Source organism: Vigna umbellata, chromosome 4 (assembly GCF_029865625.1).
Source record: "Vigna umbellata cultivar VRB3 chromosome 4, Vumbellata_1.0, whole genome shotgun sequence".
Taxonomy (NCBI): Eukaryota; Viridiplantae; Streptophyta; class Magnoliopsida; order Fabales; family Fabaceae; genus Vigna; species Vigna umbellata.
In genome coordinates, this window is record NC_142168.1 from 34,155,826 (window position 1) to 34,227,914 (window position 72,089).

The 72,089-nt window shown below is 35.2% G+C and overlaps 5 protein-coding genes and 4 pseudogenes across 11 annotated transcripts; 1 reads left to right on the forward strand and 8 right to left on the reverse strand.

Annotated features, from left to right (window-relative positions):
• Positions 1 to 5,528: 5,528 nt before the first annotated feature.
• LOC124842599 (alkane hydroxylase MAH1 pseudogene) lies at positions 5,529 to 7,540 on the reverse strand (annotated as a pseudogene).
• Positions 7,541 to 12,280: 4,740 nt separating this feature from the next.
• Positions 12,281 to 14,166, reverse strand: LOC124842601 (alkane hydroxylase MAH1 pseudogene; annotated as a pseudogene).
• Positions 14,167 to 17,715: 3,549 nt separating this feature from the next.
• LOC124842600 (alkane hydroxylase MAH1-like) lies at positions 17,716 to 24,277 on the reverse strand. 3 transcript variants are annotated; one of them, XM_088111660.1, is made up of 4 exons: positions 23,421 to 24,277; positions 21,576 to 21,582; positions 18,385 to 18,558; positions 17,716 to 18,306 (listed from the first exon to the last, which is right to left on the reverse strand). In XM_088111660.1, the coding sequence occupies exons 1-4, from the start codon at positions 24,246 to 24,248 to the stop codon at positions 17,810 to 17,812; spliced, it is 1,506 nt and encodes a 501-aa protein (XP_087967786.1). In that variant the 5' UTR covers positions 24,249 to 24,277; the 3' UTR covers positions 17,716 to 17,809. The 3 variants fall into 3 exon arrangements, with proteins under 3 accessions (XP_087967786.1, XP_087967785.1, XP_047175071.2); XM_088111659.1 differs by lacking the exon at positions 21,576 to 21,582 and adding an exon at positions 21,163 to 21,174 and having other exon boundaries at positions 17,716 to 18,614; positions 23,467 to 24,277; XM_047319115.2 differs by lacking the exon at positions 21,576 to 21,582 and having other exon boundaries at positions 17,716 to 18,581; positions 23,428 to 24,277.
• Positions 24,278 to 26,662: 2,385 nt separating this feature from the next.
• On the reverse strand, positions 26,663 to 28,585 carry LOC124828865 (alkane hydroxylase MAH1 pseudogene; annotated as a pseudogene).
• Positions 28,586 to 29,273: 688 nt separating this feature from the next.
• On the reverse strand, positions 29,274 to 31,200 carry LOC124828888 (alkane hydroxylase MAH1 pseudogene; annotated as a pseudogene).
• Positions 31,201 to 44,259: 13,059 nt separating this feature from the next.
• LOC124828918 (ARM repeat superfamily protein) lies at positions 44,260 to 46,253 on the forward strand. The gene is made up of 2 exons (XM_047302315.2): positions 44,260 to 44,865; positions 45,319 to 46,253. Exons 1-2 carry the CDS (start codon positions 44,651 to 44,653, stop codon positions 46,091 to 46,093), a joined length of 990 nt encoding a protein of 329 aa, XP_047158271.2. The 5' UTR covers positions 44,260 to 44,650; the 3' UTR covers positions 46,094 to 46,253.
• A 702-nt stretch (positions 46,254 to 46,955) lies between these two features.
• Positions 46,956 to 50,806, reverse strand: LOC124828936 (altered inheritance of mitochondria protein 32-like). Its single transcript, XM_047302338.2, has 5 exons — positions 50,442 to 50,806; positions 50,232 to 50,317; positions 49,185 to 49,493; positions 48,455 to 48,538; positions 46,956 to 47,393 (listed from the first exon to the last, which is right to left on the reverse strand). Exons 1-5 carry the CDS (start codon positions 50,748 to 50,750, stop codon positions 47,060 to 47,062), a joined length of 1,122 nt encoding a protein of 373 aa, XP_047158294.1. The 5' UTR covers positions 50,751 to 50,806; the 3' UTR covers positions 46,956 to 47,059.
• Positions 50,807 to 51,421: 615 nt separating this feature from the next.
• On the reverse strand, positions 51,422 to 55,493 carry LOC124828927 (protein kinase PVPK-1). Of its 2 annotated transcripts, none has more exons than XM_088114483.1 (3): positions 55,231 to 55,493; positions 53,526 to 54,535; positions 51,422 to 52,459 (listed from the first exon to the last, which is right to left on the reverse strand). In XM_088114483.1, the coding sequence occupies exons 2-3, from the start codon at positions 54,524 to 54,526 to the stop codon at positions 51,625 to 51,627; spliced, it is 1,836 nt and encodes a 611-aa protein (XP_087970609.1). In that variant the 5' UTR covers positions 54,527 to 54,535; positions 55,231 to 55,493; the 3' UTR covers positions 51,422 to 51,624. The 2 variants fall into 2 exon arrangements, with proteins under 2 accessions (XP_087970609.1, XP_047158283.1); XM_047302327.2 differs by having other exon boundaries at positions 53,526 to 54,628; positions 55,231 to 55,492.
• A 6,136-nt stretch (positions 55,494 to 61,629) lies between these two features.
• LOC148199987 (histidine biosynthesis bifunctional protein hisIE, chloroplastic-like) lies at positions 61,630 to 65,920 on the reverse strand. 4 transcript variants are annotated; one of them, XM_088114274.1, is made up of 7 exons: positions 65,747 to 65,919; positions 65,578 to 65,659; positions 64,049 to 64,207; positions 62,779 to 63,024; positions 62,580 to 62,675; positions 62,336 to 62,484; positions 61,630 to 62,063 (listed from the first exon to the last, which is right to left on the reverse strand). In XM_088114274.1, exons 3-7 carry the CDS (start codon positions 64,184 to 64,186, stop codon positions 61,847 to 61,849), a joined length of 846 nt encoding a protein of 281 aa, XP_087970400.1. In that variant the 5' UTR covers positions 64,187 to 64,207; positions 65,578 to 65,659; positions 65,747 to 65,919; the 3' UTR covers positions 61,630 to 61,846. The 4 variants fall into 4 exon arrangements, with proteins under 4 accessions (XP_087970400.1, XP_087970402.1, XP_087970403.1 ...); XM_088114276.1 differs by lacking the exon at positions 65,747 to 65,919 and adding an exon at positions 64,430 to 65,498 and having other exon boundaries at positions 65,578 to 65,727; XM_088114277.1 differs by lacking the exon at positions 65,578 to 65,659 and having other exon boundaries at positions 65,747 to 65,920.
• Positions 65,921 to 72,089: the final 6,169 nt, after the last annotated feature.

Sequence of the window (72,089 nt, forward strand, 5' to 3'; positions counted from 1 at the left end):
GCCTTAACTTCAACGTTCACCAAATTCTCCTCTTCGAACACGTCTTCCAACAATGCTTCACCTTCTGCTCACATCCACACGGATGATCATTGCAAAGACAAGACGGACGTACAATGACAAGACAACACAAGGAAAACGAAAGGGTAAGCTTATATAATTTAAATTATACATCAACACATACAATAAACATATCATTCCACACAAGCACATAGTTTTAACATATAACAATCATGTAACATTATATGAATATATATATATTTATGACGACCGTCCGGACTGTATGATCTGTGTAGCTACAGGCGTCCTCGCACCCGAGTGGTGTAGTAGCCGGGATATACCTAATCAGCTGCCACTCGAGGTTAGTCCGTTCTTACGTCGCCCATGTTAACTTATGGACTAAGGACCTCCTGCCATTCCCACACATGAACTACTCCTCTCTACTTGAGAACGAGCACTCACGGAATATCAGGATGGACCAAGCCAGCATTAGCAATAGCCACAGTCATACTTTACCAATCAAATTATTCCACATATATGAGACGTTCCTCCCTGGAACGCTCGTTCAAATTCCATAATCGTATAACCATTTAATATAGTGTTCAAACATCTTAACCTTTCATATTTATAACATTTTCATTCTATGTTCCACTCTCTTAAAAAAACGAACGTTTAACTTTCTGAAGGAATAGGACGAACGTTAAAACCAGATTTAGCAGAACCCCTTAACAATCAGAAAGACTCCAAAATAATAAAACAATTTCAGAATATTTTAAGTATCAAGAGGTAAGATTGACTCAACTTGGACGAAGATACATCAAGAGGAATACTTAATTACATTGGGAACTTTTTGTTTAAAATGGGACGTCTGTCAGTCAATGACCGAACGCGCCAATATACAATTACTAGCCATTTAGGACGAACGCTATTTACGTTCGTTAAGAAATCAATTATAAGGACGAGCGTTCAATCTAAGACCGAACGCTTCATTAATGCGAACGCTAGGTAGATGACCGAGCCCCAATCATGACGAACGCTTGGTATAAGACCGAGCGCTATTTAGGACGAACGCTTCGGTATAAGACCGAGCGATATTTAGGACGAACGTTCAGTATAAGACCGAACGATATTTAGGACGAACGTTCAGTATAAGACCGAACGATATTTAGGACGAACGTTCAGTATAAGACCGAACGTTATTTAGGACGAACGTTCAGTATAAGACCGAACGCTACTTAATGCAATATTATTAAATTTAAGGCGTACGACAACTCTATGTGGAGCCGAACGCTCAAACATAGTAATTCAAATAAAGACGCTCGTTCTCAAACCGAACCCTTCCCAAATGAAAGAATTCAACTCTAAGTCTTTTTCAGGGAAACCGAACGGTGTAAGACCATTCGATGACGATCGTAATTTATCATAGGGAATTTATCAGATCCAGATTTTCAACTAAGTTAACTCACTATTTCTCATGTGATTCTTACTTCGTAATTTTCATATCCAGGATTAATTCTCATACTATACAGATTTCATCAAATTAATAAATTCAACCATACTATAGTCATACATCTTTCATACGAATCCGATTCAACATGCATTTCAACCAACAAAAAATATATTCATACAGCACAACAGGGTTCGTTCATGCAGATCCAGAACAGCACATATACATATATTTCATACAAACAACCCATATCATGCCTTCATGCAATCATACAAGTATAAATTAAATATATAAGCTTCCCTTACCTCTAGTGTGAACGTACGTCCTTCAGGATAATTCTCACTTCACGGTACTAAGATCTCTTTTACTCTCAATGCCCACTCACTCTTCCAAACTAAACCAAACAATAAGAAACCAAGATAACTTAGACTACACCCTCGAATGAAACCAAAACGTGGCTTGCATGCAACAAAGAACTAACGACTAAGGGGAGAAGACTTACCAGCTCAAACTGGAAACCAAATCGGTTCAAGATGGAGCTTGAGACTCCGGGAATGCTTCCACGGTGTCTGAACGGTGAGTAGAGTAGATGAAACGGGTGTTTTCTTAGAGGGAAGGTTAAGAAAATGCAGAGAGAAGGAGGAGAGAAAGGTTCTCTTCAGAAATCGAAAAAAGGGGTTGCGTGCAGAGAGTGGAACATTTTTCTGAGAAATTTCAGTTTTGCTTCCAGCGCCGAACGAACGCCTTCTCTTCGGCGGACACGTGCTTTCCACTACTGATTCCTGACTCCCATCGGTCATGACACCTGGCGTTCAATAATGAAATGTCACGTTCTCCGAGTGACACGCAAACTGCACTGCACTCTCCACTCCAGACTCCATGCAGCGCGACACCTGGAGTCCGCTGTTGAAATGCTTCTTCCTGCGACTGCCACGTACGTTGTTGAGGTGTCTCGTTCTCCAGCTACCACGTGTACTCCAGCGTACGTTATTTTCCAGGGTCTCACATAAAAGTGTCCGTCTTCAATGTTTTTCATCTTGGTACAAATAGTTGATGAGTTTCTGTACGAATATAACAGGTTGTTTTCTAGATTTTGCGTTATGCAAATAAAAATAGTGATAGGATTAATAATGTTTCACGTAATATTTTGAGACACATAATTTTTTATATTTATTTAATATTATTTTTAATTTTTTAAAAAAAAAGCATAAAATTTTATTTTTTATATTTATTTTATTTTTATATAATATGTGAAATAAATGCAAAATATGTGACGGAAGTATTATTATTTTTTAGAAAATATGGAAAACAAAAAGTGCCATATATTCCTATTATTCCAAGTTAAAAATGAGATACGTCAGTTTGAAAAGATAAAGAAGAAAATAGTACATGAACTTCAATAAAAGATAACACTGTCGCCATGCGGGATTTATGAAAGTGGTCCTCAAGCATTATGAGCCATAAAAACTCCCGTACATTTACACCTTCTAATCATTAATTTTAACCTAAAACCATCATAATTTTAAGACCTAAATATTATAATAATTTTACATTGTCCCATAAACCAGAAAAAGAAGTTACAAGTTAAGTTAAAGCCTGGTTTTGGAGTTTGAAATTCAAACTGTATAGTTGCTGCTAGGAAGCAGATAAAAAAGTTATATATATATATTCTTTTGCAGTTAAATATGCTTTTTAATTCCTATGACGTAAAATTATAATTTATTTTTGTCCTAAAAATTAATATATTTTAGTTTTCAAATTTTAAAAATGAATTATATAATTTTTTAGTTTAAAAATATTGTTTTTTTATTTGTTAAATGATATTTTATATTAATATTTGAGCCGTTCAAATATTATCTTGAATTACTTTCACATCTTAAAAAAACAATCCAGTTAAATCAAAAGAATTATATCTATTTAATTTTAAAATTTTAAAATTTTAAAACTAAAATATATTAAAATTTAAGACAAAAATAAATTATAATTTCATATCCAAATTTAAAAAATAATATCATGTATTTGAGTGTTTTTACGCAATTACAGAATTAAGTTGTAAATAATTAACTACACAAGTTAACAAATAGTTTTGAAACAACTATACTATTTTTTTTAGAGTACTAAACTGAGTTTTATGCATCTTTTTAAATTAAACTTGGCTTGATAAATCCAAGTTTTGCGATAACTTTAAGTTTCCTTTCAAAAAAGTTGTGTTCAATTAAATCAATAATTTGAAGATTACATTCATTTTCATTACACGCTTGAAAAAGAAAAAAATTACGTTTGATAGAATTTTATTTGATTCAATTAATATCAGGGGTTAGATATGTTTTTGGTCCTCAAATTATTAAGCAATTTTAATTTTCGTTTCTTTTTGAAACTTTGATTCATTTTTATCCATTCCCTTTTAAAAAGTTAATTTTAATTCAAAAATAAAATTAAACATGTGAGAGTGAGTGTTATTATATGTTGTAGGTTATGTCACATACAGTTAGTCACGTTAGAAAAATATTAACGTCGTTGGACAAAAAATAAAATCGCATCATAGTTTAGGGATCAAAAACATATTTAACCCTTAATATTATTGTTCGAACTTTTACATCGACTAAAAATAAGACTAATTTAGAATATATAAATATATACAAATTTTATTTTACAAGCGGATTAAAATCTATTCTAATGAAATTTATTGTTTGTTGTGTATATTATTTTAAGACTTAAAGTCTATTTCTTAAAAATTATTACTTTGGGCTTTCTACCAAAAGCATAATAATCAAATATGCAAACTCATAAATTTTTTTCATCATAATTATCTTTCAAAATTTAGTGTGATTTATTTGTTTGAAAGGAAGAATTCAATACACTTTTTCTTTTTTCATAAGCCAAGAAAAAAATTGGTTATCCTTCTCACGTTGAGTTAGTCTGTAGTATGTGTTCCAAGCAAGTTGAAGAACATTTATCAAAGCCATGAATTCAACTTTTATAACGTCCCCACTTCCTCAAAAGAGAGAACAGCAGAAATTCATCTCTTGTAAGAATGTCCCTCAAATCAATACAAGAGCTCATTGGGGGAAGTATCTACCATATATGTTCAATTTCAAAATCCTGGGACTAGAAATTTTAGTCTTATCACAAGACATTTGGGATTGTTGTTGCTCTAAATCATCATCCACCACTGCAAGGATTAAATGATGAAGAAATTTAAAGCAGGTAAAGTATCCAAATTTTGAAATTAAATTTGTAATCATTTTAATTTATATTGTTTTAAGTCAGTCTAAATAGATTTATCTAAATCTAAATCTATAATTTTAGATTTTAAATTCAATTCACTTATTTTTTAAACAAATGAAAATGGCAAAACAGACAACACATGTGCTGTACAACAGAAAACTGTACAACAGAAAAATGTACAACAGAAAACTGTACTGAGCCGTATATAGGAAAAATTTATAATGTTTTGTCTCTGTCTTTATCCTATCAGCTCATCTTTTGTACGCATGAAAAATGATATTTTAACAATTTTTTGACAAGTGTTATTATTTTATTAGTTCGCATATTTAATATGCATATAGGTTGTTCTTAAAAAAATTGTTAAAAATACATTTTTCTGTATGCATATATCCTATCTTTTGACGGAGAAAATCTGAGTGTGTGAGAATACACAAGATTTCTGACTTAATCTTCTTTTAAGTATCCACCTTTGTTCCTTTCAAAAGGAAAAATGGTTTTTAACCATTTTTTTTACAATTTTTGATACTGAATGATATATAATCTATTATTAAAAAGTTTTTAAAAGAAGTTGTTAAAACATCATGATGCTTTAAAGAAGTTAACTTTTAGTCCTAAAGCTAGTTCAAAACAACTTAAAATATAATTTATTGTCACTGTAATCTCACATATGAATACTTGTCTTGCTAGCCCCGCCAACGCTTCTACCACTTTGAAAAATAAGAAAGGTGCAGGTAAATAAGTTTAATTATTTAATTTTACATTATAGAATATGTCTCATAAGCTCGTTAATTGAACCCAACCTTGTATATCTAAGTTCCAAGAATGTTTGTTTCAGTTTTATTAAAAGTATACAACATTTCATAAGAAAAAATCTTAATAATTCTTCTCCCTTTGCATAAAAAGGACTTAAATACAACTTCAAACTTTGACATACAGATCAATGTGCTGACAATTTTGTTTTAACTAAACTTTTCTCACCTTGAACTAAGGACATTAATATATATATAAGGTCAAACTTTAGAACAAGATCAATAAAAAGGAGCTTAAACAGTTACATAAAAAATAGACTTAAATAGAATTACGTAACTCAAGAGATTCAACCATCAAATTCAGATTTTGCTGCATCAAACTTCTCTTTTCATAATCCTAGCCTTCAAACCGTTCTTCATTAGAAGAACAATGGAATGTGTTGGAGTTGCAACATGACCTTCCACCACTTTGAAACAGTACTTCCTCAAAATAGCAGCAGCCACCATCTTCATTTGAACAAAGGCCAAGTCTTTTCCCAAACAGATTCTTGGTCCTGCATTAAAAGCTATAAATTTGTAAGCTGGAGCATAAACAATTTCTCCTCTATCAGATATCCATCTCTCTGGCTTGAACTCCAAACAATCTTTTCCCCATATCTCTTCACACCTTCCCATTGCATACAGAGAAAACATTATCATTGTGTTGCCATTTACTCTATGCCCACTTGGAAGAGTGTCGGCTTTAACTGCTTGCTTCCGTTCAATGGGTACTGGAGGGAAAAGTCTCAGAGCTTCACACAAAGCACCATGCAGATAAACCAGCTTTTTCACCTCTTGCATGCCCAAAACTTTCCCAGATAGAGATTTCTCCAGATACTGTTCTTGATCAAGATTATGATCATGATGATCCTCATGAAAACCTTGGTCACGACAGTCATCGTTTTTCTTTTCATCTGTCTTAAAATGATCTCTGATCTCTTCAAGAATCTTGGCTTCCACTAAAGGGTGTTTAGCAATAAGCCAAAAGAACCACGTAAGAGCTGAAGTCATGGTTTCTCTCCCTGCAACAAAGAAGTTAAACGCACCATCTCTTAGAAACTTGTCATCATGCAAACGTCCTCTCTCTTCTGTGATCAAAGCAGTAAGCAAGTCAAAAGGAGCTTCCTCCGTTTCTTCTCTGCTGCACTTGCTTAACTCTTCTCGCTTGGACGCTATGCATGAATATATGAAATCGTCAAACGTTCTGCACGCCTCTGTCATCTTCTTCTCTTGACCAATTTGGAGCCATTTTTGGAGCTTCCAAACACTTCCCGGCACTACGTGTCTGTAGAATATCGACTCTTCACACTCATTAAAAGCCTTTTCGATCGCAACTTCGGGAAAGTCAATGGAAAGACACTTAGGATCGTGCCCTACGATTGTGGAGCATATGTTATCGAATGTGAATCGGTTGAAGATATCCTGAAGATCCACCACTCTTCCTTGTTGTTGTGCATGATCCAATATCGGAAGCAGGCTTGTGTACACTTTCTTCTGAACGGTTTGATCAACAAACATATCGAACCTTCTTTGTTTGATCAAAGAATGGAGAACGGTTCTGAAGTACTTCCATGTCTCTGAATCGGCAGTGACAACCCCATCTCCGAAGGGTTCGAAAATCTCACGAAACTCGGATCCTTTGATGTAGTTGTCGAAGCGCTTGCACAGCATGTGTTGCACGTTGAGGGAGTCACAAGTGACCAAATAGTTCATTTTGGTGAACCATGGCCCTTTGAACTCCCCGGTGCCACCATGTTTTGTTAGCACCTCCGTGAGAAAATCATGAACTCGCCACAAGTTGAAGATCACGGTGGGTAACATGCCAAGGATGGGGTAATCAACCAAGAGGGAGTGTTTGGAAAATCTTCTACAATGGAAGAAATATACAAAGGAAAAAACTGATGCTATTATGAATACGTAGAGAAGCATGGCCATATCAAAACTTAGCTGTGCTTGTGTATGCATGAACTTAGAGTTTTTAAAATGCAGATTGCTTGACATCTGTGTGTGATTTGTGACTATGTATAAAGAACATATATATTTGTTTTCATGAATTAATAGATCAAATTTTCTTAAAATTCTTGATTTCAATAGCTATATTTAAAGTTTGTGTACATGCTTTTATAACTTTTTGTATTGTGTTATGTTTTTCTGTCTCGTATAAAATGAAAACCAAAAAGATATTTTGACATATATATATTTTTTATAACATTTTAAATAACACGTATCGTTTTCTTTGTGTTAATGTACTGAAAATGACACGTTCGTTGTATTCAAATGTGGTAGGAAAATCTATGTTCGTTTATCATTGTCCAAATAAAAAATAGTGATTGGAAAAAGGAGAAAATAGCTGTCACATTTAAGAATACTTCCGTCTCTGAAGTATGCAGCACGTATAGAAATTCAATGGCGTCATGTGCAATTAATGTGTTATAAATATCCACAGGCTCATCAAACTGATCTCTGTAATGGAGGTTTTCACACAAATTATAGAAATAATTTGAAAAAATAGATATAGAATTTTATTGTGAGGATTCAAACATGATAGGAAAAGTAAAGAGTGAGGGTTCCGAAATAACCCAGAAAGAGTTCATGAGAAATGGTAGTGCCTTAGTTTTATTCTGATATCATGAATCACCATTGAGGTGGCACTGCCTTACATTTCCCAGTTTTTGTTCTTATTTATGTGGCAGTGAATGAGTAAAATCAAAGCCTTGCACGTAGCTCAACGAAAAAAATATTATATCATAACATGAATAATTCCCACACAATGTTACTTGTCTTTGCGGAAAAATAAATTGTTACTTGAAATTAATAAGGGATAATACATATACTACTAGATTTTTTTTAATATATTAAATAAATTTTAAAATAAAAGAACTTTATATTATTTTTATAAAAAGTTTAAAAATTAATGATTGTCGGCTTAGTTGACATTAATTAGAGTCAGTCTTGATACTAACAAATTATCATTCATGATGTATGATGTAGACTCATATGTAGTTCCAACGCCAAGATTATTCATTGTTATCATCAACATCGATCGGTACATACGGTCGCAATAATGTGACCGACTGTTCGAAGCATGAAAAAAATTGATTGATTACAGTTCAAATTAGTTAAACATTAATGAATATAAATAAATTAGTAATTAGATTTAAAGAGAAGTGGATCATAAGTAAGCCGACCTTAATTGAAAGTTAATAGAGAAAACTATAAGGGTACGTTAAAGTATGATTGTTGACACATTTATTATGTTTTTATTACAACATTAGCTGTTTTAATTGATTGAATTTGAAATAACTTTAGTATTTGAGTACCAATTGGTCAATAAATTACCTTACAAGAAGACAACATTGAAGTGTGAAAATAAAAAAATTGTTTTAAATGAATGTTGGACTCCAAACCTAAAACATTTGAGTGCCTATTGTACACTTGAGTAAGATTCCTTAAGCCTATATGGTAACCACTAGAAACATAGCGAGTAACATTGTGCTAAAGGAATCTTTGATGATCAGATGAATCTGAAGGAGATGATGCAGAGGATGCAAAGACAAATGGATGATAAGTAAAAGAAGTATAAGGTGTTGCGAGCTGAGAATGCGATCATTAGACTAGAGAAAGATGGTAAAGATCTCGTGCAATCCACCCCAACCCTTTCAAGACCGACAAAGAAGCCTCAGGATGAACCATACTAAATGATTCAAAAAAAGTAGCTTCAAGACAAGCAAAGACCATGACCCGTCCGTAGTGATTGTTGATACAAGTAGTCTACTCTCGTCCACGATGGGATCATGGAGACTCCTTTGTTCGACAATTGGAGGATGCATGTATTTGACTTGTATGATGGGTTTGTTGACTTAGACGAGAACATTAGGATATTCATGAACCAAATGTCCTTGTAAATGAAGAATGACATCATATGGTGAAAAGTTTTCCCTACCTCTTTAAAGGGAGAAGCCTTGGCTTGGTATTCCTTTTTATCGACCAATTTTGTGGACTGCTTCGCAACCATGCAATCGAGATTCGAGCTTAGTTTGCCGCCAACCGACCCGATAATCTAAAATTAATTGCCTTAGTCAATGTTAGACAGGAGAAAAATGAATCCCTACAGGACTTCATGGAATGATTTTGGAAAGTATCATTCCAAATTAGGAACCTTAGTCTTGACGTGGCTATGCACCATATGATCACGGTACTACGATTAGGACAGTTTGCCAATAGCTTATGTATAAAGCCTGTCGAGAATCTGGATGAGCTTAGGCAATGAGAGGCCTAGTTCATGCAGGTAGAGGAGATAAAGGATTTTTGCATGAATATGTGTGTAAAGTAATCAAAAAGAGATAAGAAAGGAGCGATTAATAAGTTGTTTAGGAAACCCCACGAATCTTGGAGTAAAGAACGACCCAAGGGACCTTTATTCAGTAATTACACTCTACTTAGTGTGTCGTGAGCCAAAATCTTGGAAGAGGCACTCAGTGCCAACATGTTGTCCTCGCCAAGGAAGAAGTCGACCCCGCCCAACACTAATGGTATGTTCCAAAGCAATCAATTTTTTCAACAAGTATACTTGATAATTTGTAGTAATTAAGTGTTGTTTCAACAAAGATTTGGCAGAACACACAAGATTTTAAATTGGTTTGACTTGAATGAAATAGTGGAAAAGGTGAACAAGAAATGTGAAAACAGATTTGATGCAAGGAAATAAAGTTGATTTAAAGGAGTAAAACTACTAAAACAATTTTGATTATAAAGGTTGACTTCAAGATAATAAAATTGTATTGAAACTAGATTTCTTCACTTTGTACCTCTCTTGTAGTGATTTAGTCATTATTTATAAAGATACAATTATTCATGATTTGAGAGTTCTCTTTCAATGTAAGTCCAAGTCTATTTTTGACACCTAGAGCCTAAAATCACCAAATTTCAATATGATTCCTCAATGATTGCTTGAATGGATCACTTACATTAAGATTAAGACTCTATAACTAGCTAGAACTTAGATTTATTCCTAGCATCTAAAGGCAGAAAACGAATTAGTTAGACCACAACTTAGAACTAGATCCCACTTAATCCCAAGCTACTGAAATAAGATAAGTGATCATATAATCCAACAATAGAAATAAACTAATTCACAAACATGTAATAAAAACATACTTGGAAAAATAAAATAGGACCAGTACAAGAGAGTTATAAAGGGTTACATCTTGGTGTTGTAGCCCTTGAGATAACTGAGAATGAGTCTTTATGGCTTAGTCTCAGGATCAATGCTTGAGGTTTCCCTTTGCAGTAAGTTTGCTTGTGTGGCACAAGCCTCAATTTTATTGCTCACCAGTGTTAGTTTTGTTCAGAATTACTTGAATTTTATTTATTTTCTTTATTTTTCCACTTTGACTCTCTATTGATATCAAGAACTGTAAAATAAGCTAAACTAAGGTGATTTATACAGAATTTTAACAAAATCAAATATAGTATCAAATTAATCTCAAAATTAACTCGTATTGGATATTTATCAACGCACTCAACTTTAGACATTGTTTGCCTTGAAACAAGGAAAAATGTAAAAAATTCAAAACATATTTGCATTCAAAGTTAGCCAAAGGACTAAATCCAATTGTTTTCTTTCAATTTAGGCATTGAAAACTAGGTCAAACATGAATCCTTTCAACTCTTTTTCAGAGAACAAGTTTTCACAATTTAAGATTATGTAAATTCACTCGTGTTTTCAATATGTCTATTTATATTTTAGCCTCTCCATTATTTAGTGTTTTTCCTCGTTCACAACACTTGCAAGTTCTTTCCAAAATTTGTACCTTGTCTTCAATTATTACCTACACACAATTGGTATGAATTACTAAGGTTTTTGTTGGCTTGTAACGTGGCTTGACTATAAAGGAAAATCTATTTTTATCAAAGTGCCGGTGAGAATAGGCATTGACATAGAACTCTCGAACAATAATTTCATTGTAGTAATAAGTAGGCTTTACAAGTTTCTCCATGTGCCTCCAAGGCTCATTGGAATTTATCATATTCACTAAGCAGCACCTCAATTCCTTTCAGTCATGATGAACCTCTCCAAGTCCGAAAACCTCCGGTGTTTTGACCTTGTTTGGAACATGATTCTATCCCACTGGTTCATTGGAAATGGACCCCTTCCATGAGTTATTGCTGCAGGTTCTCTTGGGGTTTGAGTGGAGGTTGGTGACACAGACGTGTTAGCAGTGGCTGAAGTGGGAGTTGCAGCGTTGGCTGTTCTACCAATTGAAAGCAGCAACATGGCTTGGACGTGCTCCCCTACCTTTGTGAGCAGGAGTTGTATGCTTGATTCTAGTTCTCAGCATTGTTATTGGTGGTAAGGGCATTAGAGTGGAAGAATCCTCAAAAGTTTCAACCACAGGACTTGGTGCCCTTAGATAGAGTAGTGGTGGTTTTTCCTTTATTGCAGGAAGGAATGTCATCGACTGCTTTTCTTTTAGGTGCCATCTGCAAAATAATTACCACCATCAGTCTCCACCTCTCATACTAATTGTTCAAACAGTTTTCAACCACTACTGTTACATGCAACCATGAATTCACTATTTTTCTCAAAAATTTCACAAAACGAGATTTCCCTCTTTTTTTGTTTTCGATTTTGTCAGCAACATTTCTCTTGCTAATAACCTACCACTTTGAAAAATAAGAAAGGTACATTTTAAGAACTTTATTTAATTGTAAATGATAGAATATGTCTCATAAGCTCCCTAATTGAAACCACCCTTTTAGATCAAAGTTTAAAACAATGTTTGTTTGAGTTTTATTAAAAGTATACAACTTTTCCCCATAAGAAAAACTCATAATAATTATTCTCCCTTTGCATAAAAAGGACTTAATAATACAACTTAAAACTTTGACATACAGATTCATGTGCTGAGAATTTTATTTTAACTAAACTTTTCTCACCTTTCACTGAAGACATTAAAATATATAAGGTGAAACTTTAGAACAAGATGAATAAAAAAGAACTTAAACACTTGCATAAAAAATAGACTTAAACAGAATTACGTAACACAAGGACTTCAACAATCAAATTTAGATTTTGTTGCATCAAACTTCTCTTTTCATTATCCTACCCTTCAAACCGTTCTCCATGAGAACAACAATTGAATGTGTTGGAGTTGCAACATGACCTTCCTCCACTTTGAAACAGTACTTCCTTAAAATAGCAGCAGCCACCATCTTCATTTGAACAAAGGCCAAGTCTTTTCCCACACAGATTCTTGGTCCTGCATTAAAAGCTATGAATTTGTAAGCTGCTGCATAAACTATTTCTCCTCTATCAGATATCCATCTTTCAGGCTTGAACTCCAAACAATCTTTTCCCCATATCTCTTCATTCCTTCCCATTGCATACGGAGAAAAGATTATCATTGTATTGCCATTTACTCTATGCCCACTTGGAAGAGTGTCGGCTTTAACTGCTTGCTTCCGTTCAATAGGAACTGGAGGAAAAAGTCTCATAACTTCACACAAAGCACCATGCAGATAAACCAGCTTTTTCACCTCTTCCATGCCTAAAACTACCCCAGATACAGATTTCTTCAGATCCTGTTCTTGATCAAGATTATGATTACGATGGTCCTCAAGAAAACCATGATCATTTTTCTTTTCATCTGTCTTCAAATTATCTCTGATCTCTTCAATAATCTTGGCTTCCACTATAGGGTGCTTAGCAATAAGCCAAAAGAACCATGTAAGAACTGAAGTAATGGTTTCTCTCCCTGCTGCAAACAAGTTAAACGCAGCATCTCTTAGAAACTTGTCATCATGCACACGTCCTCTCTCTTCTGTGATCAAAGCTGTAAGCAAGTCAAATGGAGCTTCTTCCATTCCTTCTCTGCTGCACTTGCTTAACTCTTCTCGCTTGGACGCTATGCATGAATATATGAAATCGTCAAACGATTTGCATGCCTCCGTCATCTTCTTCTCTTGACCAATTTGGAGCCACTTTTGGAGCTTCCAAACACTTCCCGGCACTGCGTGTCTGTAGAATATCCACTCTTTAGACTCATTAAAAGCCTTTTCGATTGCAACATCGGGAAAGTCAATGGAAAGACACTTAGGATCGTGTCCTACGATTGTGGAGCATATGTTATCGAATGTGAATCGATTCAAGATATCTTGAAGATCCACCACTCTTCCTTGTTGTTGTGCATGGTCCAATATCGAAAGCAAGCTTGTGTACACCTTCTTCTGAACGGTTTGATGAACAAACACTTCGAACCTTCTTTGTTTGATCAAAGAATGGAGAAGGTTTCGGATGTACTTCCATGTCTCTGAATCGGCAGTGACAAACCCATCTCCGAATTGTTCGAAAATGTCACGAAAGTCATGTCCCTTGACATAGTTGTCGAAGTTCTTGCACAACATGTGTTGCACTTTGAGGGAGTCACAAGTGACCAAATAGTTCATATCGGTGAACCATGGTCCTTTGAACTCCCCAGTGCCACCATGTTTTGTTAGCACCTCCGTGAAAAAATCATGAACACGCCACAAGTTGAAGAGCAGTGGTGGCAACATTCCGAGGATGGGGTAATCTCTCAAGAGGGGGTGTGTGCATGATCTTCTGCGATGGAACAAGTATAGGGAGCACAAGAATGATGATATTATGGCTGCATATAGAAGCATGGCTTCCTTGAATTGGCAAGAGTGTTTGATGTTAATTCGAATTGGTTTTGCCCTAAGTCTGATTGTTATCACTTTTTATAATGTGCATGACCTACATTTTTGTTTGTTATACTGTCACTGTACTGAAAATGACAGAGAAACATAGTTGTTTTGTTTTCTCTTCTATGTGTGTTTTCTTAAGGAAAAAAACAGCTCTTAAAATACTAGAAATGGGATTTTCAGAAACATAAACCAATCCTTTTTAAATGCTTTCTTTTTAAGGAAGCAAGAAAAATTGTAGGACGACATATCATTACTTTTTGTTTTATTATACAAATGGAAACATAAACAAATCCTTTTTAAATGCTCTCTTTATAAGGAAGCAAGAAAAATTGTAGGAGGACGTAGCATTACTCTTTGTTTTATTATACAAAAGGACAAATTGTGTGTAGAAGAAATACATAATGTATGTAGGTTTAAAGGTCAGGCATTTAATTGTCGTTCTTATGGAAAATGGTTTAAAGGTTTTCATAATTGACATAAAAAACAAAAATTGTTTATATGTAGAATATGTTCATAATGTCTAGAACCTTGTTGCGTGCACGTAAAACGGTTTGTTAGAGAATTTAAGATAAAAAATTACTGAGGTGGGGACTGAAGTAATATCTTTTTACGTGGATTGAATAATGGTTTGCAAATTTATGTTGTTGTTTTGGAAAAAGACTTTTCTAAACAAAGGAATTTAGTAATTATCTATGTTTCTAGCTGTTTGAATAGGAATAATTGGAATGTTTAACACACTTTTAATTGATTATTATATAAAAAAAAATTACTTACTGTTAATATCTGTAAGAAACTAGAAAAAATGTATAAGCATTTATTTTCTTTATGATGACTTGAGTACAAGATTTTATATACGGTTTTATCCGTTTATAAATTTTGTCAATAAATGCAGTGATAATTTCGAAACTAATGGATTGTATTTTCTTTGTGTGTTAAACAAAAGGCAATGCAAAGGTAATAATGTCAACTAAATAATAAAGTCCAAACTAACATAAATATAATCTCGGACAAACATCACAAATTATTTATACTCAATTCAAACAAACATAAAATTTATAGAAGTTTGTCTATAAGTAACAAAGTCATAATAATGTACATATTTATCTATAAGTAACTGTTGAAGACAACTTTGTGTTTATGAGACAAGAATCTCATGATGAAATTTTGCTAAGTATCAAACATTCGACTCAAATCATTATAGGAATCATCATGTGCTTCTACTTGTTGCATGCATAACGACCTCCTCAACACTGTTGGAAGAAAATAGTTGGTGTTTGAGGATACCTCTTCCAGCAGTGTAAGCTGCATTATGTTGTCTTGTACCATATAATTGTCTTTTATTTTTAAGACCTAAACATATTCCTTATCGTTATAACTGTACATTGATATATGTTATTTATTGATGTAGAAACAATGATCTATTGTTATCCTATAAATCGGAAAAAGAAGTTGTAAGTTGAGTAGTGCTTGAGTTAAAACATGTATGGTTTTATAGTTTGAAATTCAAACTATATATATACTTGCTGCTAGGATGTAGAAAAAAAATAGTTATATATGTCTTTAACTTTAATGATGTGAAATTGTAATTTATTTCTATTCTAAAGTTTGATATATACTTTTAGATTTCAAACTTTACAAATAAATTAATATAATTTTCTTAATTAAGGATTCTAAATTTTTAAATTTATCAAACAATATTTCATACTGACAATTGACCTGCAATGTGTCAAATGATATAAATAACCTAAATATCATTCTGAAATATATTTGACACTTGATAAAAATTAACTCAGTTAAATTAGAAGAATTATATCTATTTAACCTTAATTTTTGAACATTAAAACGTATCAAAATTTGAAGTAAAGACGAATTACAAGATCGAATCCAAATTTACAAAATAATATAATCTATTTGAGTTTTCTACCGAATTACATTAAGTTAACAAATAATTAACAACACAAGTTAAAAAATAATTTTGAAACAATCCTAACTATACTCTTTGTTTTTAAGGATGTTTCTCCCTGTACCTCTTTATTTTCTTCTTACACCTCCAAAACTTTTGTTCTACCCTAACAACTAATGGATTTCGAAAGTTGATTAAGAGTTTTACAGATTTCGAAAACATTTAAAACTTTAATCGACTTTCTAAAGTCCGTGAAGTTTTAATTAGTTTTGAAAAGTCGATTAAAGTTCTTTATTATTTTTTAATTTTATTTATTTATTTTAGTTTACTTTTTTTGTTTTTTATTTAACAATAATAATAATATTTTTTTTAATTTTGTTTTTAATTTTTTTAATATGTTTTTTATTATTATAAAAAACAAAAGAAAAAACTAAACTAAAATAAAAAAAATTAAAAAAATAAGAAACCTTGACCAGCTTTCAAAAGCTAATTAAAATCAAAATCGAATTAGCACCTCACTAACTTTCGAAAGCCAATTAAGATTTCAATTATTTTTTAAATCCTTTTAACATACTTTATCTTTTAATATTATTTTTATAAACTTAGCTTTCAAATTTTCAACTCTCATAAATTTGTTGGTTCTTAATGGAAATAACATATGACAGAGTTGAAATTTTGGAGGTGCAAATAGAGAAGTGGAGGGAGACTCACCTGTTTTTAGTTGTACACTATTGAATATGTCACGTATATGCTTATTAATTTAACTCACCCTTCTAGATAGAGCTATTAAAACTGGTAATCCAGCTCAACTTAGTCTGACTTACTAGTTGGTCACTTAGTGAGTCAACTTAACCCGATTCACTTATTAGCGAGCTAAAAAAATTTGAACCTGGCCCACCCACCATGGGTTGGTGAGTTAAACAGATTGGTTCACTGTCTCATTTAATTATAAGTTTTTTTAAAATAAAAAATTATAATTTTTTTAATCCAAATCTAAATAAACGTCACGCTAAATATATGTTAAACTCCAAAGACAATTCAAAATAAATAAATAAAAGTACTATATTATCAAAGCGTAACCAAAAACATGTACAAAAGGCGAACAAATAAGTTTTTAATATTGATACTTTTTGTATCACTTGTCCATTTATAATATTAGAGTCTTGAATAGAATATATTTATAATATTTTTCTCTCTTGAAACATCTTCTTCTTTATCATCTACAATATAATAAAAAAATGTTAACTAATAATATTGGAACAAAAAATAATAAATAATTAAATTAAATTAGATGGGATGGCTCGCGGGTTACAATCTATTTTGACAGCACACCTTCTAGATATAAGTTCAAATAATGTTTGTTAGAGTAATATTAAAAAGTACCATCATATGTTAATAACTTTTTGACAATAGATTATATGTCATTATTTTATTGGTACATATATTTAAAACGGATCAATCAAGAGTTAGGCGGTATTAGAAAAGTTTTCAAAGAAAAATGTTAAAAAAACATTTTCCTATAGAAAATATACAACTTTTCTCGATAAGAAAAACATTAAATAATTATTCTCCCTTTGCATAAAAAGTGCTTAAATAAAACTTAAAACTCTAATACGGATTAATGTGCTGAGAAATTTAGAACTATATCAATAAAAAGGAACTTAACACTTCATAAAACATAGACTTAAACAGAATTACGTAACAGAAGCAATTCAACCATCAAATTTAGATTTTATTGCATCAAACTTCTCTTTTCATTATCCTACCCTTCAAACCGTTCTTCATTAGAAGAAAAATTGAATGTGTTGGAGTTGCAATATGACCTTCCTCCACTATGAAACAGTACTTCCTCAAAATAGCAGCAGCCACCATCTTCATTTGGAGAAACGCCAAGTCTTTTCCCAAACAGATTCTTGGTCCTGCATTAAAAGCAATGAATTTATAAGCTGGTGCATAAACAATTTCTCCTCTCTCAGATATCCATCTTTCTGGCTTGAACTCCAAACAATCTTTTCCCCATATCTCTTCACACCTTCCCATTGCATACAGAGAAAACAGTAGCATTGTATTGCCATTTACTCTGTGCCCACTTGGAAGAGTGTCAGCTTTAACTGCTTGCTTCCGTTCAATAGGAACTGGAGGAAAAAGTCTCAGAGCTTCACACAGAGCACCATGCAGATAAACCAGTTTTTTCACCTCTTTCATGCCTAAAATTTCCCCAGATACAGATTTCTTCAGATCCTGTTCTTGATCAAGATTATGATCACGATGGTCCTCATGAAAACCTTGGTCACGACAGTCATCGTTTTTCTTTTCATCTGTCTTAAAATGATCTCTGATCTCTTCAAGAATCTTGGCTTCTACTAAAGGGTGTTTAGCAATAAGCCAAAAGAACCACGTAAGAGCTGAAGTCATGGTTTCTCTCCCTGCAACAAAGAAGTTAAACGCACCATCTCTTAGAAACTTGTCATCATGCAAACGTCCTCTCTCTTCTGTGATCAAAGCAGTAAGTGTTGGAATAAAACAAATATTGGGACCCATTCCACTATGAAAGTAGAATTACAGTGTTTTCTCTCACTCTCTGAGGATCTCTCAATAAATCTCACCCTCTCGGATGGTATACAAAACTCTCAGTTTTACACACTTACAAAACAGACTCTCTCTGTTTTTCACTCACACTACCGTGGCTTCACTTCTTTCTCTCACGGTGGTTTTCTCCTTCTCTCACTGCCAGATTTCTTCACTCTGAATTGAGTGGCTTTGCTTCTCTGTATATCTTGCTTCACTGCTTTGCTTCTCAATTTATGAAGTGAGAAAGCCAAAACAAACAAAATGGTTGTTGAGGTGGTGAGCTGAATTTACGGAAAAGCAAGCAAAAGTGGAAGACATTTTGGTGCATTATTTTGCTGATGGGGAACAATGGCTCCTGCATTTCATAGTGGAATGGGTCCCAATATTTGTTTTATTCCAACAAAACTCCCCCATAAAACAAATAAATGGGTCTTCCGTCCTTCATCCCATCTTTGCATCTTGTCTTAGTTGGAAGGTACCATGACACCAGCACCTTGACAACAATCTTCAACCTTCTTGGTTGGTATTGACTTAGTCATCATGTCAGACCAATTCAAGTCTGTATGGATTTTCTCTATCTTCAATTTCTTCTCATCCAACGCTTCTCGTATCCAGTGATACCGCACGTCAATATGCTTCGAACGTGAATGGAACATGGGGTTCTTGGTTAGATGGATGGTACTTTGATTATCACAGTTCACCACATAATCATCTTGATTATGTCCTAATTCACTTAGGAAATTCTTCATCCATAGCATCTCTTTAGAGGCTTCAGTCACCGCTACATACTCTGCTTCAGCAGTAGACAATGTCACACATTTTTGTAGCTTTGACTGCCAAGAAACAGCTCCCCCTGCAAAAGTAATCAGATAACCTGATGTTGACTTCCTTGAATCGACATCTCCAGCCATGTCTGAGTCTGAATATCCGATTAGCTTTAGATCTCCATTGCCAAAACACAAGCTTCTTTTGGCAGATCCTCTTAGATACCTCAGTATCCACTTAACAGCTTCCCAATGCTCCTTTCCTGGATTTGACAGGAATCTGCTCACAACTCCTACAGCATAGCCAATATCTGGCCTTGTACAAACCATTGCATACATAAGGCTACCCACGGCAGAAGAGTAGGGTACCTTGCTCATTTCTTCTTTTTCTTCTTCATTCTTTGGACATTGCGACTTGCTGAGTTTGAAATGTCCAGCGATTGGAACACGAGCAGATTTGGCATTGTGCATGTTGAACCTTTTGAGAATCTTCTCAATATAATCTTCTTGAGATACCCATAGCATTCTTCTAGAACGATCTCTGGAGATTTTCATTCCAAGTATCTTCTTTACTGCACCCAGGTCTTTCATGGCAAAAGACTTGCTTAATGCCTTCTTGAGAGCAGCTATTTTAATTTTGTCCTTCCCTACAATCAACATATCATCAACATACAAGAGAAGTATGATGGACTCACCATTTTCATAATGCTTCACAAACACGCAATGATCTGCGGAGGTCTTCTTGAAATTATGTTGGATCATGAAGGAATCGAATTTCTTGTACCATTGTCTTGGAGCTTGCTTCAGACCATAGAGGCTTTTCTTCAGACGACACACCAAGTGTTCTTTGCCCGGTTCTTCAAAACCCTCTGGTTGCTTCATGTAAATTTCTTCTTCTAGGTCTCCATGTAAGAATGCTGTCTTGACGTCCAGTTGTTCAATCTCCAAGTCTAGTGTTGCTGCCAGACCGAAAATTGCTCTAATGGATGTCATCTTCACCACTGGTGAAAATATTTCGTCGAAGTCTATTCCTTTCTTCTGGTTGCACCCCTTCACGACAATTCGTGCTTTGTACCTTGGGCTTGGGTTGTTCTCTTCATTCTTGAGCTTGAACACCCATTTGTTCTGCAAAGTTCTCCTTTCTTTTGGTAATTCTACCAAATCATAAGTCTGATTTTCCTTTAAGGATTGCATCTCTTCTTCCATGGCTTGCAACCATTTGTCTTTGTCTTTCATCTCCATTGCTTCTACAAAGCTTTGAGGTTCGCCTTCATCAGTAAAATTAACATATTCATCTGAAAAATACCTTCTTGACGGTTGCTTCTGTCTTGTTGATCGTCTCAATTGGGGTTCTTGCGGATCATCCTCAATTGGTTGATCTTCCGTCAGATTAGGTTGATCTGTTTCTTCAGCCATTTCATCAAGTTGTAACTCTGGTTCGGCTTGATGAGTCTCTCCCCCTAAGTTGTTCATCACAATAGGGCTTTGATCACTTATCAGCTTAAATGTTGGTTTCTCCACTTTCTTGATGTCTAGGATTGTCTGATCTTCAAAGAACACCACATCTCTGCTTCGAACAATCTTTCTGTTTGCAGGATCCCATAATCTGAAACCAAATTCATCTCTCGGAGAACCAAGGTATATGCACTCTTTCGCCTTAGCATCGAGCTTTGCTCTTTCATCTTTCGGAATGTGAACAGATGCCTTACATCCGAAGACTTTCAAGTTGCGATATGAGGCCTTTTTACCGGACCATACTTCTTCTGGTATCTTACCGTTTAATGGTCTTGATGGTGATAAGTTGATCAAATCAGCTGCTGTCACCACTGCCTCCCCCCAGAATGACTTGGGAAGTTTTGCGTGAGACAACATGCTCCTGACCTTCTCGGCAATCGTTCTGTTGAACCTTTCAGCTACACCATTCATCTGAGGTGTCTTGGGAGGTACTTTCTCATGTCTGATCCCATGAGTCTTGCAATAGTACTCGAACGGACCTCTATACTCTCCACCATTATCACTTCTCAGACATTTCAACTTTCTACCAGTTTCACGTTCAACTGAGGCGTGAAACTCCTTGAAGATTCGTAGAACTTCATCTTTTCTCTTCAATGGATAGACCCACAATTTTCTAGAGTGGTCATCAATGAAGGTAACAAAATATTGAGCACCACCAAGGGACTTTTCAGATGTTGAACAAACATCTGAGTGTACAAGATCCAAAATATGCTCTTTTCTTCTTCCACTTTCAGATCTACGGAAGGACACTCTACGTTGCTTACCTGCTAGGCAGTCTTCACATAATTCAAGTGGTTGTCCTTTGATACTCTGGAGATGATCTTTCGCAAGGATCTCTAATCCTTTCTCGCTCATGTGGCCCAGTCTTTTGTGCCACAACTCCTTACTTTCTTCTTGAGCAACATTTGTCTCTCCTTTGCATATCTTTCCTTGCATGACATACAAAGAGCCTTCCTTTTTGCCACGAGCAACAATCATGCTTCCTCGGCTAAGTTTCCATTTTCCATCTCCAAACTGGTTGTTCATTTCAGCATCATCTAGCTTACCGACTGAGATAAGGTTTAGACGCATCTCTGGTACATGTCTTACCTCCTTCAGCACAAGTTTGTTTCCATTTTCTGTCGTCAAAGTCACTTCTCCTATGCCCACAATTTTGCTTGTGACATGATTTCCCATCTTCACTGTTCCAAAGTCTCCTTTTTGATAGGATGAGAAGAATCCCTCATGAGGAGTAACATGGAAAGATGCTCCGGTATCTACTATCCAAGTGCAATCATCAAAAGCAATATTTAGATAGTTTACCTCAGTGATAAGGAACACATTCTCATCATTTGATACCACCGCTGTTGTGGTCTTTTCCTCCAACTTCTTTTTGGGATCTACCATATCAGGGTGTACAGTTCCATTCTTCTGATCTCTCTTCAGGAATCTACATTCTTGCTTCTTGTGACCATCTTTTCCACAATAAAAGCATGTCAGACCTTTGGAACGAGACTTGAATCTTCCTCGTGACTTTTCACGTTTTCCTTTGCTTCTGTTTTCACTCCTTCCTCTATTCTCAACAACATTGGCTTCTGAGTGACTACTCGATCCCCTTTCTTTCCTTCTGGATTCTTCATTTAGTAAACTGTCTGTGATGTTATCCAGACTGAGCTTTCCATCTGGTGCTGAGTTACTAAGAGTGACCACCAACGTGTCCCAACTCTCCGGTAGAGAACTAAGGAGTAGAAGAGCTTGTAACTCGTCATCAATCTTCATATCAGCTTTCATTAACTGGTTTACAATACCTTTGAAGGTATTGAGATGCTCGATCATATTCTGGTCGTCAGAATACTCCAACTTTACGAGTCGTCTGACTAGGTGAGCTTTGTTCCTGGGAGTCTTCTTTTGAATCATTGATTCAAGCTTTGTCCATAACTCATACGCATTGGTATAAGTCGATACATGCTCAAAGAGACTTCTGTCGATGTATTTCCGAATCATAGCCACCGCTTTACGATTCAGAATCTCCCAGTCTTTTTCGGTCTTCCCTTCCGGAATTTCCAGATTTGTGATCGGCTCATACAAATCCTTGCAGTATAGATGATCTTCCATCATCGGCTTCCAGTAGGAATAATTATCCGCAGTTAGCTTGAACATGTCTCCTTCCATCTTGAGTTTCACAGGATTTCTGACTTTTTCGAACCGGTAGCTCTGATACCACTGTTGGGAAACAGCGGTATTTGTTCCCTCCTCCGTGAACCCCAAAATGGGCACTGTGCGGAAGCGTAAAAATAAAAGCGTAAGAAAAGAGAAAATTAACACTGGAAATTTTAACGTGGAAAATCCTCTCGGAAAAAACCACGGGACCTAGTCCAGAAAATTATCTCCACTATGAAAGTAGGATTACAGTGTTTTCTCTCACTCTCTGAGGATCTCTCAATAAATCTCACCCTCTCGGATGGTATACAAAACTCTCAGTTTTACACATTTACAAAACAGAAATACCGTTGTTTCCCAACAGTAAGCAAGTCAAAAGGAGCTTCCTCCGTTTCTTCTCTGCTGCACTTGCTTAACTCTTCTCGCTTGGACGCTATGCATGAATATATGAAATCGTCAAACGTTCTGCACGCCTCTGTCATCTTCTTCTCTTGACCAATTTTGAGCCATTTTTGGAGCTTCCAAACACTTCCCGGCACTACGTGTCTGTAGAATATCGACTCTTCACACTCATTAAAAGCCTTTTCGATCGCAACTTCGGGAAAGTCAATGGAAAGACACTTAGGATCGTGCCCTACGATTGTGGAGCATATATTATCGAATGTTAATCGGTTGAAGATATCTTGAAGATCCACCACTCTTCCTTGTTGTTGTGCATGATCCAATATCGGAAGCAGGCTTGTGTACACTTTCTTCTGAACTGTTTGATCAACAAACACTTCGAACCTTCTTTGTTTGATCAAAGAATGGAGAAGGGTTCTGAAGTACTTCCATGTCTCTGAATCGGCTGTGACAAACCCATCTCCGAATGGTTCGAAAATGTCACGAAAGTCATGTCCCTTGACATAGTTGTCGAAGTTCTTGCACAACATGTGTTTCACGTTGAGGTAGTCACAAGTGACCAAATAGTTCATATCGGTGAACCATGGTCCTTTGAACTCCCCAGTGTCACCATGTTTTGTTAGCACCTCCTTGAAAAAATCATGAACACGCCACAAGTTGGAGAGCATTGGTGGCAACATTCCAAGGATGGGGTAATCTCTCAAGAGGGGGTGTTTGCAAGATCTTCTGCGATGGAACAAGTATAGGGAGCACAAGAATGATGCTATTATGGCTGCGTATAGAAGCATGGCTTCCTTGGATTGGCAAGAGTGTTTGATGTTAATTCGAATTTGTTTTCCCTAAGTCTGATGGTATTCACTTTTTATAATGTGCATGACCTACATTTTTGTTTGTTGTACTGTCACTGTACTGGAAATGACAGAGAAATTGTTGTTTTGTTTTTTTGTTTTTTTAAGGAAAAAAAACTCTTAAAATACTAGAAATGTGATTTTGAGAAACATGAACAAATCCTTTTTAAATGCTCTCTGTATAAGGAAGGAAGAAAAATTGTAGGAGGACATATCATTACTCTTTGTTTTATTATACAAAAGGAAAAATTGTCTGTAGAAGAAATTCATAATGTATGTAGGTTTAAAGATCAGGCATTTAATTGTCCTTCTTATGGAAAATGGTTTAAAGTTTTCATAGTTAACAATAAAACAGAAATTGTTTATATGTAGAATAAGTTCATAATGTCTAGAAGCTTTTTGCGTGCACGTAAAACGGTTTGTTAGAAAATTTAAGATAAAAAGTTACTGAGTTGGGGATTGAAGTAATATCCTTTTACGTGGAATTTAATAATGGTATATTTCAAATTCTGGTGTTGTTTAGGAAAAAAAAATTTCTAAAGGGAGGAATTGATTAATCATCTATGCTTCTAAGTGTTTGAATAGGAATAATAGTAATGTTTAACAAACTTGAAGTTTATTAATGAACTTATGTAAAGGAAAAAGACGTAAATAAAAATATTAACTCAGTTAAATTAGAAAAATTATATATATTTAACCTTAATTTTTGAACATTAAAACGTATCAAAATTTGAAGTAAAGACGACTTACAAGTTCACATCCAAATTTAAAAAATAATATAATCTATTTAAGTTTTCTATGGAATTACATAATTGAGTTAACAAATAATTAACGACACAAGTTAAAAAATAATTTTGAAACAATCCTAACTATACTATTTGTTTTTAAAGATGTTTCTCCCTGTACCTCTCTATTTTCTTCTTGTACCTCCAAAATTTTTGTTCTATCCTAAAAATTAATAGATTTCGAAAGTCGATTAAGAGTTTTATAGATTTCGAAAACATTTAAAACTTTAATCGATTTTCGTAAGTTGGTGAGGTTTTAATCAGTTTTGGAAAGTCGATTAAATTTTTTTATTGTTTTTTAATTTTATTTATTTATTTTAGTTTACTTTTTTGTTTTTTATTTAACAATAATAATAATATTTTTTTTAATTTTGTTTTTAATTTTTTTAATATGTTTTTTATTGTTATAAAAAAAAGAAAAAACTAAACTAAAATAGAAAAGATTAAAAAAATAAGAAACTTGACCAGCTTTCAAAAGCTAATTAAAATCAAAATCGAATTAACACCTCACTAACTTTCGAAAGCCAATGAAAACTCTCATAAATTTGTTGGTTCTTAATGGAAATAACATATGACAGAGTTGAAATTTTGGAAGTGCAAGAAGAAAACAGAAAAGTGGAGGGAGACTCACCTATTTTTAGTTGTACACTATTGAATATGTTTCATATATGCTTATTAATTGAACCCACCCTTCTACATACAGCTATTAAAGTTGGTAATTCAACTCAATCCTTTTTGACTTACCAGGTTGGTTTTAGTGAGTCAACTCAACCCGGCTCGCTTATTAGCGAATTAAAAAAATTTGAACGTGTCCCGACCCATCACAGGTTGGTAGGTTAAACGGGTTGACTTACTGTCTCATTTAATTATAAGTTTTTTTAAATAAAAAAATTATAATTTTTTTTAATTCAAATCTAAATAAACGTCACACTAAAATATGTTAAACTCCAAAGAAAATTCAAAATAAATAAATAAAAGTACCATGTTATCAAAGCGTAATCCAAAAACATGTACAAAAGGCGAACAAATAAGTTTTTAATATTATCACTTGTCCATTTATAATATTAGAGTCTTGAATAGAATATATTTATAGTATTTTTCTCTCTTCTAAACATCTTCTTCTTTATCATCATCTACAATATAATAAAAAAATGCTAACTAATAATATTAAAACAAAAAATAATAAATAATTAAATTAAATTAGATGGATTGGTGAGTCAATCCGGCTCAAATCCGTGGTGAGCCGGGTTGGTTCGCGGATTACAATCCATTTTGAGAGCACTCCTTCTAGATATAAGTTCCAACAATGTTTGTTAGAGTAATATTAAAAAGTACTATCATATGTTAATAACTTTTTGACAATAAATTATGTGTCATTATTTGATTGGTCCATATATTTAAAACGGATCACATAAGCTGTCCTAGAAAATTTTTCAAAGAAACATGTTAAAAAAACATTTTCCTATAAAAAATATACAACTTTTCTCGACAAGAAAAACATTAAATAATTCTTCTCCCTTTGCATAAAAAGTGCTTGAATAGAACTTAAAACTCTAATACGGATTAATGTGCTGAGAAATTTAGAACTAGATCAATAGAAAGGAACTTAACACTTCATAAAACATAGACTTAAACAGAATTACGTAACACAAGGAATTCAACCATCAAATTTAGATTTTATTGCATCAAACTTCTCTTTTCATTATGCTAGCCTTCAAACCGTTCTTCATGAGAAGAACAATGGAATGTGTTGGAGTTGCAACATGATCTTCCACCACTTTGAAACAGTACTTCCTCAAAATAGCAGCAGCCACCATCTTCATTTGGAGAAACGCCAAATCTTTACCTAAACAGATTCTTGGTCCTGCATTAAAAGCAATGAATTTGTAAGCTGGTGCATAAACTATTTCTCCTCTCTCAGATATCCATCTTTCTGGCTTGAACTCCAAACAATCTTTTCCCCATATCTCTTCACACCTTCCCATCGCATACAGAGAAAACATTATCATTGAATTGCCATTTACTCTATGCCCACTTGGAAGAGTGTCGGCTTTTACTGCTTGCTTCCGTTCAATGGGTACTGGAGGGAAAAGTCTCAGAGCTTCACACAAAGCACCACGCAGATAAACCAGCTTTTTCACCTCTTTCATGCCCAAAACTTTCCCAGATAGAGATTTCTCCAGATACTGTTCTTGATCAAGATTATGATCATGATGGTCCTCATGAAAACCATGATCACCACAGTCAACAGTTTTCTTTTCATCTGTCTTAAAATGATCTCTGATCTCTTCAAGAATCTTGGCTTCCACTAAAGGGTGTTTAGCAATAAGCCAAAAGAACCACGTAAGAGCTGAAGTCATGGTTTCTCTCCCTGCAACAAAGAAGTTAAACGCACCATCTCTTAGAAACTTGTCATCATGCAGACGTCCTCTGTCTTCTGTGATCAAAGCAGTAAGCAAGTCAAAAGGAGCTTCCTCCGTTTCTTCTCTGCTGCACTTGCTTAACTCTTCTCGCTTGGACGCTATGCACGAATATATGAAATCGTCAAACGTTCTGCACGCCTCTGTCATCTTCTTCTCTTGACCAATTTGGAGCCATTTTTGGAGCTTCCAAACACTTCCCGGCACTACGTGTCTGTAGAATATCGACTCTTCACACTCATTAAAAGCCTTTTCGATCGCAACTTCGGGAAAGTCAATGGAAAGACACTTAGGATCGTGTCCTACGATTGTGGAGCATATGTTATCGAATGTGAATCGGTTGAAGATATCCTGAAGATCCACCACTCTTCCTTGTTGTTGTGCATAATCCAATATCGGAAGCAGGCTTGTGTACACTTTCTTCTGAACTGTTTGATCAACAAACACTTCGAACCTTCTTTGTTTGATCAAAGAATGGAGAACGGTTCTGAAGTACTTCCATGTCTCTGAATCGGCAGTGACAACCCCATCTCCGAAGGGTTCGAAAATCTCACGAAACTCGGATCCTTTGATGTAGTTGTCGAAGCGCTTGCACAGCATGTGTTGCACGTTGAGGGAGTCACAAGTGACCAAATAGTTCATTTTGGTGAACCATGGCCCTTTGAACTCCCCGGTGCCACCATGTTTTGTTAGCACCTCCGTGAGAAAATCATGAACTCGCCACAAGTTGAAGATCACGGTGGGTAACATGCCAAGGATGGGGTAATCAATCAAGAGGGGGTGTTTGGAAAATCTTCTACAATGGAAGAAATATACAAAGGAAAAAACTGATGCTATTATGAATACGTAGAGAAGCATGGCCATATCAAAACTTAGCTGTGCTTGTGTATGCATGAACTTAGAGTTTTTAAAATGCAGATTGCTTGACATCTGTGTGTGATTTGTGACTATGTACTGCGATGGAAGAAGTATAGGGAGCACAAGAATGATGCTATTATGGCTGCGTATAGAAGCATGGCTTCCTTGGATTGGCAAGAGTGTTTGATGTTAATTCGAATTTGTTTGCCCTAAGTCTGACGGTATTCACTTTTTATAATGTGCATGACCTACATTTTTGTTAGTTGTACTGTCACTGTACTGGAAATGACAGAGAAATTGTTGTTTTGTTTTTTTGTTTTCTTAAGGAAAAAAAAAAGCTCTTAAAATACTAGAAATGTGATTTTGAGAAACATGAACAAATCCTTTTTAAGTGCTCTCTGTATAAGGAAGGAAGAAAAATTGTAGGAGGACATATCATTACTCTTTGTTTTATTATACAAAAGGAAAAATTGTCTGTAGAAGAAATTCATAATGTATGTAGGTTTAAAGATCAGGCATTTAATTGTCCTTCTTATGGAAAATGGTTTAAAGTTTTCATAGTTAACAAAAAAAACCGAAATTGTTTATATGTAGAATAAGTTCATAATGTCTAGAAGCTTTTTGCGTGCACGTAAAACGGTTTGTTAGAAAATTTAAGATAAAAAATTACTGAGTTGGGGATTTAAGTAATATCCTTTTACGTGGAATTTAATACTGGTATATTTCAAATTCTGGTGTTGTTTAGGAAAAAAAAAACTTCTAAAGGGAGGAATTGATTAATCATCTATGCTTCTAAGTGTTTGAATAGGAATAATAGTAATGTTTAACAAACTGAAGTTTATTAAAGAACTTATGTAAAGGAAAAAGACGTAAATAAAAATATTAATAGAAATATTGCCTTTTATAAATTGTTTTGGAACATAAATGTACCCTCTAATGTTTCTCTTCTGCCTCTTCTTGCCTGGAGGATGATAATTACCGGACTGCAAATACAAGATAACTTGATAATGTGAAACAATGTCTCTATTACCTGAGGAGGAGAATGATCAAGAATAGAGAGTCAGCTGCCAGATCTAGAGCCAGATCACAGGTGCATGTCTCATCTCAGGTTGATTTGTTATAATTTTGACAATGAATTAATGGCCGAAAGAAATATGATGGAAAAGTAGGTTATGTTATTGTAGTAACCTGAAATTGTCTTACTGCATAATGTCTGAAACTACCACCATCAAAATGAAACTCTTGCATTAAAGTTCTCTTTTCATTATCCTAACCTTCAACCCGTTCTTCATGGAAAGGCCAAATGTAAGGTTTGGACTGACAACATGACCTTCCACCACTTGAAAACGATATTTCCACAACATAGCAGCTGCCACCATCTTCATTTGAAGCAAGGCCAAGTCCTTTCCCAAGCAACTTCTTGGTCCTGCATTAAAAGCAATGAATTTGTATGATGCTACATTCACAATCTCTCCTCTCTCAGTTATCCATCTCTCCGGCTTGAACTCCAAACAATCTTTTCCCCATATCTCTTCAGACCTTCCCATTGCATAAAAAGAAAGCATTATCATTGTATTGGCATTTACTCTATGCCCACTTGGAAGAGTGTCAGCTTTAACTGCTTGCTTCCGTTCAATAGGTATGAGAGGAAAAAGTCTCAGAGCTTTTCACAAAGCACCATGCAGATAAACCAGCTGTTTCTCCTCCTCCATGCCTAAAACTTCCCCAGATATAGATTGCTTCAGATCCTGTTCCTGATCAACATCATGATTTTCCTCACCAAAACCAACCACAGTGACTACCGCCCTTGTAATAATTTTTGTTCTCATTTCTCTTAAAATTATCCTTGATCTCTTCAAGAATCTTGGCTTCCACTAAAGGGTGTTTCGAAACAAGCCAAAGGAACCAGGTAAGAGCCGAAGCCATGCCTCCCCTCCCTGCTACAACAAAGTTCAATACAGAATCCCTTACGAACTTATCATCATGATCACGTCCTCCATCTTCTGTCATCCAAACAGTTAGCAAGTTAAATGGAGCTTCATTCATTTCTTCTTTTGTGCACTTACATAACTCTTCTCGCTTGGACGCTATCAATGCATATATGAACTCATCCAACGTTCTACATGCTTCTGTCATCTTCTTCTCTTGACCAATTTGGAGCCACTTTTGGAGTTTCCATATAGTTTTTGGCACCGTATGTCTATAGAATATCGACTTTTCAGTCTCTCTAAAAGCCATCTCAATTGCAACTTCGGGGAAGTCGATAGAAAGACTCTTAGGATCGTGTCCTACAGTTGTCAAGCCTATGTTATCAGAGGTGAATCGCATGAGAACGTCTTGAAGATCCACAACCCTCCCTTGTTGTTGTGCATGATCCAATATTGGAAGCAGGCTTGTAAGGATCTTCTTCTGAACGATTTGATCGACAAATGTTTTGAGTCTTGGTTGTTTCATCTGAGAACGGAGAAGGTTTCAGCAGCGACAAACCCATCACCGGATGGTTCGAAGATGTCACGAAAATCATGTCCCTTGACATAGTTGTCGAAGCGCTTGCACAACATGTGTTGCACGTTGAGAGAGTCACAAGTGACCAAATAGTTCATTTTGGTGAACCATGGCCCTTTGAAGTCTCCAGTGCCACCATGTTTTGTTAGTATCTCAGTGATTAAATCATGAAGGCACCACAAGTTGAAGAGCACGGTCGGTAACATGCCAAGGATGGGGTAATCAACCAAGATGGAAGAAGTATAGGGAGCACAAGAATGATGCTATTATGGTTGCATATAGAAGCATGGTGTTTGTGTTAATTTGAATTGGGTTTGCCCCAAGTGAGATGGTTGTCACTTTTTATAACGTGCATGACCTATATTTTTTGTTTGAGATTATGATATATTAACAACTTCTTTTAATAATTTTTTTTTATTGATTTGCATATTTGAAATGGATCATTCACGAATTATCATAAATTGTTTTATTATAAAAAAGTTGTAAAAAAAATTGTTAAAAATATTTTATTTTTATTTGTTTGTTATACTGTCTCGCTGTACAGAAAATGACTGAGAAACATTTTTTGTGTTTGTATGTTTTCTCAAGGAAATAAAAAATGGCTCTTAAAAAATACTAGAAATGGAATTTTCAGAAACATAAACAAATCCTTTAAATTCTCTCTTTAAGGAAGCAAGAAAAATTATAGGAGTTCATAGCATTACTCAATGTTTTATCATAAAAAAGGAAAAATTGTGTATACAAGAAATACATAAAGTGTTGGTGTGATTGAATTGTCCTTCTTATGACAAATGGTTTAAAGGTTTGCATAATTAACAAAACAAGAAATTGTTTATATATTGAATAATTTCATATTTCATATTTTTAGATGTCTTTGGTTGCACGTAAAAATGTTTATTAAAGAATAAAAAATCCATAGTTAGGTAGGAAGTAATATCGTTTTATGTTGAATTAATGGCATATAATACTGTGTTGTCGTTTTGGAAAAATATATTTCAAAACAAAGGAATTGAGTAATCTATGCTTCTAAGTGTTTCTATACCCTAATTATAGGAATAATTGAAATGTTTAACATATTTTGAACACTTTAAATTGATTAATGAATTCGTGTAAAAGAAAAAGACGCGTTGACACCAATGCTTGTTCCTACATCCTTATAATAAAATATTGAATTAAACTATTTAAGTAAAATATAAATTAAATTATTTAATGCAAAATTAACAAAATTGATTGTAATTGGAAGTGAAAAAGTTGTTGAGTGTCAATAAATCAGGATCTTGTATGTAAATGAATTTCGTTTCGTTTTATAAATCATAATGTCTCCTTATAATATGAATATAATGTAAATAAATATATTGACACTCTTTTAAACACATCTATTGACACTCATACATACATATATTGACACTCTTTTTAATAATATATATAATAACATATCATGTAAATTTTAAATTAAAGAATAATATGAATATAATTATAATATTATTACTTTAGAGTGTCAAATGAGTGTGTTTTTTGGTTTTTGGTTTTAAAATATCACCAATCGCGATGAAAAAAGCTACTTTATTTTTTATGTTAATTATTCTCAAAAATTCAGGTGAAAAGATTTTTTTTTTAATTTTAACTATAAAAAATATTTCCAATATTTAAATAATATTAAAACTGAAACACGTTTGCACGAAAAAAGTGAATGAAAACAAAAGTAAAAAATAAACAAAAATAAAAGTGTCTATCGACATTATTTAGACAATTTATAGTTTTAAAATAAATACTTTTATCCCATACTTTTTGATAAATTAATACTTATATTTTTTCTAGTTTTTAAATAAATCTTCACTAACCTTACCGTTTATATAAACAAATTTCATCGTCACTATATTTTTGATAAAGTAATATCCACATTCCTTTTCTCATTAAAAATAAGGTTAAATAGGTCTTTTGATCTTCATATTTGTTCGCGAATCTCAAGTGGGTCATCGCTTTTTTTTTATCCCAATTGAATCCAAATACTTGTTAATTTGAGGCAATAAAGCCCTCTCCGTTAATTTTCGACTGACGTCGTCTAACTGTGATAACGTGGATGCAGACATTAATAGTTCATTTATAGTGATTTAATTATGTGGAAATTTGATTTTAAAAAATTAGTTTTTGACATAGATATTTGTATTTAGGGATTGTTTTACTGAAGTTGCATTAGGAGATTAGGGATTGCTATTTGGTGAGTTAAGGATTTAACTTGAGGAGTGAGTGAAAATTAGGGATTTCATTTCGCAAGAAGAAGAAGTACACGAAGACAATCACGTGGAGGTGGAGGAACCGAAGTGAAAGTTTATGCCAGTTAAGGTTAGTATGATGTGTGTTATCTTTATGCGTTGTGGTCCCGATTTTGTTTCGTTTACGCGGATGTACTGATATTGCATTCTTTATGTGTTATGGTCCCCTTGTCTGTGTGAGTGTTTCCCTAGTGGGGATGTTAGTTTGTTCCCCTGTCTCCTTTACGTGTGAGTGTTTCCTTAGTGAGTAGGGAGTGTAATAATAATTGTTTTCTCCCATGACGTACAGGCCTTTAAATCTTGTGCTTCATACATAAAATAGCATGGCTGATGAACGTATTAAAGTTTTGGTCCACCATACTGGCCATTTTGTTACACAAGATAATGGAAATTTAAAATTTGATGGAGAGATAGCAGAATGGTCTTGTGATCCAGACCTGTGGAGCTATTTTGGAATATTAGCTTCAGTGAAAGACTTAGGTCATATAGACATAAAAGAACTTTGGTACAGTTTAGGAGGTGCTTCAGTAGTGCCAAATAGGTTAGAATTATTGACTGATGATAGGGGTGTCATGCATATGCTGAATATTGCATTGTTAAGTGATGAAGTTCATTTGTATGTGGTTCATAATACCATGGAACCAGACATAATAAAAATGATTGATTGGGTTGATGGTGATGTTAATGATGAAGTTCATGTTGCCAAACAAGTGGAGGATGGTGAGGGTGAAGTTGGTAGAGAAATGGAGGAGGGTGAGGGTGAGGTTCAGCCTGAAGTTGTAGAAAATGGTTAATCAGTGGCATTCCTTGCACTCATGCCATCACTGCAATGAAGTTCTTGAATTTAAATGCAGAAGACTACATTGAGCATTGGTTTAGGAAGTCTACTTATGAAAAGACCTACAACACCATCATTTATCCTATCAAAGGTCAACATGTGTAGGATATTATACCATATCTAGATGTATTACCCCCAAAGAAAAGGGCAATGCAAAGAAGGCCCCAGAAAAAACGAAGACTACAGGCTTGGGAGTTGAAGAAGAATGACAGTGAATTAAGAAAGGGTGGGAGCAAAAAAACATGTGGTCTATGCAAAGAAATGGGACACAACAAAAGATCTTGTCCACAACGAGCTACAACAACAGAAGTGCCTCCTGACCAACCTAGTCAACCAACAGAAGTGACAATACCTTCAACACATGTCCCTGCTGACCAAGCAACTCAGGAGTCTACTGTACTTCCTTTTCATCAATGAAGTCTTATTTACTTCCATTTTAAAGACACTGTTTTAAATATCATGTAATCTATATTGATGAAGGAACAATGTTATCTTTTGGTGTAATTTCATTAGGTTGTTATCAGGTTTGTTATGCACTAGTGTAATATGCATTGGTGTAATGTATTAGGTTGTTATCTTTTGGTGTAATTTCATCAGGTTTGTTATGAGGTTTTGTCATTGTAAGACAATGTTTGTTTTGTTATAAGATATTATAAGACAAAGTTTATTGACCATTATGTATTGATGTGGTGATCATTCTTGTATGATGGTTATTGACCATTACGTATGATGTTACTTGTGCACTTTCTTTAACTTATTGCCTCAAATTAGCAAGTATTTGGATTAGCAAAGGAAATATAACAAATAAGACAACAATATTAAACACTAACAAGTCACCTTTATAAATAAAATAGACAATAACATTCCAAATATCAAATTATATTACATAACCTTCCACTAACAAATCAACCTAGTTTCATCAACATTGATATCACAATTACATTACAAACACATATAATTCTTCCAGCACTCTTCCTCCCCAGCACGAACAAGTATAAACTTTCGATGTCAGGGTTGATTTAAATATTAGGGCTTAGGGCTACCAACATAAAAAATTTAGTTGTCCACGTGGAATGTTTCATTATACAAAAGAACACCCATTCAACTTAATACATATTGCCACGCATATAAAAATATTTACAGCTCACCATGTGCAGACGGCGTCAGTCGAAAATTAACGGATAGGGCTTTATTACCTCAAATTAACAAGTATTTGGATTCAATTGGGACAACAAAAAAACGATGACCCACTTAAGATTCGCGAACAAATATGAGGACCAAAAGACATATTTAACCTAAAAATAAAACATTAACTAAAACTTAAACAAAAATACGAAAATATAAATATAGAAAATGATTTCTTTTAACTAATAAATTAAGTGATTTAATAAACATATACTAGTGAAAAAATATTTTATAACAATTTATTATGATGGATATAATATGTCATAATAGTGACAAAATTATAAATATGAGCATGTCATCAAAGTCCTTCATCTCCACATGCTTTTAGGTTGTTAAATGGCACCTACTTCTCCGTACTCTTCAACAACAACAAGGTTTAATGGCACCTTCACCTAATTACCTTCAACACAAGTCATCTTGTCTCGAATTTTAACCTAAGCCAAATAGACTTAACTTTCAACCTAGACCGACTCAGCTAAGTCTTTTAACTCAACCTTTGTGAGTAGAGTGAAAAAAGAGGAAAATTTTCAAATTTATTATATTTTTAAAGTATTTGAAAATTTTCTATTTTATTCATTTGAATTAGTTTCTAACATTTCTTTAATTTGACCTTTTTTTTCTAATTTCTTTATTCAAACGAGTCATTTATTATAAAAAGTTTTAAATTCTTCAAATAAGTGATTTATCCTTTTCAATTACCTCATCCAAATGCAAGGTTAGGCAACATACAACTCTGCACGTCAAAGAATATGTGAATGGTTGTATATGATTTCTTAAGGGAAAGTATACGTAAGACATATACATCAACTAGAAATTATATATTTTTGTGTTTAGATATTACGCTCTTATAGAATTTTACTTGACTAAATTAAGGAAGTTTTGATTATACAATATTTTGTAATGTTATATAAACATATAATTTAGCTAATTAAATATCTCTAGGTCAACATTTCTTCTCAATGGCAAATGAATATCATATATTGTTAATTTGGCTAATAATATCCCAGAAACCTAAGTTGTCATAACTTTTGGTAAGAATAACTGCAAATTGATCTTCAGATTAAATATTAGACAATTCAAAAATATTTTTATCAAGTTTTTCCATGATGAAGAAACTTTCAATCTCTACATGCTTCATACGATTAATAGGGGTTGTGAAATTGAGCTTATATATGCACTAAATCTAACTACAACTTTCAGCTTCTTGCTTCTCCAAATGACAAGGTTACCTCCTACAAAATATAAAGTATTTATTTTTTTATCTTCTATCTTTAACAAACCAAGCTCAATCTGCATCAAAACTATTACATCTTTCTAGTCTTGAACATTGCTCCTTTTCCAAGAACAACTTTTATTTACATTAAAATTTGTTGTTTTCAACTAAATTGTTCATAAACTATCTAATCGCACCAAGAGCATGAGTTAGGTCTAATACGTGGGAGATACATCAATGGCCCTACAAGTCTTTGATATATCTCCTTATTAGTTGGACTTTTATTTCCCTTTAATTGGAGAATTTGTGGCTTGAATATTGTCCTCTCAATTTCTTTCAATAAATTAAATGCATACTTTTGCTAAGAGAGAAAAATATCTTATTTTGATATTAAGATCTGAATTTCAAGAAAGTACTTCATAGGTTGAAGATCCTTGATCACAAATTTCTTTGTCAAATACTTTATTAATTCCTTAACAATTCATGTAAACTTTAATGTAATTAAGAAATACTATGCTTAGAAAAACAAATTAAAAAAAGGAAAGAAGCTTGTTGTGTTAAAAACCTCGCTTAGGTAAAAGTTAGAGCGACTTAATAGGAAGAAAACTTGAAAAGAATGTCATAGGAAAAGGTAAGGTTATCTAGAGAATCAAAATAAGCTCACTAAGAAGAAAATTGTTAAGTCAGCTTAGGAAAGAGTTAAAGAGACCTAATAGGTTGAAAATTCAAAAAGGGTAACTTAGAAAAAAGATAAGGTCAAGTGAAAAATAAAAAGAAGTTATCTCGAATGAAAACCTAAAAAAGCCTCCTAAGAAACATATCAGTCAACATTTGAAATGCAAAATTCATTAAAAGTTTATTAAATAACAGTTGAAAAGAATACTTGAAATTAGGGCAATTTATGGATGCTATACACACACATCAAGTGATGACTAATAATTAGGTAAAGGTTTTGTGTTGGTTGAGTTATCTGACCTTTTTAACGAAGAATATGAATATACGCTTTTCTTATTTATTTGTGTCATTTTTTTAACTAATTGTAATTATTACTATTTTACCTTGCGTACAGGAAGACACTCACTCACACACATGCACACGTACACAGGCAAACATAAGCACACTCACACGCATACATGCACACACACGTACCACACGCACACGCACACACAAAATCACACATGCACGCACACATACACACATGCACGCACGCACACACACACGCACACACACACACACACATGCACGCACCCCCCCCCCCCCCCCCGTCCCACACACCCACCCACCCACCCATACACACACACATGCCCACACACGCACAAACTCACACTCACACGCATACATGCACACAGACACACACACAAACACGTACAAACACACACACACACACACGCACACAAAAATCACACACGCACCACACCCACACCCACACCCATACACACACACACACAAATCACACACACACACACACACATATATTCACACACGCGCGCGCACGCCCACACACACACACACCCACGCACTCAGGTACTCAAGCATTCACGCACACGCACACACAAACCCACGCGAACACACACAAACGCAAACACACCCACACACACACACACACAAACACACACACACACATACACCCACCCACACACACACACCCACACACACATCCACACACACACAAAAACACGCACACACACCCACACCCCCCCCCCCCCCACACACACAAAACAATCACACACGCACCCCCACGCGCACACACACACACATATAAGCACACACGTGCGCACGCCCACATACACACACATACCCACGCCCACATACACACACATACCCACGCCCACACACTCAGCTACTCAAGCATCCACGCACACACAGACACGAACCCACACGAGCACACACAAACTCACACGCCCACCCACACGCACGCACACACACACCCACACACACACCCACACACACAAAAACACACACACATGCACACGTTCACATGCACACGCACACAGGCACACATAAGCACACTCAGACGAATACATGCACACACATATTCACACGCATACATACACAGACACAAACGCACATACACACACAAAATCACACATGCACACACACACACACACACACAAAATCACACACACACGCACGCACGCACACACCCACCCACACCCACACACACACGTACAAACAAACACACAGGCACGCGCATGCCCCAAGACACCCACACACACGCATCCGCGCTCCCACACACACGCACCCACGCACCCAAACACACACTAACACATGCACACACACATGTGCCATCAAACACATGTACACACACCCACACGCGAACACACCTACCCACCCCCACACACACACGCACACTTACACACACCCACAAACGCACACACACACACACACGCACACACCCACAAACCCACTCACCCGTCCACACACACACACACACACACCCCTACCCAACCACACACACACAGAGACCCACGTACACACAAACACACGCACATACGCAACCACGCACACACACGCACACGCGCACACACATGCGTGCACACACATATACACGCACACACCCCCACACCACCACACACACACACCCGTACACACACACACAAACACACTTGCACACGTACACGCTCACACGAATGCACATGTACACACGCACACGCACACAGGCACACTCAAATGCATACATGCACATATACACACACAAACAAAATCACACACAAAATCACACATACACACACACACAAGCACATACACACCCACACATACACACACACACATAAACACACAAGCGCCCTTACACACACATACCCACCCAACCACACCCACACACACACACCCACCCACCCACCATCACAGCCACACACCCACACACACACCCACACACATACACACACAAAGGCGCACGCACAGACACACACACACCTACCTACACACACACACACAGGCACGCATATACACACGCACGCACATACGCATGCAGACACGCACGCACACATGCAAGCACATACGCACACACACACACGCACACACGTACACACACACACCACACACGCACACACAGACACACACAAAAAATCAAACATACACACGCACAAACACACATACACACCCACATATAAACACACATGCGCCCTCACAGATGCATTCTCACCCCCCACACACACACACACCCACACACACACACATACACACCCACGTACACACACAAAAATGCACACACAAACACCTACGCACCCACACACACATGCACGCCCATACGCATGCAGACACGCGTGCACACACACAAGCACATACAAACACGCACACACATACGTACCCACACGTACACACGCACACACACACACGCAAACACAAATACGTACCCACACGTACACACAAACCCACGTAGACATTGTCACACATGCACGCGCCCACGCACACACACATGCACCGACGTGCACACCCCCCCCCCCCTCCCCACACACACAAATGCATATGTAAACAAGCATAGGCACACAGGCACACATAAGCACACTCAGACGCATACATGCACACACACACGAACACGAACAAACGAGCACGATCACACAAAATCACACACGCACGCACACACACACATACACAAAAAAACAGACACGCCCACCCACGCACACACGCATATACACGCGCACAAACACGCACACACACACATACACACATGCGCACGCATGCACACCTACTCACACACGAATGCACACGTACAAGCATACATGCAAACACACACACGCACACACATACACACGCACGCACACTCACCAACACCCACACACACACATACACACACACACACACACACATACGCACAAACACACACACACATACAGACACCCACACACACACCCACTAACACACACACACAAATACACACACACACGCACAAACACACACACATACCCACACCCACACACCCGCACACACACACACTTGCACACATCCACGCGCACATGAAGGCACATGTACACACGCATACGCACACAGGCACACACAAGCACACTCAAATGCATACATGCACACACACAAATGCAAATCCACATGCATACATGTACACATACACACAAACAAAATCACACACAAAAATCACACATACACACACACAAAAGCACGTACACATACACACACACACACACAAGAACAGCCACCCACCCACACATCCACACACCCACACACACAAATACACTCACATGCACACACACCCACACCCCTACACATACACACACACACACACCTACACACGTCCACACGCACATAAGTGTCTGCGCTCACATACCCATATGGGCATAACCGCACACGCACACCCACCCACAGCCACCCACACCCATGCACACACACATCTGCACGCCCTCATACACACACACATCCGCCCACCCACTCACACACATACACACCCACGTTCACACACACACCCACACCCACATACACACGTACCAACGCCCACACACACATACACACCCACGTGCACACACACACGCATAACAAGCACACTCACACACACACACACCCACACACACACCCGCACAGTCATACACACACGCTTGCACATGTACACACACACACACCAATGGACACGTACACACGTACACGCACACAGGCACACATAAGCACACACATGCATACATGCATACATACACACACACGCACACGCAGAAACGGACACTCACAAGCATACATGCACACACACAACAACACACACAAACACACACACACACAAAGACACGTATAAATACACACACACAATCACATACGCACACACGTACACACTTCACACACACACACGTTCACCCACCCACCCACACACCCAAGCCCCCACCCCCCCCCCCCCCCCACAGACACACAAACACACGCACACACAAACACACACCCACATCCACACACATAGACACACAAACACACGCACCCATGCATACACACATGCACCCACGGGCGCACACACACACATAACACGAACACCCACACACACACACATACACCTGCGCACACACACCCGCACACACACACATACACCTGCACAAACACCCGCACACAAACACACGCTTGCACACGTACACACACAAGAATGCACATGTAAACACGCACACGCACACAGACACATATAATCGCACTTCCACATACATGCACACACACACTCACGCACATGCACAACTGACAAGCATATATGCACACACAGACTCACATAGAAACACACACACACAAAAACAATCACACACACACACAAAATCACGCACGCACAAACACACACAAACACACACACATACATACACACCCACCCACACACACTCGCACAAACACACACGCATACACACACCCACCCACCCATCCACACACACACACGCACGCACACGCGCACACACGCAGGCACACACACATACACACGCATGCACACACACACAGGCACACACAAGCACACTCACACGCATACATGCACACACACGCAAAAACGCACACTTACACGCATACATGCACACACACACATACTCACATACACACACATACAAAATCAAACTCGCCTACACACGCACACCCACATGCACGCACACACACACACACACGCACACACGGGCACATGTGCACAAGCGTACAAGCATACACACACACACACACACCCACACACACCCAAACCCATACACGCGCACACACACACACCCACACACCCCCACACACACACATACGTACTCGTGCGCACACGCTTACACGGGCATAATTGCACACGCACACACGCACACGTACACACACACACCTACACCCACGCACCCACACCCACACCTACGCACGGACACACAAACCCACGCACATGCACACATGTAGGCGTCCAAACATACACACACGCATCGACGCCTACGCACATGCCCACATGGACACGCACACACATACACACGCACCCACGGCCATGCACACACACACACATGCACACACACACACGCACACGCACACACTCGTTAAGGCGCGAATGTGAACGCGCATGTGTACACGCACGTGCACACGCATTAGCACACACGCATTAGCACACACACACACGCACGCACACACACATACACACTCCCGCATGCACGCACACACACACACGCACGCACGTAGACACGCGTAAACACACACACACTCACATACACGCACATGCACACACACATACACGCGCACATACACACACACAAAATACCTTGCGCGTATTGGGTGGAGGTGAAAGTAGTGTGCTGGTTGACCTATTTGAACTTCTTACCAAACTACATCAATATAATTTTTTCTTATTTATTTGTCATTTTTTTTTTACTATTTCTAATTATCAATATTTTACATACAGACGAAATAGCTTTTGAATATTGGGTGGAGTGAAGATCATGGTTGAACTATGTGAACTTCTTACCGAATGACATTTATATATATATATATATATATATATATATATATATATATATATATATATATATATATATATATATATATATATATATATATATATATATATATATATATATATATATATATATATATATATATATATATATATATATATATATATATATATATATATATATATATATATTTCTTATTTATTTCTCATTTTTTTTACTAATTCTAATTATTATTTTTTTACTTTTCTATTTGTGTATGTTAGGTTATGACTACTATTATTATATTGTGATAATTACTTCCTTCATTATTTTTAAGCGTGGTTTAAGGATATTTTTAATAAATAAAGAAAATGTAATAAGTTTTCTTAACTGTAATAAAATATTTTATTTACTATTACCATTTTAACATCACAATAAATGTATATATGTAAAGTAATTAATATTAAGTTAAAAAAATAAAGATTGAAATGAAATTGCCTTAAAAATTTTAATGATTCTTATAAAAAAATCATTAAAAATGTGACACTGAAAAGGAACACACGAAATAGTTTCTAAGGGAATTGACAAATTCGAAGAAAAAGAATAAATAAATAACAAATTTTATAAACATTTGTTTGTTTCTTTGATGGCTTACAAAAATATTAACATTACCTATATACTAAAATGTACTTTTATTTATGTAATTTGTATAATAATAGGTTGATCAGATGCATTTCACTTTCAAAAGGTAAATAAATAGATACTTGATATATTTTTAAATGCAATAAATCCTTTTAATTATTGTAGATCCATAAAATAATTTCAAATCTTATGATTTCATATTTTGAAAATTCTATGAATATTAATTATAAAAGTCATATAAAAAACATTAAAAAGAAACATTACAATGTAATAAAATCTTTTAAAAACTACATAACTTATTTTTACGGGAAAATTTCTTTTAAAATCCGGATGCAATACATTCCATTAAATCTTCTTAACAAATTACCCATTTAATTTTATTAAAATAGTTATTTTTCTCATCAATTATTTCTTATGTAATCTCATCGATTACGAGAATTAATATGATTTTTTTCTAATTTAAAAATATCCTCTCACATAATATTGTTAAACATGACAGTCTCAATAATCGAGATTATACATGAGAATATGAAAGTACAGAGAATAACACAATAACTTCTTTCCATTAGAAATATTGATCTTAAAATAGTAAGAACATGAATGCATGTAATCAAGGCTAAGATTCAAATTTGATTATAAAAACCATTTTTAATAGGATTTATTTTTGGTGTTAATTTTTTTCTTAATAAAGCATGGTATCTTTTCATTTAATTGTTGTGATTTGAAAATCATTTTTAAATTTTTCCTTTTCCATTTTGTACTTTGCTTATGAAGTTATCATTCTTTTTTCAGGTATTGGTGGCTTAGCAGTAGCAATGGTCAAAAGGAGTTTGGTGCCATGATTGAAGAAAAGAATAAGAAGAAGCAATGTTGTGAAGGTGATTCAGAAGAGTTATTGATTAACATATAGTTTATGTTCTTTCCAGAGTCCTAGTCTCAGCTATAAGCAAACCTATAGCATTAAAGCAGAAGCACAAAATCAGTAGAAAATTGACCAAAAATATAGAACCCACCAAAAGGTCACTGCGTTTGCTTCCATATAAGGAAAGTTAAAGATTCATTCTTAGGAATCAATGTTGTTTTTTATCACTACCCAACAACAAAACACACACCAAGATAAAAGAAAAATGCAAAAGCTGACCAAAAGAATTGTATGTTGCTTCTTGCTGAAACAACGGATTGGAATACCCTCAAAAGCTTAGCTTTACCTCTTCAAGCAACCAATCTCGATGCTACAATTACCACAACATTGACACACAGCAAAGGAAGAAACTGAGAGAGAGCTCCAATGGAAAAAGAGGTTGTGGAAAGTCTTTGGAATGGTGATGGAGAATCTCAAATTCAAGCAGCTTTGGAGCTTTGCAGATTAAGCAGTAAGCAGAGGCACAAGTTGGAAGAAAGTAGAGTCATGGTTCCTCTTATTTCCATGCTTCATTCTGAAAACTATGAAGCAATAGAAGCTGCTCTGTGTGCTTTGCTCAGTCTTTCCTTTGGCTCTGAGAGGTTAGTTCATCATTTCATTGTAAACTTCTCCCGTTTCTTCTTACAGTCTACAGTATCTGTAATTTTTAACTCCGAGTTCTGTTATCACCCTGATGAATTCTTAAACACTCTGAGTTGAGAGTGTTCAAGAGATCAGAGGGTTAACAAAAATAATGTGTCCATTGCAAAGGGTTAACAATAAAGCATAGAAAACTTAACATTGAATTGGATCAATTAAAAAGTTTGAACTTTTTATCACCCCCATGATTGGATTTCTGGTAGTGGGGCTAAGGAATATGTTCTTGGTAACAAACAAAGCTTGCCATTTGTTAATGATAAATTGGGTCATCATATTTCTTTACCTAAAAGTAATGTGTGTATAAAACACAAAGGATCAAATAAACTCCTTCTGTTGTACGAATTCCTTCAAAAGTTTGCTTAATGGTACACAAAACTTTTCCAAAAATTTTACAGAAACAAGATTCGGATCATCAAATATGGAAGTTTGCCAGTTCTGCTGAGTCTCCTCCATTGTGATAGCCAGAGAGCAGCAGACTTGACTTTGGCAGCCATGCTTACTCTCTCTTCTTGCAAAGCAAATAAGGTAGCAATTGCTTCTTCTGGGGCTGTTCAAATCTTGGTTGGGTTTGTAAACAACAGCAATTATAGCACTCAGTCTCAGCTTGATGCTATTGCTACTCTGCAGAATCTTACAACGTGCAAAGAGATTGTTCCACTGATTGTGTCTTCTGGGGTTATGCTCTCCTTGCTTGAACTGATCCACACCTCAGTAAAATCATCTCCATTGGTTGAGAAAGCAATTGGGTTGCTAGAAAACCTTGTGTCTTCATCAGAGAGTGCATTATGTGAGGTTGCTAGTACTATTGGAGCAATCAGGATACTGGTTGAGACTATAGAAGATGGATCTTCACTGAGCAAAGAGTATGCAGTGTGTATACTTCTCCTTGTATGCCAGAGCTGCAGAGAGAAATATAGAGGGTTGATTTTGACAGAGGGAGTGATGCCAGGGTTGCTTCAGTTGAGTGTGGATGGAACATGGAGAGCCAAATCCATGGCTCGAGAACTGTTGTTGCTTCTGAGGGACTGCTCCAATTATAGCTCAAGATGTAAACAGATTGATCATGAGCTTATAGAAAGGATAATGGATGAAATTGAAGCAGAAGGAGAGGAATTGGCAGATACTACTTTGAGGCTGGTAGAGGAGATGATTGCAAAGCTCCATGCTTAATCTTTTCTTGCGTTACATCACTACTTTTTTTTTTCTTCTTTCTAACTTATTGGCATTAATTATGTTTTTGACATGAACTTCATTGCTGAAAAGATATTAGTAAACCAATGTAGAATTGACAGCATTGTTGTGTACATAAAATTGGTTCGGTTTTCTAGTATGTTTCGTGTTTGGTTTTGATTGTGTCGATTGCTAGGTATTCTTGGATTCTAACTTTACTTGTTCCGGATTGACAGCATTCTTGGTGTTGCTTTTTTATTTGTTAACGACTGACCAACTCAGCAAACAATGTCGTGGGGTTTTGTTTCTCACTTTGGAAAAAGTGAAACAAATAAAGATTTATACATGATCCGTAGAATCATGTGGGGTCTTCACTCTTCGGTCAAGACTTAAATCCCCCAATGAACTAAAGAGGTGACGGAGTGCTTTAAAGGTTGTAGTTTAAACTTTTAATGTAGGGATACTGAAATTCAAGAGTAATTCACAGTGCTGGTATTCTATTGGTTAATTAAGAAATTAAATAACTATAAAACAAAAAGCCAAACTTGTGCGAAAAATTTTCGTACTATCCAACTTTTCAATTTTGAGCCTGCTTGACAATGTCGTAGTTAATTCTTGATGAAAACAATCATTGAAATATTAGTGAATAACATCCATATGCCAATATATTAACTTATATGATAAGCCAATAGACATAATTTAAAAAACAAAAAGAATGTTGAAATTTACTGAACCAAAATTCTATAAATAGTTCTAAAATTGTAAATAATGACAAGTGTTCAAAATTTGCGTGGAACCTAAATTTTTATGTTGAAATTTGCGTGGGTGTTTTTCTTTCTTCTAATGAAGATAACAAAACCAATGAAGTAAAAACTATTAATTTACTGGAGAAGAAGTAGCGTAAAGTAAAAACAGAAGGTGAAGTCTTCATGATTAGCAACAGCAAACTTGAGAACAAAGCGAATTTCAGCTTGACCTTCTGTAAAATCTGTAAGCTATAGCAACAGCTGCCAAAGCTCCAAGTATACCAGTAGCTGTAAGAATATCACGCTTCTGTAGTAAAGGCCAACTACAACTTATATTGCTCCTCTGCCTTTTATAAGCTTCTCCGGTTTTATTATCATTGTCTTTGTTTTGCTCAAAACTTGCACTTTGGCAGCAAGAAACCCCATTAGCACCTTGACAGCATCCTCCCACATTTTCGTTGTTGCTCAGACTGGCCTTGCCATTATCATTTCCATTAGCAAGTTTGTGGTCATCTGCTACCTTGATTTCGGCAACAGGTGGTCCCATTTGGCCCCTGAAACAATGTCACGTCAACAAAGCTAATCATCTTCCATTACAAGATGAAATAAATCACATCAACAACCAAATAATCTCGTTTTCCTTCGGCTATGAATCTAAGTAGTGAAGTTAGATGCAAAAGCGCATATGATTCGATCAGACAGGACCATAACAGGAAAGGAAACAAGCCATATTGATGAATTGTAACTGACGAATCAGAATTAGAATCATAGCAAATAAACACTGAATTAACTATGCAATAAAACACCGATTCGATCCTCCATTGCCCTCTTCAAACTATTCTTTAAAGTAATTAAACTATCTGAATACAAGTATTAAATATCATAAGATTATCTTTGTATAAATGTATAGTATAAGTTTTTTAATCATTTTTATCTTAATGTAATGATTATAATCTAATCTTAATATTATTCTTAATTTTTTTAATATTAGCCACAAACTAGTTAGTTAAGTGGAAGAATAACCTTATTATTTTATGTTCAAGTATGTAGTATCTAGAAACTAACTTAAAGAGCTTTTTAATTATCTAGAAGACTGTTTAACATGATTGTTAGTACATGAAAGATTACTTCTATAAATTTTGACTTCAAGACCGAGGAGAGAAAAAACACTTCATAAATGAATTTTGAGGTTTATTTATTACTAATTATGATTTACCTGTTGACTTATTTATATACGGGACTGAAAACGAGAGATTCGATTAGCTGCAAATTTATTAACAAGATAACTTGTTTTCAATTTGCGTAGAAGAAACAAATTGGAGATTCGGTTTCATTAATAGGATACAACTATGATATATATATATATATATATATATATATATTTAATCTAATCACCGGAAGCAAGACGACATTGTCCCCAGCCATCCAGAAATTAACATTGATATCTTGATAATTCCACACTCCATAGTCCAATAACCAATAGAAGGGTAGTTTATGAATCTTAAGAATGTATTTTGTTTTATTTTATTTTATACTTTTGTCTTTAAAAGCAAAATGTAACTAATTCATACTACCAATTTCATAGAAGATAGAGAATAAAACAAAAGGTACCAACCTCCAAAGTTTTTGTATGACCTCTCCTTTAGCAATTTGTCGGTCCAACAAGACAGGCACGTCATCCGGAGTAACATAGCCGTACCTGAAATTAATTAAGCGCATCAATGAGACTAGCAACGTTAAAATGCATCCGTTTGTCTATATATTTCATAAACATGTTAACTTCAACCATTTTTTTTAATTTTTTACTGCGAAATTCAATAAAGAAGAATATTTACATAACTCACCTATTATATTAAACCAATTGAATTAGACACATCATATTCAACTAACTGAACTATACTTCCTTAACAATTTCAGTTATCGTTTAAAAAGTATACTTATATGTATTTTAAATACAAAAATCTCTTGAAAATATATAACAATGTTTTAAATGATAAAAAAATTATCGTTTGCCGTACATTCACTCATGATAAGTTAAAGACCATTTTCCATTAAAATTAGAAAATATTATCTCCATTCTATATTTACCGATACATTAAGTTAGTGTGCACTAATTAAAAAAAGCCTTGAATAGATGTAAAATATTGAGACATTTAAAATAAAAGTAATATTACATCCTCCAATTAATGATCTTACGAATTTGCGAAGAGGATTTAGAGTAAATTATTAAACTAAAATACTGTCATTTAATATCTCATTACTTATTATAAATTATTGAGACTTTAAAATAAAAGTGATATATATGAAAGGGAATGAGCGAAACATATAGAAGAGTGAAAACTGACCAATGACCCGTGATCTTTCCATCTGGTCCTGGACAGAATATGATGACATTCCCAGCATACTTATGACCCCCAACATGAGAACAAGCCACAACAGATATCTGATCCTTCAATTCCCTCAGCTGAATTTCCTCGTTGAGCTTATCCAATAGAACTGGCCCACAAACACCGCACCGAACATCACGACTTCCATGAGCACACACAAAAATATGCGAACCCCTCAACACACTCTTCTCTCCACCACTACTCCACTCTTTACCACTCACTATCACATCATCAAAAAAACCATCCACATTTGATTCCTCCAAACCCCTTTCAATCAAACAACAGTCAAACTTTCTCAAAGTTAAAAAACTAGTATTAAAAGGTAAACACGTTTTGGTATGAGTATAATACTCCATATGCAAACAATAACTTTAAGCGCCAAAATGTTTACATGCGCTTCTTAAGAGATGGAAACTAGTTTCCCTTGATATTATGTTTATTGTAAACTTAATACACTGTTTAGTTTCATATAATTATTATTATTAACTAATGTGATGTCAAATAAATTTTTAGCTGTTTAGTTTTACATTAATAGATTATTCTGGATTCAGACTTCTGAATTGAAACAATTATAGAAAATATACCTAGTTTTATCATTGACTTGTTTTGAAAATAAAAAAAAAAATTAGAAGTAATTACATTTACTTTCCCCCACACCATGCTAAATATGACAGTGTTTTGTTCAGTTTAACTTGTTATATTTAAATGTGATTTTAATATAAATATAAATATGCTGTAAAAATATACAAGTATAAATATAAATAACTATAATTATTATTTTATTTCGATATAAAGATATTCCTTTAAAACCAGAAAAAATATGAATTTCTTTCAAAAGAATTTCAAGAAAAATGGGTGCAATTTTGTCATAAACAAATTATTTAAATTTTATTTATCTAAAATATTTCATTTTTCATTTTTAAACTTTAATTTTAACCAGTATTTTCATAACGAATCACCAATTCAAAAAAAAACGAAATGAAGCGGTGGTAGATTTTGGCATACTTGTATTTGATCATGTCAGGGAAAATCAACACGTCACCATCGGCAAAACCGGCCTCCTCACGCGCCTCGCACACCGTGATTTTCGTCTGCCGCACACGCAACAAACAATTTCAAAATCAATCCAAATCACAACGTCAAACAATTCACGATCCGATTCCGAATTGATCAAACTTCAAATCGATGCAGCAAAATAAAAATCAGAAACCAAACCTTGACGACGATGTCGTTTTTGCGAGCTTTCCAGACACTAGCGACGCGTTTGGGAAGGGGATCGGCCTCGGAGGCCTCGATGCGAGGCGGCCAGACGCTATGGTTCTTGTAGCAGAGGAACACGTGGCGGTCGTAGGCGTCGACGGTGCCAGCGAGGTTCTCCTTGTACATCTCCGGGCGAGAGAAGCCGCTCTTGGCATCGTCAACGACAGCAGCGGAAGAAGCCATAAGAGAGAAGTGTCGGTTACAGCGAGAGAAAATGGGAGCGTTACAGATTCTGGCTCCGAGTAATATATAAGCTAATGGCATGGGTGCGCAATGCGCATGCGGAACGTTCACTCTTAAAGACGTACGCAATGAAGAAAATGACTCAAAGCGTGCATTCTTCAATCTGCACCACCCACGCGCTTAGCTTCAAAAAGTCAAAAGTTTATTTTTAAATTAATTTGTAAAAACTCTAAAATTATTTTTTTCAATTAATCCTTTAAAATAAACTCATACAAATAACTTTTTGGCTGAAGGCGCGCGTGGGGGTGATGGATTTGGAAACTACAGAGGCGCGAGAATGGCAGTTAGAAGACTGAAATTTCACGATTTTAGCTCAACTTGCCAGTCAAAGGTAAAAACTTCAGATTTCTTTATGATAAAAAACCCTGAAATTTCTCTCAAAGTTTTTCTTTTTAATCATCAAGAGAATGCTTTCAATAAATAACAATCATGCGTTTACTTGACCTATTCTTTTGCAGAACTAATTAATTAGCAACTGACGCAATCCAAAGAATAAAAAACTAAATGATGACAGCGTGTTCTTCTGGAAATGCGAGTCTACACGCACCACAATGGGTTAGGCGATGCAAATTTATGACCGTGTTTGATCAAAGTTTAAATTTTTAAAGCTTTATTAGTGAGTAGACGTAATTGGGTAGCTATAATTCGATTCTGTTCACATATTGATATTTGGTGTGTGTTGAAAGGAGAAGTAAACAAGAGAAGAGAAAGTTGTTACTGAATATAAGGCGTTTTGAAATTTCTTACAACAGTTAAAAGTGCTGATGAACAACAATGTAGTTGAAAACATTGGATCCTTTTATGGAAAGGACAGAGAAACATGAAACACCAGAAATGAGAGATATGGAAAATGGAAACTGGTCCAAAGAAGAAGAACAGTGACATGAGATGAGTATCAGAAGAAATCAATATCTAAATAATTACCAGAAGGCTTCACACCAAGGTCCTTTTCCGTTTGAGGAAGATTCATAACCTGCCTTGGCACCTCTGGAGGATTTGCACAACGGATGAGTGCCCAGTTAACATTCTGAAAGAATGGATGTTGTTTGATCTCTGTGGCACCACGCCTATAGGCGAGACGATGCTGAGGCTCCTTCACAAGCAACCCTCTGATCAAATCTCTGGCAGCAAAGCTAACAGTTGGAGATTCTGGAAACCTTAGAGGCTCACCAATTACATTGAACAGAGTTGCACGGTTTGCAGGACCTTTGAATGGTGTTCTACCAAACAAAAGCTCATAGAGGAATATCCCAAATGTCCACCAGTCCACAGCACTTCCATGCCCTTCACCCTTGATGATCTCTGGGGCCAAGTACTCGTGTGTTCCAACAAAGGACATTGATCTTGCATTTGTTGGCTCGGCAATTAGCTCAGGAAGAGGGGTCACCTGGTTGTGCACATCATTCTTTGGTTTAGACTTTTTGTCTTTCTTGGATTTTCTGGATAGAAAGCGCGGTGTGAAGCACGACGGCCGGATGCAGTCCGGCTGCATCACGCATGTCGGCTCGATGCAGGAAGGCTGAACGCAGTATCCTGAGCTTTTGGTCTCCAAGTTGTTTGATGACTTCACTAGAGTTGGACTGACAGTGCACCTTAGAGAGAGATCAAAGTCTGAAAGCATTATGTGACCATCTTCTCTCACCAACACATTCTCAGGTTTCAGGTCTCTGTAGATGATCCCTAGCATGTGCAAGTACTCCAAAGCAAGGAGAACTTCTGCCACATAAAACCTAAAAATCAAGAAAGTAAGTTAAGCAAGTGACAGTACATTTATTGAATTATTCAGACAAATAAATCAAGATGCATCATACATCATTGTCAAAGTTCAAGCCTCCTACGCAGATAACTAGAAGATAATATACCAGAAATCTTAATCTATCTGTCAGAAATTGGGTTGGAGTAACAAGGAGTGGTTTCCACCAAACATGATATAAAAAAGGCCAAATCGATACTTGCTGAAGAAAATACCAAAAACTGATATTTTTAACAAGTAAAACACTAGTTAAGAAAGTGTTGAGGGTGGAGAGAAGCTATTCATAGTATTCACCAGGCTTGGATATAAAATGAGAAAGGAAATCACACTCTGTAAGATCACAGTAACATTGTTCATAGAAAGAATAAAATTTCTATCTGCTGCTAATATAAACTTTTTTACACAAGTCTAATCATGTATTGCTACTTTATTACGAGAGCTTCAAATGATCCCCTTTTAAGTTTTATTAATGTAGTAACACATGATTTGAAAGATAATGTAGACACTTTCACTGATTAAAAAAACAGTGGATTAAATCAAACTCAAAGAGAATCAGAATGTCACAGTGACGGAAAAAGAATAAGCAGAGAACTAAGGTAAATTGACCAATCATTAAGGCAGAAAAGGAAAACGTAGAGAATGTGCAAGTGGTATGTTTAACAGTTAGTCTGACATGGTCAAACAGGGTAGAAAAGCCATGAAAATTTTCACAGGATGCTGGGGGTTGGCTACATAGAAATTCCAGGGGTCATATTGATGACAATGGACAAGAATTACAATCTAGTAGATTTTCTTGTCATTTATACAATGAAACCTCAAGGTGGTGAAAAGCTTTTTCTTCCCAAGGAAAGAATAGAGTTTTCTTTCAAGACTAACAACAGTTTCACTCCTGGCTCATGATGACATGAAATACTAAAGTTCATAAATCCAAGGAACATATACCTAGCTGATATCGAGTTCACTTGATCCTAAAATGTTGTACATGTCTCTTCCTGTTATATAGGATACAATAGCAAGAGTCAAATTGAAAAGGAACTGCTAACCTGACTGCATGCTCTGAAAAATACTTCCCTGGTTGTCTTTGCCTGAGCGCATGCAGGTCCCCACCAGGGCAGAACTCCATTACCAAGCAGGAAAATGTTTCTGTCTCAAAGTGAGTATACAATGTAGGTAGAAAAGGATGATCTAAGGACTCTAATATCTCTCTCTCTGTCTGAGCCCTCAGGAGCTTCTTGCGGTTCGCCAGCTCGGTCTTGTTCATGACCTTCATGGCAAAAGAAGTTCTTGTGCCACTCAGTTCAGCCAGATACACACTCCCTATGTCTCCACACCCCAATTTCTTCAACAACCTGAAATGCTTCATTTCCAACATCCCATCTCTGATTCGAACAGCTTGAATAGCCTCCCATCTTATGTCATTTGCCTTGTGAGGTTTATACAAAACACTGCTCAAACTAGTGGTGCTGCTCTCATCACTAGCATCACTGCCAGTACTTGCTCTACATATGCTTGTCTTCCTGCTCTCATTAAAATCACTGGAATTCGCCACTTCTTCACTTTCACATGATTTGTCAACACTAGCACATTCACTGACTTCAGTGTTGGTGAAACTTCCTTTGGCTTCTGAGTAGACAGTGGCTGAATAGAAACTATTCTGAGGACTTTGGCAGAATGTAGCCTCTGGCTGACAGTGGCTCTTTGCATGATTATCAACTGTTCCTTTCCTCTCGGATTCTAACACTAACACACCACTTGACTCACAACCCTTGAAATCATCAAGTGGTGGCTGCTTGCTGGACAATTTTGTTGCCAACCCTTCTTTCTTCAAGTTATTGCCCTCTTCGTGGGAATGCTTTTGATTAATTACATGACTGTTTTGATGGTGGATGATCTTAGTTTCATGACCACCATCATAGTTTCTAGATGCTCTCAGGGGAGGCCGCGAAGGTAGGGGAGGCCCAGATGAAAGAGGGTCATGATTTACCTCAGAAACTGAATTCTGAACCTCTGACAAGGAATCAACTCCATTAACAGGAGACTCCATGAAGGGTATCTGAACAGGCTTAAAAATCCAACTCAGCACACTGAATTACCAGCATGTACTCATTCAAAGAGCTCTTAATAACAGAATCTCCTACAAAAATATCTATAAAATGGACATTTAAGAAAAGAATCAGCAAATAAATAAGATAAAGGACATCAATCAACATACATGACTCATGTAATGAAATTAGAAAAGAAAAACATTTAGAGAATCTGTGAGAGACCCATTTCAGACGCAATGAATCAACAGAAAACGTCTAACTGAGCATAATCAATTTAGAAAACCCCAAAGGAAAAAAAACCTTCAAAATTCAGACACCTTACTCGTGACCCAAAAGAAAGAATCACAGACTGCAAACTTTTAAAGGACTCTTCATTAAGCCTCAAGAAAATTCAGTTCGTTAAATTTTCGGTTTTCCGAATTTCCCAAAAACCCCATGCTCCTTTTGTTTATACTTGGCAACAAACAAGACCAAAACATGATGTACGAAGGAACCTCATCAAAGTCACCAGTAATGCATTAGACTAAAACACCCCAAGGTTGAAAAGTTTGATTCTTTAGAAACCCCTTGAGCTTTCTTTGATTCTACTGCATACAGTGATAAAAAAAAAACTCTCCCATAAAAAAAAAGCATGGGAAACAGTGGTTAAAGTGATCACGAAAATAAAACAAGAAAAAGGCAGAGAGAGAAAGAGAGGGAGAACCTGATCAGGCAATGTGAATGAAGAGTAAAAGAGTCTTTTTTTTCATTCATTCATGGACGGTGGAAGAACAGCAGAACAAGCATGTTGTTGAAGAAAGGGAAGAAGAAGAAGAAGAAGAAGATGAAACACAGAGTGAAGTAACTTTGGGGAGTCTTTGAACACACCACTGACAATAGTGAAACACCCTGTCTCAGATCCGATCCAAAAGGAAGGAACTAAAAACAATTAACACTAACGATAACAAACAATTCTAAATTTCTATACACCCTATTATCATAAAAGTTAATAAAGTATATACAATACAAGAAGTTCATATAATCCATATAATTACTATTTTTTTTAGTAACAATGTTATGTTATTCCGAGGACAATTAGTCTCTATTAAAAAAATAGATTAATCATTTTAAAACAAAATTAAATGTTAGTATAGTTCATGCTATTTTTCTATATATAAAATGGGAATGTGTGAGTTATATTAAAATAAAGGCATTCTTATCTTAATGTAGTTTCCCCCAATAAAAGCCAAATTTTTCTTGTTTCTTGTTTTTGTTTTTGCAAGAAAATTATGGTTTTTATGAACACTTCATTTTCCTCCATAAACCATGATGCGTGAAGCACTCCTTACCACTTTTTCAAACAATAATGGTGTCACTTGTATAGTTATAATTTAAGTGTATATATATATAATGTCTCTTGTATTATTCCTACTTATTTTAATTTTATTTCAAACAATAATGTCATCTGTATAGCTAACTTTCAATTCACTTTTTAAATGTTTTATTTTGTGTAATTTTTTAATGGTCATTTTAGGTTATTTTCTATTCTTTTTTTGCTTCTGTGGTTGTAAATAATGTATACTTTTTGCTATTTGTGGTATGTAAATTATAGAATATGGTGTTAAATTAGAGTAACTACCATAAACTTGTCTTTAAAGAAAGTAAATAAAAATATATTCATAATTAATTTCATTTATGGTATATAGTAATCTATCTTTTTAAACATGAATGGATTATTAAACTTAATAAGTAGTGTTCAATTATGAACTATGATCAAATCGATAATATAGTTTATAAAATAATACTAAAAAAATATAGCATCATAAATTTCTAAAACTAAAAAGTAGAGTGAAACATTTTCACATCCAAAATATACATAAATTTCACATTAAAATAAATGATGATATTTAAGCTTAAAAATAAATAAGTACAACAATCTTCATAAGAATAAAAGGAACTTATATCTATAATAACAAAAATATAGAAAATAATGAATTCAAATTCTTGGTTGGTTTTCATATTTTTTAAAATCTCAATTCCATCTTCATATTTTGAGTAGTCTCAATTAAGTCCTTTTTTCAAATGTGTAATAAATAGATCATTTTTTTCAAATGTGTAATAAATAGGTCATTTTGTTAACTTTACTAAAACGTCATAAATACTTGATGAGTTGTAATATTGAATGGATTATGTGTCATTTGATTTCATAATTCAATGTAGCTACATGTTTAATATCCTCTTTTAAAAAATTGTTTTCTTTACTCTAACATTTAAAGGTGCAGGCTTTGAAAGAAGAGGTTGTCTTCTCTGATATCGATTATTCAACTGAGGTATGTCTCACTCTTATTCTTGTTCGTCTGGCACATGTAATGGTTGAGAGATGTAAAATGGTAGCATGTCTTTTCGTGGTGGTAGGGCGAGAAGGTTGGGTGCAAAACTCATTTACTACTATGGTGACGATGCAATCTTGAGAACTACTAAAACCCCAAAGAATTAGGGAAAATAATTATGAGGTTATCCTAAGTTCAAGATAAGATCCATGAAGGCAAAACTGACTATTTTTCCTTTGTTATTAAAAACCATAAATGTTATTGTTTTGTTGAACAAAGTGAGTGTGGAGAATTAGTTGGTTGCAATTATTTCCAATGGTGTAGTAAACAAGGAATTGAAGAAAGTCTTAAGAATAAAGAAAGGGATGAAACTATGGTGAAGATGAAAAAAATGGATGGTGAAACAATGAAAATGTCGATTTTAGATAAATATGTTTTATGTTGAAAAAATGGTTGAAGGTGCTAACAGGGATAATGTTTGTTGTATGTGTAATTAATATAATTGTAATATCAATTTTATTGAAAACTCCATGATGTGTTGTAAAAAGTTGAAGTTGTTAATGTAATGTTTTTGAATTATTGCGATAATTTCATTACTTGTTAAAACATTGTTTATAATCCATTAAAGGTAAAAAGAAATTGTTATAGATCCACAAACAATCCATATTAGTCCACCAATTCAAATTGCATTGTATACCAAAAAAAAGGGAACTCCAGCAAATGGACTTAATGATTACATCAAAATGAATTTGCTAATGCTTTTGGTTTTTTAGCTTCTAATTTTGATTTCTGAGCTTCTTGTAGTTGGGTACTTACAAATATATTGTTCTCCTTTTGAAATAACAGACCACAACCACTTCACACCAACATGCTAAGCTCCTTTTGAGTTGTTCACTCACTCTACCAAGCTATCAAGGCTATCCATACTATTTGGACTATCCATCCAGCTACTCGGGCTTCGTACCAAGCTATCAACATACTTTATCGAGCTCTTTACATGCTTTATTGAGCTATTTGAGTTGTTCGTTTACTCGCTCAATTCCTCCTTGACCTTCATCTTCCAATCCATAACTCGAGCATATTTGTCACACCATTTCCAAATTTGTTGCTTAACAAGCTTACCTTAGGCTCCACTGAGCTCTCTACATTCTCCTCTAAGCTCTCTACATGCTCCTTTAAGCTATACGAGTTGTCCAAGAACCTCTCTAGGATATCCAATTGTCTGGTCGGCTTATCCATATTGCTTAATTGTTCTACCGAGTTCATCGTACTACTTAGATCTCTTGCTAAGTTCTTCATATCCTCCACCTTGTCGTCTGGTCTGTCTACATATCTTACCAACCTCACCAACTGGTTCATATGTCTAGCAGATCTTTCCTTATTAATTGACAAACTTTCTAAGTTCTCTTTGCTACTCCATAATCCTGTTGAGTTCTTTTTGCTACTTGACAATCTTGTCGAGTTCTTGCTATTTGGCAATCTTGCCAAGTTCTTGCTATTCAACAAACTTGTCAAGTTCTTTTTTTTATACTGCAAACTTGTTGACCTCCTCAACCTTTTCCTTGTCCTTAACCATGCTAATTTTGCAGATCAAACTGCTCTTTGTCTTCTTCCTATTCATGGCTTCTTCTACCAAGATCTCTTCCAATAACCAAAATTAAATTTCACATGATAAAAAAAATTTACATCACCATGTCTATTATACACCTTTGTTAACTATTTAGACAAAATTAACAATTTGGATCTATTTGTTACACATTTTAAAAAATATTCAATTGAAACGACTCAAAATCTAATGATTGAATTGAAATTTTCAAACAAATATAAAGAAAAAACAGTGTTTAAACCAAAATAATATATTAATATATAGTATAAAGTTATAAAAATTAATATATATATATATATATATATATATAGTATTAATATAAATGACTAGTTTATACATTTATTACGAATAATTTATACTTATTTATAATCTAAATTAAATACATATTTTTAAAATACTCATTAAACCCAATTTTTAGAACCTTTTTTATTATTCTTATTAATTTTGAAAGAAAAATTAGATTTGGACGCCATTATTAAATAAACACAGTTGACAACTTTATAGCCATTTTAAAATCATTTGGCTTTTATGAATTGTTGGATTAATTTTTTAAGAAATAAATTTAGCTGATAGGTCTAAGATTTCATGAATTTTGATTATGAGAGTAAGAATTTTTTTGTTTTTTTACTTAAAAAAAACTTGTTAAGATAACAAAAGTAACTTCAAAATAAAAGTATGGTTGAATAAATTCAATAGTGAAAATATTCTTTAAATTGGATATGCATGGTATATACTATTAATCAAAGGTGACCACTTTAGCTTTTTTTAATGGACAAAGGTTAAAGATACTTATATTAATTATTCAATATGGAAATGAGCATTAAAATATCTAAGTACACGAGTTTCATTTCCTTTGGAATCAAGTGTTTGATTTTTTGTGGTTAACATTATCTATTAGACTAGATTTTAATGTCAATCATGGAAATAAAATTATTAGTCTTTTATATTATGAATATCAATTATTTGATTCTAATAATTTTCAAAAATCTATTTAATAATTAAAATTGGTTTATAGAAGAAGAAGAAAAGATTGAGAACATGTGGGTGGCACACAATAGTTGGCTAGTTTCTAAGTAATGATTATGGTCACTTTCATGGTTTTCTCATATGATGACCCTCACTTACCTTTAACCTCTATAAAATATCTTTCAAAACTCATTTATGAAATGTGTGCAAATCAAACCCTAATTAAGAGATACTATCTTTTGTATTCAATTTATTTATTACTATCAACTACTTCTTCAATTCTTTTATCTATCATTTATTTTTAATTTAAAAATGATATTTTTTTTAATTATACTCTTAAACTAATTATCATGAAAGGAGAAAAATAAACTATAGTAAAAAAAACCATATTATAATAATTGATCTGTTTTAAATTTAAGTAAAGCTAAATTGAATTGTTAAATAGTGATATTATTAAAATTTTGTATGTAATTTGAATGAAGTAGTGACCAATAGAAGATTGACACGTGTAATAATTCATGTGGGGCCGACATTATGGAATGGACAGTGTGGAACTTGTGGGGCCAGGAGGCAAACATGTTTGGAACAATCATTTTCAGATAACAGTGTAAGCAATCATATTCTTTATCAATCACTTTGATTCATCCACACAAGAAAACTCACTATTCATTCATGGCATATCACTTTGATTCTGCATTACATGATCAGATGCAGAATGCTATGCTATCAGTGTTTTCTCTTCAACACTTTTTAGATACACTTTTATGACTACTCGAAATTCTTAAAATCCAAGTATTATTTGGAATACAAATATTCTATTATTTATGAACCTAAATATTATTTAGAAACAGTTATTTATAGCTAATACTTAGTGGTTTTTGGAATGCAGACATTTCTGACTAAGGATTTTACAATAAAAGGTGTGATATAAAAATCGTAAGGATTAGCTCAATAGATAGAGAAACATGTTTTTTAACAAATAAAAAAGATTTAAAATTGTGGTAACAAAAACTACCACCACGAGAGTGAGAGAAGAAGAATGATGAAACAATAAACTTAAGTAAATACAGAGGTCGAAGTAAATGCAATTTGGTAGCCAATAATTACTACTTACCTAATTTTTTATAATATTTTTATCTAAGGACAAAATTTTCAACTTAGAGGTGCAAAAGAAGGTTTGAAGTGCACGAAGAAACATCTTGTACTAAAGGAGTAGGTTTTTCTCACATTGGATTGAGAAACACCACCCATTATCCTCGTGTCACAAATAAATAAAAAAATTAGAAAATACAAATCCATTTTAAACTTCAAAATTTTAAATGGATTTCGAATTAACAATAAATTTTGAATTAATCAATATGAGAGTGCATTATATAGTGCTTAATCCAAAAATACATTTTGAATTTCTAATTTTGTAAGACTATTTGGATTGTTCAATTTGGGAGACATTCTAGATTGGTATAAAGAACCATTTGGAAAACTATCTAGATTGTTCGATTTGGGAGACATTCTAGATTGTTATACGTAACCATCACATGTACTTCTGGATAGCTCATTCCAAGAACCTTTTTGAATCAAGTAATAGGTAAAAGCTTTCTGGATCGTTCAATTTAGAACATCAAATCCATTTTTCTACTTCCAAAATCATTTATTCACATAAGATTTTCATATTAACACAATTTAGAAACTTAAAAACCCACTCAGTTTGAAGTCTCCACGAGAAAACCACAAAATAATACAATGGCATAATGATATCAACACAACTGGAGAAAGATAATAACTTGCAAGGATGATACAATGCTCTCAATGGTTGAAGGTGACAAAAACATGATTAGTACAAAGGTGTGAGAGGGAGTCAAAATAGGTTATCTTTTACCGACACAAAGAGGTATTCTCAACATTGTATATAATCGATAAAGCATGAAGGAACAAAAAGCAAAAGCCTCTAAATTGTTGTGCTTTTGCCACTATAGTTAGGAATGGTTCTTGTTATGCTTGAGCTGATATCACTAGGAGTGGCTCCAAATTATTGTAATGCTCAACAATTCAACTTGGAATTTTTCTTTTCATCTTTAAAATGAAATCCTCTCACCATATACACATTTTATTATAGCTATGGTTGAAAGTAACCACATATCTCAACTACATTTAACAGCTCAAAATCAATTCTAATTAACTTAAGATAATGCATTACAGACTTGCAGTTTGGTAGAAATAAGCATCCAAGCAATATAATTATCTATACCTCAAAAACAGTGTAAACTGATATCTGCAAAAATGGGTGGATAGCAGTTACATAGTGTTCTTGACATTCTCTACGCTATTTAAATAAGTTACCTCAATTCAGTATAGTCACACGGATAATAACACATACAGTTAATCCAGGTATGTCAACAAAAGCTAAATATATTGTTTGAGATATAGACTTGACAGAAAATTTAATGATCCAATGGTTTCTGGGATAAACGGCCTCTCTTCTCTTCAATACCAGATTGGGAAAATCTCAGCCGAAGAACCTGCAAAACATCTTCTATTTTGACATCTTTCTTTGCCAGCAAAACCATGGAATGATATAGTACATCAGCCATCTCTGAAGCAGTACGTGACTTGTCCTCATTATTCTCTAGTGTTTGACACAACTCATTTGCCTCTTCCCTGCGAGTAGAAAGATAGAGTTACAATCAGAGATCATGAAAAGATAATCGTTTAATCCATACTGTACCTTCAAGAAAAGTGAATTATATATAATCAAAGTGGTGTTGTAGGTAAAAGACATCTTATGCAAAAGCAATGGATCGGCTACAAGGCTTCTTAACGACTGGAAAGCATTTAGAATGTGATATTTTTGGGACAAAAACGTCAAAAGGGATATATTTTTCCTCTTTTATATTCCAACTCAACATAATAACATGCCAAGTTATACCAACCTTATTTTAGAGCACAGCAACTTATCGTTAAGCAATAGTCGCTTTGTCCATGAAGGCTTCTCATTTTCTCCAGTTAACTCTGTTTTCCGTTGTGAGATTGTTGACTCTAATGCATACAATGAGGTTAATGCCAAATTATCTCCTTCATCCTGTAACAGATAACCCAAAACAATTTGAATGTTGCTGCACTTCCTCTCCAACAAAAAATGGCAATTACATATACTTTTTATTTGCTTTTTGTTACCTCTTTCTGTTTTAACAAGTCAAAGACTGATGTATAATAACATGTTTCTGCCCCTGTGTGACAGGTAGGCCCATCAGGTTTCCCCAGGTATATTATCTGAGAAGTAATTACCAGGGAGAAAAGTAAACAACATACAGTATGAAACTAAAATCAAAAAGGAAAAACTAAACAATTCAATGAGAAAAAGGGAAGTGCTTACAGAATCACGATCACAATCAAGAAATACATCATGAACATTGATAAAATTATTAGAGGTCTCTCCTTTGGTCCACAATGTCGATCTTGATCGGCTATAGAAAGTGGCCCTTCGAGAAGATAGGGTTGTGGCAACAGCTTCTCTGTTTGCAAAACCTTGCATTAATATGGCCCCTGTGTCAACATTCTGAGCTATTGCCACAGCTAAGCCTTTGTCATCCCATTTTACACTGTCCAGTAACGAATCAACCTGAAAAGTTTAGCGCTTCAATGTAAAAACATGAAATTATACTATCAAAAGAAAAATACAATAAGAACAAAAATTGAAAACACGAAATGCTAAGAAAATCCACAAAGAATACAAAGGATGAATGTCCTTGTTAGAACAACATATTAGCAATACAATCACCATAATTAGGGGACTTGATCGCACGGAACAATATTGTCACTCAATTTAAACCCAGATATCTAAATCTAAAGTTACATCCACAATTTAATGAGAACTGCAACATTATATCGAAAATGAACTGCATCCCCTCAATTTAAAAAACGTCATGGGTAATTTCTTTTACACGAAAAACTACAAGTAAAACTTTATAATTTTGTATTGCATCTCCTCTATTCCTATATATTTAAACCCAGTGATTTCAGTTTCTATATTTTGTCTCCATAGACTCCGGGTCCTGGCTACACCACTGACTACTTGGGCTCTATGTAAACAAACATGTTTCTCTGATAAGCTAAAGTTAACTTATGCATGTGAACTAATTTGTATTAGTTCTATCACCTTATCTTCTCAAAAATCTGCTTTAACTTGTGCAATAGCGAAATTTAGTATATGGGAGAAAGCTAGTTCGTTTCTCCTTATTTTCTTCTCTTACAAGTATTTTATAAAGGAGATTATCCAAACTAGAATTAGATGACGAATTATAGGAAATTCCAGACAACAAACATCCGCAATAGACAGTCAACAACACAGAAATTTCTTTTCATTAGTATGCTTTGGGCCTTGATTATACAATGACAATAATCTCTCAATAACAGACATCTCCATGTGGGTGTAAGTCCACGTACAGAACTTCACTGTTTTCACCGATAAAACCATATAAGGAGAATGTGCAATGCAATCAACTTGGCAAACCAGGTCTTGAAAAACAGTCAACTTAAAACTTGGCAAAAAACACAAACTAGTTTCCTTCTTTTCACAAGTAACCATTTCCTCAAGCAACGAAATCCTTGAAACCATACTAGTTAGTCAGGTGACACTGAAGTACCTTAGGGTCTGACGTGTGCACAGAAGCAAAAACTAAACAGTTGGTCCTCCTCCCCTTGTAACTGAAATTGGCATATGAAAGGTTACCCTTGTGGAAACCCCTGCCAGGTTGAACCATGTGAACATACGAAACAGCCATGGATTCCAAGGGAACCTTCACCTGCAACAACCAATTTCTCAGTGAACCACTGATCTAACCAGATGGACATACAAACACAAAATTTCAAAAAATATTAGAGATAAAAAAAGTATTCTTCCCTACAAATTCATAGATACAAAATCTTAAATCTTCAATTTCAGGTTTCAACTAAAAACAGTTCTCATTGCTTAAAAAAAATTTGTCGTGTTTGGTGAATGAAACAATAATCAGTACAATTTGAACCTTGCAATAATTGAACGACTGAGAGAATGGCTGAGCAGAACCAACAACGTCACTTCAACAGTGAAAAGCAGAAAAAGGAAGGGTTTCTGGGTTCGGGAAAAGACCACTCACAATCACGGGCTTTAATAATCGACGCCGTTGCAAATGTAATTTGTAATCTATAATCTATAATTTATAATCATTAATAAAGAAAATAGCTTTAATAATTGTTTGTTATGTATGTATTCTTTTGTCTTTTACATTTCTTTTACACTGTATATTTGTCAACGAGTTTCTAATTGTTATACTACACTCTTGAAACGATGAAAATATTTTTATTATATGATTATAATATTCAATTCATACTGTAAAAACTCCATAAGAATACTTCCTTCACTCCTTCGAAGCAAATGGGATTGCACCCTACTTCGGTATCCCCTGCTTCAGCAGTATTAGCATTATTCTGAGCAAAAGCCATCACATCCTCTGGGAGTGGCCCTAAATTCTGCAAACCGTACCTCACAAACCGGACACACTCTTTTACATCTGAATGCAGATGCAACCACCTACTCAGGCAAGGCCAACAAAACAAATTGCCACAACAAGTCATTGCTTATGGGCCCAGTTTCAGGCTCGGGGCCTGGACCCAGATTCAAATCAAGGTTCATTGCATCGGAGGTCACTTCCTCCATCGCAGCTTCATTCACCAAACTGGAAAGACTCTTCCTTTATTGCAAATGTCAATTGCAGGGAAAGGGAAACAACAAAGGAAAGGGCAAGCGAAAACTTTTCCACCGAAAACCTCGAGTCCAACACAAATCCAAGAAAGCCAGGTAAGAGGGGAAGTCGGGTGTAGAAATTAACAATCAGAGGAGAAAATCCCCCAATCTTGAGGCGAAACTGGGCGCAAACCCTAGCTTCCTCGCAAACACGAAGGATCCCAGATCCAATAGAGGGTTGGCCACAATTGTAAGGAGAATCCATGGTGAACTACTCGAATTAAACACGAAATGAAGGGAAGCTGCGTTTAAGAGTTGCCCATTACGCAAGTACAAGCTTACGAAAAAGAGACGGATAATTTTTTTTATATCTGTAATCAAAAGAAGAAATAAAACAGATTGAAGGAACAAGAGAGGGAAAATGGAAGAAGGGAGAAGAAGATAGAAGACCTTGGAGGTAAGAGACGGTGAAATTAGGGTTGGATCATTGTGTTGTCGTGGGTTCGGTGCGGTGCTGTGCTTGCGGTTGGATCTAGTGAGAGAGAGAAATGGGGTTTAGAGGAAAGAGGAAATGGTAAGTGGGGAGAAGAAGGTAGAAGAAGAACAACCTCAACTTCACCTGGTATGGTACGTATGTTGTTGTGTTTGTGATGGTGATCAACGGTGTGATGAGGTAGAGGCACGAGTGGGTTGTCTGTGATATTCCCACGCTGCTCGCTGCACCAAAGCGCTATCAGAGCCGTTCTTGCGATGAATCAGAAAGAGACAATTCTCGTACCATTATTATCTCATCAAAAAAGCGAGATCTTTTTAAGATCATCTGCATATCTCATGTCTGAACTATATTAAACTTGGATCACGGTAAAGGAAAAGAAATCTCTCTACCTTTTTTGACAGAGATTTTCATTTCAACAATTTTAAAATTTTAAAATATATAAATTTGAATTATTTATAATTGAAATATATTTATTTCCTAATTAAATATTTCATTATTTTTATTTTTAAATAATTTATTTTAATTGAAATATTTTATATTTTAATTTTCTTATTTAGATAAAGTCATTTATTTTTATTTTAAGGCAAATTCAATTGTTGAATTAGTTGAACTTTTAATTATAGATGATTTGTATCGATTTTTAATCCTTATATACTCTAACAGATTCCACTTATACTAACAAGGATGGATTTTAAATTTAAATGGATTCGTTTCAACTTTTAATTAAGAAGCATTGATTTCAATTTTTAATACTTCCGTTCAATTTTTAACTTGAGCTTATTCAACTTGAAATTTCAACATAAGGTAACTTGACTCGACTACTGACTCAGTCTAACTAAATTCGATCTTTAATTTGAACCCACTCGATTCGACCTTTAGTATGGGCCTGTAACACCCCTTCTTGAAGTGTCACCGGAAAAATTTTCAAAGTATTCATTTACTATTAAAGATACAACATCTAATAACATTATAAAATAGTAACTTCAAAGTTGAAAGAACTTATATTGTAATACAAAATTAAAACTCGAAGTTGTCTTAAGATTTCAAACCACAATATAACATAATTAAAAATACAAATTAAAAAGTCTCAAATGAGTTTTTCCCTTCAAGGCATTCCTAGCACTAAACCGCTTCATCTTCACCTAAAACTTTATCTACTTTCGTATAACAATACGAGTTATACAATCATCGCATGAATACAACAAGTGGAGTGAACTAATCAAATACAAACAAGTCATAAGTTATAAATATACTCACTCACACATCTTAAATATTCACATCAACACATCAAGAATTTCATTAGGGTATCATCGAGGTCATACTACCTCTATTGTAACCAACATGAGATTATAACTACACTAGTTAGTCTATTCTGTAAATCACTCAAATCCCAAGTGAATTTAATCATGTGTTGTTCTCTCGTATCCTATCATGTAAACCATGACTACCAAATTAAGGAGACACGAGTCATCATCTACACGCAGCTTCGGATAGGACTCAGTTCCCGTTCCTCACACGTAGCTATCGGACTTATCGGTTTCTATCCTTCACACCCAGTTAATGGACACATCACATCACTAGTCATTCATATGCAACTATTAGACCCTGGATTCGAATCGTCCTTCACACACACCTTCAGACCTATCTCTTCTACTCAACAAGGACTTACGAGTAAAAATATTGGTGGAGTACATCCACTCACCAAGAACTATAATCAACACGAGTTAAAAATCTACGAACAAGACATATTTTCCTTTTCATCCCTAAAGAAATGAGCAACACTTGAATCTTCATCGCCTTACGCAGGCAAAAGAACCATAATTTATATCAATTTACCGAGATAAAGTATAAACCTGGTTATACACTAAAAGTCTAGAAAATAATGTCCTTATTAACCAACTATCATGATGAACCATTAAACTTAATCCTTCACACGACTATCTAATTAAATCCTTACCTACTGTCCAAATTAAAAAGACTACTTTTTCAAGTCCGAAACCACCAACAAAATGACTTTAAAATTGGCCTACTCTCGGTACAAAGGATGCCACGTCATTTCTCATAAAACAAAAGGACAAGGTCTTACCATGAGATGGTTCACACATTTATATTTAAACTTAAGAGGTGTGCAAAAACAACAGCAAGAACTAAAGCTACTGGAATGTCAAGCTTGATATAAGAACTAAAAAATGCACCAAAACTTGAAAACTAAATCTGCAGTTTGGATTTTCCCACGGTCCAGATCAAGCTATACTGGAATGTTTTACTTTAAGATATCAAAATTTGGGTCTGAAAAGCCTAGCATAAGATCACTAAAGAGATACACTATGAATTGCATACCAAGTCTGCAGCTAAGCTCACGGTTAACCACCTTAATCACGCATACCATACCATGCATGAACCACTTGTATGAACTTATTCTGATTTACCATGCTAATTACGATCAGTAGTAGGTTAAGTCTTTCTCAAGTTTCAATTAAAAACTGATGTTGATTCCAATTAAAAACTAAAGAACTCTTAAAGGAAAAAATCTGTAGTTTTTAATATGGTGACTAAAGATACACGTGAAATATGGTTCTGCACTCAAAGTCCAAGAAAGAAAATAAAAAAAAATAAAAACCTCTGCAGCTCCTAGCATGGGCACACAATATGGCTTTTCCCAACAAAAAAAGGTTGTCATATGTTAAGAATTATGGGTCAGACTTGTACCATGTCGTACAAAATGAATAAGATACTAACTTATTTTAAACCAGGTACAACTTTTAGGCCAATTCAGTAACTTCAGTAAAGTTTCTGTGACATGGTTCAAGAGAAAGATGGAATTCTGCATCTCTAGTACACTCCTGCCAGTTAGTTTAACAGGATTAGGAATAAAGAATATCAAATGGTTCAAAACTACTCCCCTTGTATGTTCAACCATGAATTTCAGATCACCTCACGTTCTCTCCTTATTTTTCTCATTGTTTCGTTAATGTTTGCTTAAGTTTTTCGTTAAGGAAGAATCCAAGGCTTTTATCCTTGTAATTCCAGAGCCTAAGTGTCGGATGTTCTCAAAAAGGGAGGAACCTATGTTCCTCAAAGTCTCCCCTAGCTTCATTTCAATGTCTAGCTTATGTTTTGTCTCTTTTGGTATATGAAGCGAAGAAGGTCAGGTGCTATGGTGGAAAGAAGAAAAACAACTATATATGTGGGGAAAAGGAAAGACTTTACGTCATGGAGATGAGAAGGAGAAACCAACGTGTACATTAGTCAAAAATGGATTATTTGCACATTAAAAGAAATCCTAGAATATATTGGAGGTGTATTGTAGAGTCTAAACAAAAATACCTACATTCCATTTGTAATTTATAAGAATGAGTAAAATAATATAATCACATCATAAAAACACAAGTACACAAATACTATTATATCACAAGAAATTATTACTAATTGAATTTTACATCACTTAAAAATGAAGGAAACAATTTATTGTATTTATTTTGGATTTTACACAGCTTACTCGACTCGCACTTTAACGGCTCGTACTTCGACACGGAAAACTCAGCTCGACCATCTACACGACACGACTCAGCTCTCCAAGACATCTTAGTTTAACCTTCGGTTCGAGTCGACTCGGACTTGACCTTCGATCCATAATAACTTGGCTCGACCTTCTACTCGAGCTGATTCGACTCGACCTTCAGTCTAAGTCGAATCAGTTCGACCTTCGGCTTGTGCCGCCTTAGCTCAACCTTTGATCTTGGCTGACTCGTGTTGACCTTCAGCTAGACTGACTCATCTCAATAATGACTAACTAAACTCGACCTTCGATTTATGTCAAATCGGCTTGACCTTCGTTTTGTGTCACATCGACTTGACCTTCCCCTTGTGCCAAAATGGTTGCATGTTTAGTCTGTACCAACTTAGCTCGACCTATGGTCCGAGCTAAAGAGAATGGGCCACACCAGAAATAATAGGCCCAATGGCCTTTAACCCAAAACGCATCCAATAAACCCAAAACGCGAAAATACTTTCGTTAGAGGCTGGAAGCTGCCTCGAGATCAGATGGCCAGTGGGTGAAAGTGCAGAAAGCTTCAAGTGGAAGAAAAGGAAGGTTCTAGGGCTTCCATGGAGACCCTTCGTCGGAGCAAGGAGTTGCCTTCACCGGAGACAAGAAAGAAGACCAAGAGAAGAAGAAGAAAGGCACGGTTAACAGGTTAGTGAAAGAATTCCTAACTTGATTTAGAGAAAAGAAAAAACAGATGTTATCATTTGAATGAGTGTGAAAATTACAAACCTTTGTGTGAGGGGGAAAACTCTATTTATAGAGTTCTAGAAGGAAGGGAATAAAAAACAGAAAAACAGAAAACTAAACCTAACAAGATTACTGTATTTAAAAACAGTGATCCATTGAATCTATAATACTTAATAGCCTCCCCTCAAGCTGGATGGTGTATAGTTGCCAGTCCAAGCTTGGGAACGATAGATCCGAACCGAACTCGGTGAGGAAATTTGGTAAATATGTCTGCTAGTTGTTCATCTGAGCGAATGGGGAGAAGATGTAGAAGATTAGCTTGCACCTTTTCACGAACAACATGGCAATCAAGCTCTATATGCTTGGTTCTTTCGTGAAAGCTCTGATTATGAGCTATATGTCTGGCAGATTTGTTGTCACAGTATAGAGCTGGGATTCCAGCTTCCTTAATCTGTAAGTCCTCTAATAGATAGTGGATCCATTGTAGCTCGCAAGTAGTGGCTCCCAGAGCACGATATTCAGCCTCAGTGGAGGACCTGGAGACAGTGCTCTATTTTTTTGATTTCCAAGAGATGAGTGATGATCCAAGGAAGACGCAAAAACCTGTAGTGGACCTCCTAGTATTTGGACAAGTTGCCCAATCTGAATCACTGAAGGCCTTTAGCTGTATGGGAGAGTCAACTGGAAAGAATAGTCCTTCTGAGGGTTTAGACTTTATGTACCTAAGGACATGTTGAATAGCCCGATAATGGTAGTCAGTAGGAGATTGTATAAATTGACTTAGCAAATTAATAGAGAAACACAAATCAGGTCTAGTGTTAGTGAGATAAAGCAACTTCCCTATCAATCTTCGGTAAGAGGTTGGATCTTTCAAATAGCTGTCGGTTCTGTACAGAGTACTCGTGTCACTCAAAAAAGGGGTTGAACAAGGCTTGCAACTCAGCATTCCCGTCTCCTCAAGTATGTCTAAGGCATATTTTCTTTGAGACAAATGAATTCCTTTCTTGGACCTTGCCACCTCCAGCCCTAGGAAATATTTAAGTTCTCCTAGATCCTTTACTTGGAATCTGTTATGCAAAAGACTCTTTATGTGACTGATTTCTGTCATGGAATTCCCTGCTAATATGATATCATCAACATAAACAAGTAAGGCTGTGAAACCAGTAGGTGTCCCTTTGATAAAGAGAGAGTGATCACTTTTTGACTGTATATAGCTAACAGAGGTGAGGAAAGTGGACAATTTTTCAAACCACTGCCTACTAGCTTGTTTTAGGCCATATAATGACTTAGTTAGTCTGCAGACTTGGCCTTCTTTATGAACATTAAGACCAGGAGGTGGCTCCATGTAGACTTCCTCATTTAGGTCTCCATGAAGGAATGCATTATTCACATCTAGTTGATGTAAGAACCAGTTTTTAGAGGCTGCCAGCGCAATGAGTAATCTAACGGTAGTTAGCTTGGCAACAGGAGAGAATGTGTCCAAATAATCTATCCCTTCTTGCTGGGTGTAACCCTTAGCTACTAGGCGGGCCTTGTATCTTTCTATGGTGCCATCAGCCCTATATTTAATCTTGTATACCCATCTGCATCCAATTGCAGTCTTCCCTTGAGGAAGCTGTGTTAGAAACCACGTGTTGTTGTCCTGCAAGGCTTTAATTTCCTTGTGCATTGCCTCTGCCCATTCACTCACCCCTTTGGCCTCATTGTAAGAGTGAGGCTCATTGTTAGCAGTGATAGCCATGGTATATCTTGAATGTTTTTCTGTCAAAGAATCACAACATAATAGATCAGAAATGGGGTAAGGGGTTTTGAACTTATTTCTCACAGACAAGGATTGATTAACCTGGTGGATGTAGTCATATAGATATCCTGGAGGCTTTCTGATCCTATCAGATCTCTTGTATCCATGATCCCCTTCATTGTTATTGACTTCATTATCAATGTTATTCTCTTCAACAATGTCATGTTGGATCTCCTCTTCTGCACACCTTTCATCACTATTGGAGGCAGAACTGCCTAGGGAATCATTAAAAAAAGTGATTTTGTCAGCTTCTTCATCATTCACTCCTGGGTTGTTCTGCTGATGCTTCCAAGGAAAAATGTCTTCATAGAAAACAACATTCCTACTTATAAAAAGTTCTCTAGTGTTGATGTCAAGGACAATATAACCCTTGACTCCACTTTTGTATCCAAGGAAAATCCCTTTCCTTGCTCTGGGGTCAAGTTTGCTCC

Excerpts from the sequence above, each read along its gene's own strand:
- LOC124842600 (XM_088111659.1), bottom strand. The coding sequence starts at position 24,248 with ATGCTTCTATACGCAGCCATAATAGCATCATTCTTGTGCTCCCTATAC.
- LOC124828918 (XM_047302315.2), top strand. The coding sequence starts at position 44,651 with ATGGAAAAAGAGGTTGTGGAAAGTCTTTGGAATGGTGATGGAGAATCT. Across the intron at positions 44,866-45,318 it reads CTTTCCTTTGGCTCTGAGAG|AAACAAGATTCGGATCATCA; the intron begins GTTAGTTCATCA and ends AAAATTTTACAG.
- LOC124828936 (XM_047302338.2), bottom strand. The coding sequence starts at position 50,750 with ATGCCATTAGCTTATATATTACTCGGAGCCAGAATCTGTAACGCTCCC. Across the intron at positions 49,494-50,231 it reads CCTGACATGATCAAATACAA|GGGTTTGGAGGAATCAAATG; the intron begins GTATGCCAAAAT and ends TTTGATTGAAAG. Across the intron at positions 48,539-49,184 it reads GGAAAGATCACGGGTCATTG|GTACGGCTATGTTACTCCGG; the intron begins GTCAGTTTTCAC and ends AATTAATTTCAG.
- LOC124828927 (XM_088114483.1), bottom strand. The coding sequence starts at position 54,526 with ATGGAGTCTCCTGTTAATGGAGTTGATTCCTTGTCAGAGGTTCAGAAT. Across the intron at positions 52,460-53,525 it reads TTTTCAGAGCATGCAGTCAG|GTTTTATGTGGCAGAAGTTC; the intron begins GTTAGCAGTTCC and ends CTTGATTTTTAG.
- LOC148199987 (XM_088114277.1), bottom strand. The coding sequence starts at position 64,186 with ATGGCTGTTTCGTATGTTCACATGGTTCAACCTGGCAGGGGTTTCCAC. Across the intron at positions 62,676-62,778 it reads TTGATTGTGATCGTGATTCT|ATAATATACCTGGGGAAACC; the intron begins GTAAGCACTTCC and ends ATTACTTCTCAG. Across the intron at positions 62,485-62,579 it reads ACTTGTTAAAACAGAAAGAG|GATGAAGGAGATAATTTGGC; the intron begins GTAACAAAAAGC and ends TATCTGTTACAG.